Here is a 66,555-nt window from a genome sequence, read left to right as displayed (position 1 = left end):
AGGACTGGCTACCTTCCTTTTTTAAGTCAGGGATCAGAATCAAGCAGATGCTGAAAGTATATTCTAAAATGAGCACTGCATGACATCTGTGAAAATAACTTTGCACATTCAATGTAAAGATTATCCCAAGGCATGTCATAAACAAGTATTATGAAGTTGATGCACATTTGTCATCCCAAAGATGTGCGGGTTTGTCGGTTAATTGGCCTCTGTAAATTGCTCCAAATGTGCACGGAGTGGATGAGAAAGTGAGATAACACAGAGCTAGCGCACACGGGTAATCAATGGTCGGCATGGACTCGGTGGCCGAAGAGCATGTTTCCATGCTGTTTCTGTAAACTAAAGTAAACTAACCTGAATTTCTTTCAGTTACTAGTTAAAACTATTTTGGATTTTCAGACTTTTTCTGTGACACGTGATTTTTGGTAGATAATTAATGCTTGATCTATTCATTTAGAAGAAAATGTAAATTCCTTTGGAGATTCTTGTAGACCGCCATTATATTTAATGGGTATGCTAAGGCATGAGATGTGGACTGTGGGTATAGTGTGGGAAAGATAATATCAAGGAATGGAACTGGTTTAAGTAAGGCTATTGTGAAATACAGCAGATTATGAAGTTGTTTACAAGACAAGACTGACGTAATGTAGGAATAAAGACAAATGGAGTCTGCAGACATCAGAGGCTATTACTAACATAATTTATGCCGAGCATTGTTTGGAAAAGGAAGAAAAAAATAGCAATCTCAGTATCGGAGATAAATGATGCCAAAATATGAGAGTTTGGAAGAGAATAAAGTTTGTTTTAATTAGCTGAAGATCTGATCTGTTTTATCAGGGCATACAAAAGAAAAACTGATTGAGAGTGATCAGCCATGATCGCATTGAATGGCGGTGCTGGCTCGAAGGGCTGAATGGCCTACTCCTGCACCTATTGTCTATTGTCTATTGTCTATTGTTATGCTAAAAATTTGCATAATGTTGCTGTTGTACAACTGGGCACCAGCCTTGATTATGTTGTTGAATGAAATGCAAAGTGAAACAAGGTTAGGTTTGCATAAACCCTGAGAGGGGGGTCAAACTCTTGCCAGATTAGCTGATCCAGTTTCTTACGGTCTGCTCCCACAAATTGAATCAATGGTTTACCTCCCGTAGTAATTTTCTCCAATGTTGTGTTTGTACCTTTTCTTTTTTTTACACTATAATCTTTATTGCTTTTATACATACACATATAACAACGAAACTTACAACCGTTCAGTTTACAATTAATGATGCCGTATACAGAACTATTTTCTTATTAAAACATTTTCAAATAACTTACATTATTGTCAATAAAATTATACAGTGTTTATGTCTTTATTTCTATACCTAATCCATTTTTCCCTTTTTCTGCTAAACTCGTCTTCTTTCACTCTTAGAGAATATGTCATTTTCTCCATCACAAATATTTCCTGCATTATGTCTAACCATTGTCTAAGTCTGGGTGTGTCCGCTACAAGCCAGTTTCTTGTAATGGCCTTTCTGCCAGCTGTAAGTAGGATTTTAACCAAATAATGATCTTCCATCAGCACTACTGTAGTTATATCACCCAGGTATAAAATGAAACACTTCTTGGAGACTATATATCCTAATACCTCCTTTAATACTGAATTCACTCTGTCCCAAAATGGTTCTATTTTTGGGCAACTCCAGAAGATATGTGCATGGTTTGCTTCTGTATGGCAACATTGCCTCCAGCATGTTTGTTGCCTTAGAATTTGCTTGCTTTTTATGTTAGGTGTAATAAAGAAACGAATCAAAAAATTTCCAAATAAATTCTCTCCATTTTTGTGAATTAGTGGATGTCTGTGGTGTTACACACATATGATGCCATTCTTCTTCTGAGATTGTGATGTTCAATTCCTTTTCCCACTTAAATTTTACATAAAATGTAGTTTTAGCTTGACATTCCATTAAACTATGATAAAGTTTAGAAATAATCCTTGATGTTTTTTGATGATACGTATTGACTATCACTTCTACCACTGGATTCTTTTCTTCTGGTGCCTCCCTTTTTACTTTTTTGTTGTAATATTCTCTCAGTTGGAGGTATCTAAACAAGTCTTGGTTCCGAAGTGCAAATCTGACCTTCAAATCTTGAAAACTTCTTAGGTCTCCATTTGCAGTAACAGTACAGAATGCAGTCATTCCTTTTTTCATCAACTCTTTAAATGTTGAGTCATACATCCCTGGTTTAAATTCACTATCCAAAGCTATCCATCTTAACACTTTTTGTCCTTTATTCAATTTAAGTTGGCTGGTAAGAGTGAACCAGGTTTCTAAAGTAAATATCGTTATTGGATCGATTATACTCCTGATATGTCCAGGAAGCGCTTTTTCTCCCAAGAGTGTTTGGATGTAGAAGTCAGGAATATATGTCTCAATCCCTTTCCACCTAGCTGTGTAGCTATCCTCACACCAATTAATTAGGGGTCGAAGTTGGGCTGCATAGAAATATATCCTAAAATTTGGAAGTGCCATTCCACCTTTGTCCTTTGGCAACTGGAGTGTAGTGAATCGAACTCTGGCCTTCTTTCCTCCCCAAATAAATCTAGATATTAATTTATCCCATTCTGTGAATTGTTTTAGTGGTACCTCTAATGGCAGAGATTGAAACAAGTACAATAGCCTTGGCAAAATATTCATTTTCACCACATTTACTACTAAAATCCATTGGGTAGGTGGACCATCTTTCTATATCCTTTCTTATGTTTTGGTTTATGTGATTATAATTGGCCCCATACAACTTTGATATATTTTTCATTATATATACCCCTAGATATTTGATTGATTTTGAATCCCATTTAATATTATACTTTTGCTTGATTTCTTTTGGAGGAGCACAATTAAATAGGAGGATTTGAGTTTTTGAAATATTCAATTTATATCCTGCATGGAAATTAAATTTTCAAAGAAGGAACGGCAATATGAATTGCAATAAGACCTAAAGTATATACTTCCATTCAGAAATTCATTTATTCTGTACAAAATTTCCTTTACAGCTTTTTTGTCATGTCATTTATAGATCTTATTGTGAATATTACAAAGTAGCCTTAAAATAATATGGTACATGTAGTTCCCTTTGTCAAAATGTGCTTCTGATATTGAAACTTGCAGATTTGTCTGCTGATTTTGCATATCTCTGGCACAAGTCGATTATTCGGACTTGAACCTCGAGCATCACACATCATACATTCTTCTACACAAATTGTTTTTTATTGCCTTCTTTAACTTGATTAAAGGAACAGACCTGCTGTATCCAAGGACAGGAAATAAATTAGGTTATAGGGATTGGAGAAGTCGAAGATGGGGCCGCAGCTCAGGGTTTGTTTAAAACCTATCCTTGCTTTCCTCTGCATTTATTCAAAATTGTTCTTTCTTTTTGATAAGCTGGTGGTCATATATTGTTTAGTTTCATTTAAAGATGCAGCGCAGAAACAGGCCCTTCAGCCCACTGAGTCTGCGCCGTCCGGCGATCCCCGCCCACTAACACTATCCTACACACACTAGGGACAATTTACAATTATACCAAGCCAATGAATCTACAAACCTGTACGTCTTTGTAGTGTGGGAGGAAACTGGAGATCCTGGAGAAAACCAATGCAGGTCACGGGGAGAACGTACAAACTCCGTACAGACAGCACCCATAGTCAGGATCGAACTCCGGTCTCTGGCGCTGTGAGGCAGTAACCCTAACGCTCCTTGTAAAAAGGTACATGAATGAAAATTAATGTCCATGTAACAATGGTGCAGCTGGTAGAGCTACTGTCTCACAGTGCCAGAGACCCTAGTTTGATCTCGAGTGCTGTCTTCGCAGAGTGACCTCGTGGGTTTCTTCTGGCAGCTCTGGTTTCATCCCACATCCCAAAGATATGCAGGTTTGAAGGTTAATTGACTTCTGTAAATTGCTCCACATGCGTAGGGAGTGGACGCGAAAATTGTACACAGAACTAGTATGAATGGGTGATCGATGATTGGCATCTACTCGGTGGGCCAAAGGGCTTGCTTCCATGCTGTATCTTTCAATCAAGAAGAAACAGAAAATTAGGCTAAAGTACAAAAATCTATATTTGCGTTGGTTTTGGGCAGATTTGTGGGGTTAATTCGACCTGTATCCTTTAAGAGCTTTGTATTTAATGGTTATTGCGGCATGGTGGCGCAGCGGTAGAGTTGCTGCCTTACAGCGAATGCAGCGCCGGAGACTCAGGTTCGATCCTGACTACGGGTGCCATCTGTACGGAGTTTATACATTCTCCCCGTGACCTGCATGGGTTTTCTCTGAGATCTTCGGTTTCCTCCCACACTCCAAAGACGTACAGGTATGTAGGTTAATTGGCTGGGCAAATGTTAAAAAAAAATTGTCCCTAGTGTGTGTAGGATAGTGTTAATGTGCGGGGATCGCTGGGCGGCGCGGACCCAGTGGGCCTGTTTCCGCGCTGTATCTCTAAATCTAAAAATCTAAAACTGCAATAATTTTTGTTCATGACACATAGCAGGTTGTGAATTTCTAACTTCTTAACAGGAAATATAGAATGCATAGGCAACTCTTTGATGCTACAAATACTGTTCTATTATTTCAACAGACAGTCGGTATCCAGGAAAGTGATGAATGATTTAAATCACACCTTCATTACCCAAAGCATTTCACCTTGTAGTCTAGTTGACATTTGAAAACATTTATCATAATTGAGGTTGATAGATTTGAATACCAGGCAAGCCCAAGATTTTAAACTGAACTCAGAGGGTTGCAAAACAAGTATTCTTAATCCGTAAGGTACACAGCTGTTTCTAAACACAATTGTCTAAATATTAGTCACACCTCTACAAACACATAGACGGGGTGGGATGGAAATAGGCTGCATAACCAAAATCATTTACTAGCTCCAAAAAATGTGCTCTTTGAAAACTCATTAAATACTGCACCTGGAGTGTGCTGCTACACAGTATGTTGGTAATTTATGCATCAATTTGGGTGTGCAGGCATATAATCATAGCCTGTGTGCTATAACTTGATGACTGAAATGTGAGTAATCTCGGCTTTTCAGCAGAGATGAAGATTTAATAATTTTCCATTCCTTTAATGAACTTCATTCCAGCTAGAAGCTTTCTAGAGGCAACATATCATATTGCAGCAAGGAAGACACACAGTAGAGCTGCTGCCTAACAGTACCACGGTAGAGCTGCTGCCTAACAGCGCCAGAGACCCGGGTTCGATCCTGACTACGGGCGCTGTTTGTACGTTCTCCATGTGACTGCCTGTGTTTTCTCCGGTTGCTCCGGTTTTCTCCCACACTCCAAAGACGTACAAGTATGTAGGCTAATTGGCTTTAATAATTTTTTTTAATTGTACCTAGTGTGCAGGATAAGGTTAGTATATGGGGTGATCACTTGTCGGTGTGAACTCGGTGGGCCGAAGGGCTTGTTCAACCCCATTCTAAACAGGGATTGGTGTAATTAGTTATCATTTATTTGCTTTTAATTTAATATCTTTGCATAGCACATATAGAATGGTAATGAATTTCTGAGGACCACCAAATTTGAGGAGGAATTTTCATAGTCACTCAGTCAATTAAGTGAAATACTTAAAGGAGTTTGTGAAAGGTCATGTTTAGTGGCTGATCTCTATATTTTTCTTGAAATATCGCAGGTTCAGATCATGTCGATTGCGAAACTGACACACAATGAACTTCTGGAAGAAACGACTTTTGCTAAAATGGTCTCACCACTCAACACTACACAGTGTGAACATCGAGATCCACAATAAAGCATGGCTCTCTTTCCATCTCTCAGGAGCCAGGTCTCGGTGAAGGCACACAAAAGTGATGACATTTATCACTGTCTTCAGTACACAAGCCCTCAGCCAACTGTGGGAAGAAATGATTGAAGACCTAATACCGACACTAAACACATGGTCCATCGAACAGCAGTGATCCCTATCCTCGTGCATGCATCCGAAACATGGACAACTCACAGAAGCCATTTCAAAACACTGGAGAAATAGAACTAACATTATGTTCCATCACCAGCCACAAACAAACTAAATTGATCATTGGTGAAAATTAGATGCACTCAAGATTAAGATCGAAAATGTGTTGTTTTAGTTACCGTCATCTTTTATTAGACTGACTTGACTCAACTTTTCAGGAGCAGTATAAGAAAATAACTGCAGATGCTGGTACAAATCGATTTATTCACAAAATGCTGGAGTAACTCAGCAGGTCAGGCAGCATCTCGGGAGAGAAGGAATGGATGACGTTTCGGGTCGAGACCCTTCTTCAGACTGATGTCGGGGGTGGGACAAAGGAAGGATATAGGTGGAGACAGGAAGATAGAGGGAGATCTGGGAAGGGGGAGGGGAAGGGAGGGACAGAGGGACTATCTAAAGTTGGAGAAGTCGACGTTCATACCACTGGGCTGCAAACTGCCCAGGCGAAATATGAGGTGCTGTTCCTCCAATTTCCGGTGGGCCTCACTATGGCACTGGAGGAGGCCCATGACAGAAAGGTCAGACTGGGAATGGGAGGGGGAGTTGAAGTGCTCGGCCACCGGAAGATCAGGTTTGTTAATGCGGACCGAGCGCAGGTGTTCAGCGAAGTGATCGCCGAGCCTGCGCTTGGTTTCGCCGATGTAAATAAGTTGACATCTAGAGCAGCGGATGCAATAGATGAGGTTGGAGGAGGTGCAGGTGAACCTTTGTCTCACCTGGAAAGACTGTTTGGGTCCTTGGATGGAGTTGAGGGGGGAGGTAAAGGGACAGGTGTTGCATCTCGTGCGGTTGCAGGGGAAAGTGCCCGGGGTTGGGGTGGTTTGGGTAGGAAGGGACGAGTGGACCAGGGAGTTACGGAGGGAACGGTCTCTGCGGAACGCAGAGAAGGGAGGGGATGGGAAGATATGGCCAGTGGTGGGGTCCCGTTGTAGGTGACGGAAATGTTGGTGGATGATATGTTGGATCCGCTGGCTGGTGGGGTGGAAGGTGAGAACGAGGGGGATTCTGTCCTTGTTGCGAGTGGGGGGAGGGGGAGCAAGAGCGGAGCTGCGGGATGTAGAAGAGACCCTAGTGAGAGCCTCATCTATAATGGAGGAGGGGAAGCCCCGTTTCCTGAAGAACGAGGACATCTCGGAAGCCCTAGTATGAAACACCTCATCCCGGGCGCAGATGCGGCGTAGACGGAGGAATTGGGAGTAGGGGATAGACTTTTTGCAGGAGACCGGGTGGGAAGAAGTGTAGTCCAGATAGCTGTGAGAGTCAGTGGGTTTATAGTAAATGTCCGTCACTAGTCTGTCTCCTGTGATGGAGATGGTGAGGTCCAGAAACGGGAGGGAGATGTCGGAGATAGTCCAGGCATATTTAAGGGCAGGATGGAAATTGGAGGTGAAGTGTATGAAGTCAGTGAGTTCTGCATGGGTGCAAGAGGTAGCACCAATGCAGTCATCGATGTAGCGGAGGTAGAGTTCGGGGATGGGGCCAGTGTACGTCTGGAACAGGGATTGTTCGACGTACCCGACAAAGAGGCAGGCGTAGCTAGGGCCCATGCGAGTGCCCATAGCTATGCCTCTGGTTTGGAGGAAGTGGGAGGAGTCAAAGGAGCAGGTTGGTTTAGAAATTCCACAGGGCGGGTTGGATCTGTTCAATTCAGAGGATAGCCTATACATTGTTCAAACTAGCTTATGCCATAAATTACTCAGTGTTTGAGAGGGGATAATTCTACTAAATTGTACTTTGAATATTCTTGACTGTGGTGATTTGAAAGCCATTAAGATTTCTATTCTTAAATCACAGAACAAAGTGACAGATTAAACCTGGGAAATGTGGTTAAAGTCGTGAAATACAGTTGCATATGATTGAGCTGGGGAAATAACAGATATTAAGAGTATTAACGATGGCTGCACTTGCTAATGCAGACCCACCTGAATGAATTGCATTTTCATACACTTATTGAAACCATTTGTAACGTTGTGGAAACCTATGTTTAACTATTCAGCTATTTTATAGATGCGTATTGAAGACAGTTCACACCTCATTATAACAGACACACTGCATCCATCACTTTTAACAGTGACATTTGGAGCTCCAATCCGGCAGGATTTGGGGAGATCAACTATACCAGCTAACTATTACAGAAAGCTTGTTTATTTTGGATCGGACTTAGTTATTTTACTCAGTTGGAGTCAAGATTTTATTACATGACACATAAATGAAGCAAAAAAGCTGTTCACTAAACCATTCTGAAAGCAGATTATGTTATTACTGCTATGGGTAATAATTATTAGATTTCTGGCCAAAACAGAACATTACAGCACAGGAACAGGCCCTTCGGCCCACAAAGGTCAGCACCGAACATGATGTCAAGTTAAACTAATCTCCTCTACCTGCACGTGTTCCATATCCCTCCATATCCATGTGCCTATCCAAAAGCCTCTTAAACGCCACTATTATATCTGCCTCCACCATCACCCCTGGCAGCACGTTTCAGGCACCCACTGCTCTCTGTGTAAAAAAAAATCTGCCCGCACATCTCCTTTAAACTGTTCCTCTCACCATAAATCTATGCTCTCTCTTTGACATTTCCATCTTGGCAAAAAGGTTTTGACTATCCATCGTTTTTTATACATTTTATATATGCTTCTATCAAGTCTCCCCTCAGCCTCCGACACTCTAGGGAAAGTAATCCAAGTTTGGCCAACCTCTCCTTTTAGCTAATGCTCGACCAAGTGGACCCGTTGGGCCCAAACCTCTCCTGCATTGGTTCAGCACCCTGTCCTCCCGTCCTCCCCTCTCTCCTCAACCCCCCCCTCCCCTCCCTTCTCCCCCACTCCCCCTTCCCCCCTCCCCTCCTCTTAAACTTTAAAATGTGAATAACTTTAAAAATATAACACCGATTTCAATAAAACTACTTGCATTATCACTAATGTGACAATGGTGAGTGAGTAAGGTGGGCCTAAAATTGTCGCGCTATCGTGTACCGTTTTGGCTGAAGTTCAGTCACAAACAAGATAACAAATGAGAGTTTTAGTATATAGATGATAAAGTTTATCATATTTCCCTGCGCTTGCATGAAAATCAGTTAATAACCATTGTAGATATAAAATCTAGTGATGAATCAAGACTTGGGTCAAAGAAGTATAAAATGCATCCTTTGTGTGCATGGGGTGCGGACAGGGTTGGGGTGGTTAGTCTGCAGATTGTTTTTCTTCACACAAAATCTCACCAGGAACGATCCATACAATATGTATGTGATTATTCGCTTTGTTTAATCATTTATGGAGCCTGCAGAGAAATGAATTTGCAATTCATAAAATAAATATGGTGTTTGGATAGGATTTATATTAAAGCGTGCTTAAATTTCAAATAGCAATTAATGGTTTGCAGACAAAATTCTCCACTGCAACACTCTGGTGACAGGGGGATTGGTGGGAGGTATTTGTTAGGGACAGGAACAAGATGGTAAAGTCTGGAAACGAGCCTGTGTTGATGTGTCAGCTACCTTCTGTCTCTGGAAATGATCCACCAACGTTATTTCCATGTCAGCAGTCAAAGAGCAGTGCATTCTTCATCTGCACAATGGTTTCGAGAGTTTTCAAGAGTTCTGTGCATTAAAAAGGAATTGCTGTGGTTTGGGGGGGAAATGTGAATATTTCCGATTACCTTAGACTTTAGAGATACAGCGTGGAAACTCGCCCTTCGACCCACCGAGTCCGTGCCAACCAGCGATCACCCCCTACACTAAAACTATCCTACACATCAGCGACAACTTACAGAAGCCAATTAACCTAGAAATCTGTACGTTTTTTGAAGTGTGGGAGGAAACTGAAGCACCCGGAAGAAACCCTCGCGATTACAGTACAAACTTCGTACAGACAGCACCCGTAGTCTGGATCGAACCCGGACCTCTGGCGCTGTTAGGCAGCAGGTCTGCCACTGTGCCTCCCTCATTAAAAAGGTAAAAAAGATGAACATTTTGAAAGAAAAAAGACATGCTTTATACGACACTTTTTGCAATCTCGGGACTTTCCTAAAGCTTTACAACTGAAGAGGTACTGATGATTTCTTTACCATTGTAATGCAGGAAACAGCAACCAATTTTGTACAGAACAAGTTTACACAACAACAGTGTGATTATGACCAGATAACTGCTAGTCTGAAGAAGGGTCTCGACCCGAAACGTCACCTATTCTTTTGTTCCAGAGATGCTGCCTGACCCGCTTAGTTACTCCGGCTTTTTGTGTCTACCTTCGGTTTAAACCAGCAACTGCAGTTCCTTCCTATACAATCAATTTTAGGGTAATTATTTACAAGTAGAAATATTAAACTGATATTATATAGCCGATGATGCAGTCCAGAACCACCATTCATAGCCAACTTCAAGACTGCGCCAGCAAACAATTGAAATCTTATGTAGCAGATAAATCATCGAAACTCTCTGAAGAGCAATTGCTGTGTCTGTCTTCAGAGCTGAAGCTTTATAGCAGCGTTAAAAATGAAGCCTTACTCTGAACAGTCATTTGTTGTTAGATGCAAAATGCTGGAGTAGCTCAACGCGACAGACAGCATTTCTGGATGGATGGATGCAGAGATGCTGCCTGTCCCGCTGAGTTACTCCAGCATTTTGTGTCTATGGTGTAAACCAACACCTGCAGTTCCTTCCTACACTGTTGTAATTCTCATGCACACTAACAGGGTCCATTGTGACTCGATGCATTCCTAGACGTAAACAAAAATTACATATCACCGAGTGGCTGAGTTCACCTCCCCTGACACCAAGTGGCAAGATTGAGATCTCCATTGTCCTTTGGAGAGATATACTGAGTGGATGCAAGGCACTCCCCACAGGGAGCAAGTCAGATTGAATTAGCCCGTGTTCTCATATTCTGCTGCATGTGCTTCAATATTTTCTAACACTGGCAAGGATCAGGCTGCCCCCCCCCCTTCATTGAGCAACGAGGGAATTAATATACCACCTTTAAAAAAGTAATCTACACATGATTAACTATTTCTCAACTCGCTCCTTTAAAGAACATTTTCAATAGCATTTTCAATTTAAGCCACATTGATTTTATAGCATTTATCAAAATTTGTCATCGTTTGTAAAATAATAAACTGCAAGATCATTCAATTTTAAAAAATGAGACCATTATAAAATTGGATTTTAAAAAGAGAACTATTTATGTACAATTTTTGAGGAACTCTGTAAATGTAAGGACTATTTGAAGGCATCCCCTTCTCATTTTGAGCAATAGTGCTGTATAAAAGATTTGCAACTGACAAGTCTTTTTTTTTAATCGGCAAAATAGACATTGAGAGACACTCTACCTCCAGCGCAATAACATTGGCAATTTAAAAGTGTTGGCCAAAACAAACCAGTTGTTATTGTTGAAATTTCCAATAAACCATTTTCCAAGAGAATGTGAGAATGATCTGACATTTTTTTTTCATTAAATAATAAAACTATTAGGCAGCAAATACACTCTGGAGAAAGGATTTTAGAGGAACAGGGCTCATCAAGCAGCTTTTCCATCTAGGGCTACCACTCTGTCAGCTATCCTTCGCTATAAGGAAGCTCATCCACTTCATTTCCCAAGAGGCTCACAAAATGTAGTCAGTACATTCTATGCGTGTGTGTTTTTGATATGAGTCTGTTTTTTAAATAATGTGTTAAGCTATATTTCCCATCACGTTGAAACAATACACCACAATCATCCTTTTTGTTGCCTTTTTAAGAGCTTGCTTTGAAAGGAAGGCTACCGGGCATGCTTTGAAAAATAATGAACAGATTAAAATGCTAATAGGGAGTAAGCAGGCTGTGCAGACAGAGACAGAATTGCTGTTAAGAGCCCTGGAGTGGCTCTCCGGAGAGAAAGCCATCTGCTGTTAATGCGAGGATGGGGTGATGTGATTCCACTGGGATCCTGCAAGAGATGAAGCCAGAATCACATCAAGCTTTCCATTTGCCGCAGGTCACTGTGGGAAGACCACCAGAGATAGTGTTTTCATCACCGACTACATGAAAGTATTGAGCCCCAGTCTTCCAGCTAGAATTTAAGATCAAACCTTTTGATCTTAAAGGGTGCCACACCCTTGATAATAATTGGCTTGAGCAATGCACACAGTGCAGTGTTGATAATACACAATGCACAAACAAAGGCAGTGTGCTACTACTGTTCAAGGTCTGATTGAAGCCTTGCTCTGTAATGCTTGAAAACTTGTTTCTTGATGCTGATGATGCCGTGACAAGTACCTGGATTCTAAAACTTTCAGAACTCACAACATTTAATGAGTGTAAGAAAATAACTGCAGATGCTGGTACAAATCGAAGGTATTTATTTCACAAAATGCTAGAGTAAGTGTCATCACAAAATGATGTAAAATATTTCATTTCTAAATTTTGGCTAAATTATACAAATAACTGTAGAATATAGTCACTGCAGGATTAAGATCTAATGAACTATAATTAAACAATGTAGGAAGGAACTGCATATACTAGTTTATACCGAAGATAGACACAAAATGCTGGAGTAACTCAGCAGGACAAGCAGCATCTCTGGAGAAAAGGAATAGGTGATGTTTCAGGTTGAGACACTTCTGAAGACCTGAAACATCACCCATTCCTTCTCTTCTGAGATGCTGCCTGACCTGCTGAGTTACTCCAGCATTTTGTGAATAAATACCTTCGATTTGTACCAGCATCTGCAGTCATTTTCTTACACTAACCTCGGGTGCTGTCTGTGTGGAGTTTGCACGTTCTCCTTGTCAGCGCATGGGCTTCTTCCGTGTGCTCCAGTTTCCTCCCACATCCCAAAGATGTGCGGGTTTGAGGTCGATTGGCCTCTGTAAATTGCCACAATTGTTTATAGAGTGAATGTGAAATAGGGATGATATAGAACTAGTATGAACGGGTGATCGATGGTCAGTGTGTGGGTCTCGACCCGAAACGTCGCCCATTCCTTCTCTCCTGAGATGCTGCCTGACCTGCTGAGTTACTCCAGCATTTTGTGAAATAAATACCTTCGATTTGTACCAGCATCTGCAGTTATTTTCTTACACTACCTGATGGTCAGTATGTACTCGGTGTGCAGAAGGGCCTCTTTCAATCAATCTGTCATACCATTGTGCTGCCTCTCATGTTGAATTATTAAGATATTGGCCTTATGCTTCATGCATTAGAGTAACAATCTTTACTATTGATAGTGAATTTATGGTCGTTGAACGATGCAGAGTCCCAGCTATGGGTGATGCTCTTCATTACATGCAGTGCTGAGGTAAAAGGTGTCACAATCTTATTAAATAACAAAGCAAGGGCATGGATGTATTTTTTGCTTTCCAATACTGAATGCAAATTCAGCTCAGTATAATTACATCGACAAATCATTTAGCTGGAAGCATTATAATATGAAATTACCTTTTGAGGATTTAAAAACTGTCATCTTCAAATGTATTTTGTAAGTGATTCAGAGTGTCATTAAATCATCAATTCTATTTTTCATAAATATCTACTTAAAAGCACATAATGTTATTGCAAACACTTAACTTATTGCTGACATGGTTTTGCAGCTTTTGGTGCTAAGGAAACTTTAACATGTTAATTTAAAATATAAATCATCCAGGAAGTTTCCTTACCCTCTGCTGTTGTGGATGGAGCTGTTGTGTCTCCTCCAGTCTTGCAGTCCTGGTCTCGCCCCTCACCCCCTCCACAGACAGAACAAGGATAGATGTGTAGGAACTGCGAATGGTGGTTTACACCGAAGAGAGACACAAAATGCTGGAATAACTCAGCGGGACAGGCAGCATCTCTGGATAGGATAGATAGAAAGATCCTTCTTCAGACTGAGAGTTAGGGAAGAGGGAGACACAAAGATAAGGAAGGGTAAGAGATCAAAAGAGATGCTGATCAAGGAAAATGTAGAATAGATCATTGTTAGCTAGGTGACAACAAATCAAACAGATAAAATGTAATCAGAGGGACAATCAGACTGGTCGGAGAACTGGGAAGGGAGAGGGATGGAGAGAGAGGGAAAGCAAGGGTTACTTGAAGTTAGATGTCAATGTTCATGTCGCTGGGGTGGAAGTCACCCAAGCGAAATACGAGGTGCTGTTCCTCCAATTTGCGCTGGGCCTCACTCTGACAATGGAGAAGGCCCAGGACAGAAAGGTCAGTGTGGGAATGGGAGGGAAAGATAAAGTGTTTAGCAACCGGGAGATCAGGTAGGTTTAGGCAGACTGATCGGAGGTGTTCAGCGAAACGATCGCCGAGCCTGCACTTGGTAAAAGTTCCTCTCATCCTGACCACCAGCCTTTGCACACAACCATTGCTTTCTGATGTCTTCATCGGCTACAACACGATCCCACCACCTTCACATCATCTCCTCATTCTCTTATACTTACCTTACCTATTATTGTATCATCAGCTAATTTAGCAAACATACCTTCATTCAAGTCATTTAAATGAATTGTAAAATAAAGTTGAGGCCTCTGCACTGATCCCTATGGCATAACTACCAGTTTCTGCAATAATCTTTATTGCACCAAATGATTAGATGGTTTCTGGAAATGTTATGACATCCATTTGTTTCTCTTCATCCACAACACAGGTTAGTTCTTCAACAAAACACAAAAAGCTGGAGTAACCCAGTGGGTCTGGCAGTATCAGTGGAGGAAATGGAGAGACAATGTTTTGGGCGGAACTCTTCCTCAGACTGATTATAGTAGTGGGGAAAAAGCTGGAAAAGAGATGGGACAAAGCTCAACAAGCAATAGGTGGATACAGACGAGAGAGACTTTGATTTGTGACATCCACTTGTCTCATCTCTAGCCTTTATCCACTCATCTGCCAATCGAACCCTCCCACCTCCTCCCCTCCCCACCCCCCCCACTCACCTGTATCCACCCATCACTTGCACGGCTTTGTCCCACCTCCACCTCTTTCTCCCCACCCATTACAATCAGTCTGGTCGCGACCCCCACTGCCACCTATCCATTCCCTTCACAGATGCTGCCTGACCTGCTAAGTTACTCCAGCGCTGCAGTTCCTTGTTTCTAGAGGTTTTTTCACAGTCCACATTAAATTGATCAAACTGGATTTCTTTTTCACAAAATCATGTCGACATTGCGTGATTATCTTGATATTTTTCCATATGCTTCGTTATAACATATTTAACACCAGTTTAAACATTTTCTCTTAGAGATATGTAACGCTAAATAGTGTGTAGTTTATTGAATAAAGGAAATGTGAAATATGCTTCCCCCCCCCCAACAAGATTAAAGTATTAAAATGCAAATCATGGCAATGTGCTTTATACACTCTGTGTTCAAATAGCTAGTTATTATGTGTCAAGTCAATTGATGTTGTGTGAATTTCCTTTGAAACTTAATACAACTGTGGATGCATATGTTTCCGCAGAATAAAAGATATACAGATGACATTGAGAGATTTTATTCACTATACTAATCAATTTTCATTTTTGTCAACTATTTGACTTTTACAAAACCAGGTAGTACAATTCTGAAAGTAATATTGTCTGGAGAAAATCAATTTGATCACATAAGTGGTCAGTAATTTCACAAAATCAGACAATTTAAACTGATTCATCTACTGGAGAGTTGCACCCTAAAACCTCCGGAGAATCTCATTCCTATCTGCCTGGAAGTTACAAACAGGCATGTAATAAGGGGGATAAAGGGAAATCATCATCAATAATTAGGCTGTTGGAAACTACAAAACGTATCACATTCCCTCTGACCCGCAGTCTATGAAAACTGAAGTTTGTAAAACATCTTGTGCGCATTGGACACAGCAATTCTTCCTCAGAGGTGTATAACACAGAGCTGCTATATTGTACAGTTAGCATAAGGAACTGAGAACAAGTTCCTGTCCCAGGGCATACAGGAAAAGACAAAGGTAGGGTTTGATTGTTGAATGCTACGTTCCAGTTGTACAAGACATTGGTGAGGCCACATTCGGAGTATTGGGTTCAGCGTTGTCACCCTGCTATAGGAAAGATGTTGTTAAAATGGAAATAGTGCAGAGGAGATTTACGAGGATGTTGCCAGCATTTGAGGGCCTGAGCTATTGGGAGAGATTAGGCAGGCTCGGACTTTATTCCTCGGAGCACAGAAGGACGAGGTCTTATCCTAAAGAGGTGATCTTATAGAAGATCTGAGTCTTTTACCCAGGGTAGGAGAATCAAAAACCAGAGCACACAGGTTTAAGGAGGACAGAGCTTTCTGTGCTGTATGACTCTATGATCAATTTCAATTACAAATTATTCTGATACATGAAGACGCATGCATTGATAAAGAACTGAAGTTGTAAGACTAAGTGAAAAATAAGTAGCCATTAAACACTAGAAATAGAACTTTGTTGTTCCAAAATCTTCAGGTTTAGATATATAGTTACTAAGATTCAATAATTTTGCATGCAATTTTGTATATTAGCAAATGAGGATTATGGAAGAGCTTTTGTTAAAACGAAAATTGTAAAAACAAAAGCCAGCAAACTCAGATGTACATTTCTTATATTATAAAACAACATTGCTGATGTCATTGTTTCGGTGTGAGCTTTCAGGAAATCCCAGGCCAATGTAAGTATTCATATTACAATCTGTTAGATTCATTACAAGATCAAAAGACAATATAACCCCTTCTAGAAAATGTTATGACTTGCCCAGGAAAATAGCTTTCTGGCAAGAGCGAAGAATTATAGACATCATGTTGTGCAGAGAAGGAACAAGGTATTTTTAAACAACAGCCTGGCAACAGGTTTGTGCTATAAAATGCATTATTAAAATATTGTATTTTTCCCGAAAAAAAGACAAACATTGTCTGGGTACTGCTCTGGGTATAGAATGGTAAACATTTAAGTCGTTCTTCTCAGTACATCTGGAAAACAACATAATAATCAAGGAAGTGAGGAAAATGCAAAACTATTTAGTCGGTTTGTTCCATTACAGGGAAACACATGGTTATTATATCAGATTGACAGATATCAGTTTTTATTTTTTAAATGTGGAATTTCCCTTTTCAATTTCTCCACTGCATTCAATTGAGAGATGATTGCATTAATTTGATTTAAAAAATGGCTCAGAATAATTGGTAAAAGAAAATGAGGATTCAGTTGGGCATTTAAAGTACCAATATGTTACTAAATACAAAAATGAAATACATGCCCTTAATGAATGAAACATGATTTTATCTAAAAACAGTGCAATAATGATGCATGCATACAGCAAACAGAAGTGCATTCTTATAAATTTCAAATATTCTACCTAACCAATAAATGGAAAAGCATGTTTGCTCTAATGGAAGAGGTAAAGTGTGGAACGGTACTCTGAGACATGGATACTTTAATATCCTAAGGGATATTTTAACATTTTATCTTTATTGTATGTTATTAAAAAAACAGCAGTATTATGTTGTCTGCTGTCAATTCGGCACCATAATTTTGGTAATAGTAAAATAAATCTGATATTAAAGATTTTCTTTCTTAAACAAATATGGCAATTCAACCTTATTTAAAATAAAATAAAACATATTATTTTTTTAAAACAAAGAGCAATCCAGGGGTAATGCAGGAAAATGGACATGGACATTAAGACTGCTCCCCTCTTCGACTGCATTTCTTCAGTCTTGTTTCTCATTTCTGCGTTTCCATGGATAGATCAGTCTCCCAATAAACAGCTTCTTACAAAGCGCTGCCCAAGAGTCTTTTGGATAACAGCTGTAGGTTGGAAGTCTGTAGCGTTTGATTATCATTCCATTGGTCAACGGATTAATCTGTTGAGAACAGCAGCCATTACTTACGCGCAAGGTTGTTTCTCTTGACATTGCTAGGTCTACTTTTGTGTCATTTAATATTTCTCAGTTTGCGGCTTTGGAGAAAGCAAAAATGAGAGTATGGATGAATCTCGCTTTTACTTGGAGATAACAGTACCTGCAATGGTTAAAAAAAACCCCAATTGATTGCAGACGCCTTCTCATCCATTGTTCCAGAGTTAATATAACAACCCAGGCAGAGACGCAGCCTGACCTGCTGAGTTACTCCAGCATTTTGTGTCTATCTTCAGTGTAAACAGGCATCTGCAGTTCCTTCTTAAACCCAATGTGGTTTTAATAAAAATAAAACAGCTAAGTTAGCTAGATGATAGCACTTAAGGTCACTTCAGTCAGTGATGCCTGACCTTTCTTGGTAGCTAACATTACCTACACTACAAAAACTATAATCAATAATATAATCTGCCTTTCATGCAATGAAATGATCTGAAGTGCTTACGAAGGCAAAATTAACCAAATAAAGTGATCAGCGAATGATCAGTACTGATGACGGAAGGTATCATGAAAAGGAAGATAGACACAAGAAGCTGGAGTAACTCAGTGGGACAGGCAGCATCTCTGGAGAGGAATGGGTGACGTTTTGGGTCGAGACTGGGCTGTCCCGCTGAGTTATTCCAGCTTTTTGTGTCTATCTTTGGTTTAAACCAGCATCTGCAGTTACTCTTACACGTATTATGAAAGGGGCAATGTGACACCAGAGCCATGCTAAAAGGATATCTCTGCTTTACTCACAGATAGATCAATATGGCTATTCACGACAACTTACCTCCATCAACAAGTGAAGAGGTTTACCAGCAACCTTCTGGTAAACTTGAAACTTTACACCAGCTGAAGATAAAAACACAAAAACTAAAGAGATAAACGTCTGAAAAATGTCTTCACATTCCAAACAATAAAAGGATACAATAATTATTTTTATATGATAAATTTTAAGCCAGGAATTAAACAACTCTTTGGTCCCACCTTGTCAGTAATTGCCAGCAGTCTTGGTGGTTACTCCTTTAAATGAATGTCTGGGAGGTTCCTGACTATGTTCTCAAATGTGGAATTTCCAGACAGCTCTGGAATGCCAACTGTTAATGGGCCCCACCTGCTGCCGCTCTACTTTGCTGAGATTTCCCTGCCTTTATGTTGGAGGGGGGTGGAATTTATATGTTTTCAAGTGAACCTGATCGATTTCAAGGCAGTGTGGGCATCATAACCCCAGTGACTGAAAGGGAGCGAGGGAATCAGACTCTGGTGAGTGAAAGGGAACGCAGGAACTGGTCCTGGTGAGTAAAAACTAATTTGGGAGCTGGCCCATGGTATATGAACGGAAGCATAGGAACAGAGACCTGGTGCGTGAAAGAGAATGCAGGAAACTCCAGTCAGGTGCCGATCCATTGGGAACTCCCAATTTTGGAGTTCTATATAAACATACACCTAGAAAAGCGCAGCATTAGGGACATTCTCACCAATCTTGCAATTTGCCTTATTTCTGTATCAACAGATGTGCCAAGCAGAGGTATTTGTATGTGCCTGACTGCATCAAAAATTTAAAACCAAAAGAACCAATGGCTCATAATACTGGTGATCTCATCGATCAAGTCTGACAGGAACTTCAACAGCATGAAAACACACGCTGCAATATGGATGTGTTGAGTCTACAATCTATGTTGCCCAGCTTGCCTTTGCAACAATAAATTACAAATGTACTAAACATGCCAGAAAAAGTTTGGTGGAATTCAGACTGACCAAATTTACAATGCATGGTTCAAATACTAGCATTGAAAATTTATAGTTTCAGAATGTAACTGTTTGATTTTTATAAAATTGATAATTTTATTTATGGCCTTTTTCTCTGTCTCACAATATTATATTTATTATGCTCTCCATTTTCTTATTATTTAAGTTTACAGAGAACTATAAATTCTGATTTATATTTTCCGGTGCAGATTCAGTTTGCCTCAATAAAGAGTCTTTAATCTGACTAGTTTATGTAGGATATGAATACTTCATGAATTCTGTAGATCCTCTCTTAGGGCACAGCACTGAAATGGATCCCTGTGTGTTGCCAAAACTATACGTGGAATATGCGTGGCAAATGCTGTTCTTTTGACAATGATCACAATCAGTGCGGTTTAGTTTATTGTCATGTGTACCGAGGTACAGTGAAAAGCTTTTGTTGCGTGCTAACCAGGCCGCGGAAAGACAATACATGATTATAATCGAGCCATTTACAGTGAGTGATTTAAAAGTGTGGAGCTATTGTAATGTGTGATTGTAGATCTGCTTCTATGGCTAGCAGACAAATAGTCGCCTGGGCTGGGCGCCATCTTGATAATCAATGCCAATGTTACTAACAGATTAAAACCAAATTAATTCAGCTTTTACCAATACCTGCAAGGACATAAGGTCGGCACAGTCTGAGTCCTAATGCGTATAATGGGAGAGAGTTAATGAGGTCCACGAGCAAGTGAATGAAACCCTGAATTACCACCACCACCAATCGTAGCTGTTGAAGAAAGAAAATAAAGGCAGAAGGTCTGTCAATAAATACAAGACACGAACATAAGTTGGTTATAATTCACCTAACCGTTTGGTTACTGTAAAACCTATTGGCAACGGGTGGCACGGTGGTGCAGCGGTAGAGTTGCTGCCTTACAGTGCCAAACACCCTGGTTCAATCCTGACTATTGTCTGTATGGAGTTTGTACATTCTCCCTGTGACCTGCATGCGTTGTCTCCGGAAGCTCTGGTTTCCAGCCATACTCAAAAGACGTACAGGTTTGCAGGCTAATTGGCTTGGTATAAATGTAAATTGTCCCTAGTGTGTGTAGGATAGTGTTAGTGTGCTGGTCGGCATGGACTTGGTGGACCGAGGGGCCTGTTTCCACGCTGTATCTCTAAACTAAACTAAACTGTCCTTTGACCGATTGTATGCTTCAGTAACATAGATAGACAAGTCAAAGCAGTGGACAGGTACCACTAATTCTATCATGCAAAACCTTCCAAATCCATCGGCAGGCTAAGCAAAGCAATGTTCATGACCCACCCAGGACTACATTTGTTGACGAGCTTGACCACAGACATATGAAGAAACACCCCAAGGTCTGTCATAGCATGAGATAAGTAAGAGAACAAAAAAAACATTCCAAGAACGTTCTTAAGGCCTCTTTGGAAATAAATGCAACATCTTCACTGACTCATGGAACTCCCTGGTCCTGACCAATCAAATGAGAAAAGGCACATCCAGAGAGACATTCAGAACCTCCACTTTCTGTCAGGAGCTCTTGGAAGCAAAAATTAGGAAAGGGAAGACTACGAGGCACTATGTCAAGTACTGGAGATGCAAAGAACTGCACATGCTTGAATCTTGAATCAGGTCAGCGGGTCTGGTAGCATCTGTGGAGGGAATGGACAGGCGACGTTTACAGGTCGGGAACCTTCTTCAGACTCTGATGAAGAGTGCCAACCCAAAATATTGCCTGTCCATTCCCTCCACAGATGCTGCCTGACTTGCTGAGTTTCTCCGGCATTTTGTGTTTTAATCATGTTAAATATTTCCTGCCAAGGTCTGTAGATCTTGCATGGGTTGCATCAGCCACCTCAGAACTCACAGAAATGGCATGGAAGTCATTCATTCTCAATCCTGATTGCCCATGAAGGAATGTAAAACCTACCCGATAAATACACAAGGGAGCAACATTATAACTTCATTTCTAACCACGGTCTGACAGAGAGTGAATCATGTACTACAGCTGCAGCATGATGTAAAGTATGGAAGAAGATTTTCACACTAATTGTATCACTAATATCTCATTCAAGCTCACTGAAGTACACTAAAGTACAACTAAAGCTCATTACCAGTGTAAAGACGAGGTAATACAGTGCTGTAGTTGGCAAGAGGAACAGGAGAACGGTGAACAGCAATGTCCCAATAAACAACTGCAAACAAAAACAAAAATAAATGTCCGAATGAATGAATGTTACATAAAATCCTGTATTTTCTAACTTTAAAAAATAATGCAACATTTTCCATTTTTATATTAAAAAAATCAATAATTTTAAATGCCCACAGTTCCCATCAGTTCCCTGACTCCTGAAGTTCCCACTGAAGAAAGCTGCAGAACAACACTCTTTAGAATTCTCAAATTCTGATATGATATTCAAACTTAAGATCAGTACATATGTGGACACCAACAGACCAAGGGAATGCAGAAATTAAGAGGAAAAGTCTGCTTGTGGATTACGTTTAGCCTTTATCTAAGTGGACGGATGCAAATAGCTCAATGGCTTACTTCTTGTCCTTCTCCCTATGTTTTAAGCCCTAAATCTGAAGTCCAATGTGCTACAGCAAAGGACACATTCATCTGCCTGAGAGTAATTTTCAATTAAATGCAAAGTCTGAAAAGTCCAGTGTGCAGAAAAGTTGGTAAAGTATTGGCTGTGCCTATCTATACAGATTTATAATTTTACGAATGTTTTGTTCACCTGTTTTTATGTTTTTAGAAATATTATATAATCCCATATGTATCATGAATAAACCAGAAATCATGAGAAGGCACAAATTTTACTGATGACAATTACAAAAAGATACCGACTTATTTCTCTGGTATCTTTATCACTCAAGAACTATGCGTATCGTAAAAACACTCTACCTGATCTAAATCATAACTGCACGAGTCCACACGCTGCCTCAGAACATTCCATTTCTTCCCTCTGAACAACCGCCAGAGAGATGACAAGCCATAGATCTTCAAACAATAGATTCTAGATGCAAGGAATGTATTACAGGTTATGTTTTACAAATGGAGACTTTAAAGCAAAGAGAAAATACCTTTATGGAATGTGGACAGATTATATTAAAAAAATATTTAAAAAAGACAGGTTTTCCTTTTGAAAGCAAAGTGTTTTGTTCATGTATAACATGTACTCTGAAACTGTCATGAGATAGAGACATGTGCATTGTGGAAATTCTATTACAAGCCTTCAAATATGCAGCCTCGGTTTTGATGGATGACACTTATAAGATTAAAGAAACATTCTCAGAAACTGGCTGAAATTTAGTCACTTTGCAGAAATGCTTCTCACCTCTTAAAAACTCAATCATTTCAACTTTAAATCTTTTTTTCATATTTTTGTCCTGTACATTTTTTTTTCATTTGCCCTGTTCACATAACTGCTGTCACTTTCACACTAACACATTGTATAATTTATTTTAAATGTTTAAAGAATGGATTGTTGGTGAATATTTTAGCAAATCTCAAAGTACTTTTGCATCTCTGTGCAGAAAAGCAGTTATGAACTCAGTTTCTTGTTAATGTTTCAGGAAACTATTTGGATATCAATAAAATCAGACTATTATTCAATTCCAACGCAGTGCCATTCAGCCTTAACAACTTTAAAACATCTTTACACAACAAACCAAGAACTTTATTTCATTTCAAAGCAATTTCTAAAACATTATCATGATGACTGTGTTGAACCTGTATTCCAAGCTGTCTTCTTCCATTAAACCTGTACTGAATGCAAGATGCTTTATTCAGCGATGAAGCGATAAAAAGCAAGAATATTAGCACTACAAAAGATTAAGATGTACGCCGATGCCTTAAAAAAAAAAGGAAGGCAGTGAGCAAAAGTTTCGGACAAAATGCAGAAAAATAAATACGTGTCAGCAGAGGCAAAGGCAGAGAGTGCAATAAAAAGAGTGAGGACAGAAATAACCAAAAGTAATTACAAGCCATTTCTTTCCAATAAAAGAAATATCAATAATAATGCTGCATGGGATCACTAATAAAATGTTGTCACCAATTTTCACAGTCACCTTTGAATATATGCAGTACTTTACCACTGTTGCAACCCCTTGTCATTTGCTTGGAACCTTGAGATACCTAGGGTACATTGAGGTTGGAAAATAAAGATAAGACACAAAAAGATGGAGTAACTAAGCAGGACAGGCAGCTTCTCTGGATAGAATGAGTGACGTTTGGGGTTGAGACCCTTCCTCAGACTGAAGTGAAATAAAGATATATATTTCCCTAATATAATGGGTAATTATATTCAATTGGAGTGGAGCCTAGCCAGTGATCCATATTTGCTCTATACAGGCCCACTTAGAGATCAGAATGAAAGGCATGCAGCATGTGTGATATTTCTGGCTTACAATTTTATAATAATCCATTCAGTTTCTTCTGACTGGACCAAATACTCTTTTAACTCTTTAGCACTTTAATTTTTTTTTAGCTGCTTCAGCCACCACTGGAGATTGAAGGTCTCATTACCGAACTGTCAATGTAAATAATGCGTGACTAACAAAATGGATCGGGCCTCTCAGCCAAAAAGTGTGGCAGGTGGCCCAATCACCATTTATCTGATTTCTCAGCAAAGTTCAAATCAGTCCCAACAGACTTTATTTTGTGAAAAAATCATTACCGTGGCCTTTAAAGAGTTGGCATATTTATTCCGGCAAGGCTCCGCAAACAAAAGGTTGGTTCTGGTTTTGCAATTCAAAATATTTTCAGTCTTTCAGAGTGTAGGATCAATGTTTCATTCAAAAAGTTAAAGTTGCATTTGTAAGTGCATGGGAAGAAAACTTTTAATCTGAACAATATTCGGCAAAAGGAGATGCCTAAATATTCTTTCTTCTTCGCTTAAAAGGTACACAAAGGAAGAAGGTACTCTTGCTCAAAGTATTCTCACTCTGGCGATAAAGCCCGCAATTCATCAAGAGCACGATTGAGTTCTCACTTTAAGAAATGGAACCTACAATGACAAAAAATAATCAATGCCTATAATTGCTGCTTTGAATTTGTTGCATTATTTTTATTTTAGGAACTATGTCTTTTGGTCCTCATTTGTGAACAAGCCTCGATTATCTCGTAGATAGGCACAAAATGTTGGAGTAACTTAGCGGGACAGGCAGCATCTCTGGAGAGAAGGAATGCGTGATGTTTCGGGTCAAGACTCTTCTTCAGACTGAGAGTCAGGGGAAAGGGAAACTAGAGATATGGAAGGGTACAAAGAAAATGGAAGGTGTGAAAAGGACAGATCAAAGCAGACGATGGTCAAGGAAATGTAGAATGGTTCATTGTTGGTTGAGGGGAAAGTGACGAGGTATACAATTAACTCATGGTGTGTTTGGTTACTCTCCCTGGTTCAATTGCCTTCTCCATCAAACAGTGCTAGATAACATAAACCTAAAGACAGTAAAAGTGAAATGAAAATACAACAATTTAGAAAATGTTACTAAATATGAGAATCTCCAATATACAGCGCTTCGAAGAACAAGAAAGCCAAAAAAGTTCTGATTGCAATAATGGCTAACCTAATCACTTTCAATCGCTTCCCATCTGTGTTATACACTGCAAAATCTAAGGCAAATATACAAAGAAGTACTTGGATAAAGTTCCATTTTAGTGAACTATTCAGTATGACATTTACACATCCGCAAAACTCGCATATTCTCAAAATTCACACCCCTCTGCAATTTCATAATGCCTGTCAGCATGAGAAAACAGAATATAAAGTAACAAAAAGCATTTCAATATTTAACATGCACACAATTTGTAACACTGCAACGTCTGTCAAACAGTGCTTCTTTATGCCATGTATGAATTGCTTGTAAGGAACATATTTTCTTCCTGGAAACAGTGACTGAAAAGTACCTTTGTTTGGGAAATAAAAACTCCAATTGGTACACATTGATTGAACCATGTACAACTAACAATGGCCTTCTGCTCTCAAGTTTAAGCCATCCAGATCAGTATAGCGAAAGACAGCAGTAGCATTCACAAGAAATGTTAATACTGGCAACAAAGCTAATAATATTGAATGGTACATAATGGCTGATGTTATCATTAATTTGTGGTCAGAATTACAAAAAGTCACAGAGTCCAAGCCAAAAGTGCTGCAGTTGCAACATTCTCACAAGCATGAGCAAGCTGGGTTGGAAATGTGAGCGGCATTTTAGAATACGAGATCAAAATGATGCAACAGATATCGCCAAAAGGTTTATTGACATATAGCTAAAAGTAGCACTTATTATTTATGATGAACATAACTGAACTCACTAACTGGAAACATGTCGAAAGAAAGAATAAGTAGAAAGGTAACAGCGTCAGTCTTTAAATGTACAAAAGGGCTGACAAATATTAGGGTACTACTTGCATTGTCAGTCAGAAATCGTGACCGGGAACACAATAATGGTTGCTATCTCAGCCTGAATCTGGAGTATTGCGAGCAGTTCTAGTGGCCCCCTTACAGGAAGGATATGGAGGCTTTGGAAAGGGCGCAGAGGATGTTTACCAGAATGATGTCTGGATTAGGACGTATTAGCTACAGGGAGAGGTTGGACAGACTTGGACTGCTTTCTCTGAAATGCCAGAGGCTGCGGGAAGACCTGATAGAAGTATATAAAATTATGAGAGGCATAGGTAGGGTAGTTAGTCGGAATCTTTTCTTCAGGATGGAAAAGTAAAATACTAGAGGGCACAGCTTTGAGGTGAGAGGGGCAAAGTTACAAGGAGATGCGTGGATGTTAAGTTTTTTCTTTTTACACAGGACATGCTGAGCGTCTGGAGCTCGCTGCCAGGTGTGCTGATGGTTCAAGCAGATACGTTAGTGGCACAAGATTTTTGGTTAGGTGTATAGATATGCGGGGAAGGGAGGGATACAAGGTTATGTGCAGGTGGATAAGTCTTAGCATCATGTTCAACACAGACATTGTGGGCCAAAGGTCCTGTTCTTGTGTGATACTGTTCCATGTTAACTAGGAGTTCGTTTTTCAAGCAGAACAGATCCAGTAATGCTCCCCCAGGCCTTACAGGTTTTGTGCCTCCCTTGCCTTAGGCTTCCATGCTTATTATGGCCATTCGCCAATTCTTAGTCCTTCAAATTGTGGTTTGCGGAAGCTCTTACTCAAATCTTCCTCCAACATTGCTGGCTAGACAGCAGGGAAGATTGATCTAATGAAGTCTCCATTTTTCTGGTGTGCCATCTACACAATATCAGCATTCTCTCTGTGTTATTTTCAAAACCAAACCATACAGAAAAAAACATTGTTAGTGTAATATAAGCACCAACCAATGTGCATAGTCAACCTACAAAATGGCATTCGTAACCTAGCTTTAAAAGAAACTCTTTTAAAGAAATTTTACTTCCTCAGAAATCGAATGCAAGAAAATGTTGTGAAATCAAGCCAAGAATTGCCAGTTTTTTTGCCAATGTTTTTTTACAGCAAAGACAATGATGTTGAAGTAGGATCATAATGACAGTACTGTGAAATACATCTGTATTTCATCATTTAATTAAACCCAAAAGACTTGGACACTGAACATATATTTAAAAATCGCTTTTGGATCAGATTTCAGAAGAACTTGCCTACTTGATTTTGCTCCCGATCTCTGCATTAATTTGAAGCACATTAAATATCAATGTCCTCTGTTATTTGTTTTTATAGATTTATGGGACAAGGACGTTGCTAGAATTTATTGTCCTTGAATGTAAGTGACTTTGTCTGGTTATTTACTGTGGGGCCGAAGACATTTACAAGCCAGACTGTGTTGAAAACGATTTACACAGTTGCACATCAGTGAAAGAGGTGCATTTATATAACAGTTTCATTGCTAATGCTAACTTTTTATTCCAGGAACTTAATTTCTTCATTTGGTGTGGTGAAAATTGAATGCAGGATCATTTTCCCAGGCTCCTGGATCACCAGTCCAATATCACAACAAGATAATCATGGTCCCTATATGTCAGTTTATAAGCACAATTAGTAATTGTAATATTTTCTGTGGGGATCTGTATTTAGACTTTACTTTTAGACTTTACAGATACGGCACAGAGACAGGCCCTTTGGCCCACCGGCCACCCTGTACACTAGTACTATTCTACACAATAGGAACAACTTACAATTGTAGTGAAGCCAATTAACCTACAAACCTGTACGTCTTAGGAGTGTGGGAGGAAACCGGATCACCCAGAGAAAACCCACGCAGTCTCAGGGAGGGCGTGCAATCTCTGTACAGACAGCTCCCGTAGTCAGGATGGAACCTGGGTCTCCAGCGTTGTAAGGCAGCAACTCTACCGCTGCGCCACTATGCGGCCCAATGAGGTGTTAATGAGGTGCAAAGCAGAAGAGTCAGTTAATAGACATACTGGGGCAAACAATTATCAATTTGAATTTTTTAGTCAGCAGCTGTTGTGTCAATGGATTTTGCAATATAATTTTGAATTGCATCTAAGCTGTTTTAAGGAAGGCTCTTTCTTTATAATTCATTATTTCTCCACTTCCAACAAAAGCTAATATTTCAGTCAAAACAGAAATGCAGTGCATCTAGCAGCATGTTTTGTTTTGTACTGTTTTGATTTTCAGCTTGATAACTTTAGTTCATGATGTAGCCTGACATTTAGAGTATTTCTAAATTTTGTGTTTTTAATTCAGATTTACAGCATCCACAATTTACTGCTTTTCAAATAATTTAGTAATAAGGTTTTGAAAGCAACTGGTAACTTCCAAATATCACCCAAGTGTTCAGATAACATATTTAAGACTTAGACACTTGGGGCTCATGTTGCCGATCTCCCCATGGTGAGCCCCGTCAACTGATCTCAGTCAGGCGAACGACAACAAACAGAGACAGCAGAAGCAGAAGCAGCTTCATAACTTCTGCTGCCTCAAACGCAAGAAGAAGAAGACTTAGACAAACAGCAAAGGGATTTGGAGGTAAGACGTGTTGGAAAACAACGTGAGGGCAGTAAATAGAGAAGGAAAAAAAAAATCAAAGATAGACAGAAGGAGCAGGAGTAACTCAGCGGATCAGACAGCATCTCCGGAGAAAAGGAATAAGTGATGTTTGGTCGAGACCCTTCGACAGAATCAAGTTGTAGAAGGGTCTCGACCCGAAACGTCACCCATTCCTTCTCTCCTGAGATGATGCCTGACCTGCTGAGTTACTCCAGCATTTTGTGAATAAACACCTTCGATTTGTACCAGCATTTGCAGTTATTTTCTTACACTACAGTTGTAGCACCTGACCAGATTATAAATGGATATCAGAAGCAGTTACTAAAAAGCAGTTGGTGCAGAAACATGGGCCATTGTTTCTTGCTCAGGATGCAAAACTAATGCCAGCAACTTGGCAGCACAGCTGGTAGAACAGCTGCCTCACAGTTCCAGAGACCAGGGCTCGATCCTGACCTCGGGTGCTGTCTGTGTGGAGTTTACACATTCTCCCGCGTGAACGCGCTGGATTTTCCCTCCAGGTTCTCTTGGTTTCCTCCCACACCCCAAGACGTGTGGGGTTGTGGGTTAAGTGGCGTCAGTAAATGGACCCTAGCGTGTAAGGAGTGGGTAAGAAAGTGGGATAACATAGAACTAGTGCGAATAGATAATTGATGATTGATGTGGCTCAATGGGCTGTTTCCGTGCTGTATTTCTAAACTAAACTAAAACTAAACCTTATTTTGCATCAGGTAGTTTAAAGCAGACCTGTAAACTTGTGATAATTTAAAAAATATGAATGGAACTTGTAAAAGAAAATTATCTCAAGCTCTCAATGCCATATATCTTTAACATTCATAATTTAATATTATAAATCGGTGCAAGAAAAATATCTGTCCCTCTTCGTACAATGCACCTCCCTTAAATTTCAGAAAGCAGCTCCACTATAAAATCACTTGTTATTCAATTGTTTTATTTTATTGGCATTTTCCCTAAAAAATGTCTTTGGAAATTTCCTCTGGAGAAGTTCGAAGAAGAGCATTTCACTGAAAAAAATATTTTGTTGTATTCTCAGATGGGATAGAGGCGAGGTCAATGAACAAGCCTTACTAAATCATTGCTATTTCCAGACTGCCAAAAAGCTATTAGTGTAAAAAAGACAAATCAGTTACACGGGATAGTTCCTTAAGCCGGATGACCTTGTAAATAAAAGCTTTTCATCGTTTGCCCTGAAAAGTGCATATGTGTGTATTTTTGGGGAGGCAAGACAGGGTAAGGCTCAGCAGAAATGCTTGCTATGATTGAGTAGCGTATTAATATTTATGGTCTTGTTTCAGAAGTAAAGAATGATCAAGGTATCTGAAGGAGTGCTGACACTTCTACAACTGCATCTCAGTAAGAACGGCCACTTTAAGTACCAGATTTTAAATACCTGCATAGATGGCCTAAAACTGTGACACGAGAAAAAGAAGGCTAGTATAAACTATTTACCCAAGGAGTCGTATTATTATTTTTTTAATTAAAAAAGAGATTGAGTAATGCTAGGCTCACCAGTTATCTTAAACTACTGCCAATTGTCGCACAGTGACTAGATTACTGCACTGGTCATCTACTGGTCGGGAAATGACAAACCAGAAAATCAAGTTCAAATCCCCTCCAAGACAGCTGTTGAAGTTAAATTTAGTTAGTTTCACCACCTGCCTTATACTACCTGGAAAGCCCTAAACCGCCTCCGCACTGGAGTGGGACGTTGCGGACTCAACCTGAAGAAGTGGGGCTTCTCAGACTCTGACAAATGCAACTGTGGAGAGGTACAGACAATGGCCCACCTACTGACTCGCAGCGGAGAAGCATGCACTGCGGACGATCTCCACAGAGGCACAGATGTGGCAAAGCAATGGCAAAACATCGTCTGACACACGAGCGAACGATTACTCGTTAATGTTCTAATTCATTGACTTTAGCAAGGCAAATGACAAGGTATTGCGTGGGGTAGGCTGCTCTGGTACACGATTTGTTAAATATTCTAACCTTCCACCAAATAATTGTGGTTTTTCAATGAAACGGTTTTGTATTTAACTGTAAATAGGAAATTTAAACAATCACTTTTGGTTCATGTGCAGAGCAGAAGGTAACAGAAGAACAAACCAAAGAACAACATATATTTTTGGTCCAACACTGACTTCTAGATTCATATCGATCACAATTGATTAAATTAGTTTTCATCATACTTTGAACTAATGTTAAACATGCAAGAGCAGAAAAAGGAAGCATCACAAAATATTTAGGTGTGGTCGTTTCTGAGGTGTGGTAGTTTCTGAAGCCAAAGCATTAGTTCTGAACTGTACTCATCGTAGCATAACGAGAAAAATGAGGAGCAGCAGCACCATCTAGTGAACACGGTAACCAGTTATACAGAAACAACGCTTTCAAAACCAAATCCAGGCAGGTTCAAGCCATCTGCAACCTGTGCATTATTAAAACTAATCATGAATAATGAATACAAACTCCATCACAGCAGCACTTCTGACTTGAAAACCGGTTTTAAAGTTCCATACAAAAATATTTGATGTAGTGTTTAGGATTTTTATTTCAATAGCATTTATTATTTTAGATTATTTAAAGAAATAGCTATAAATACTTTTTAAAAAAAATACTGGCAATCTTGGCCAGTTTATTTGGTAAAATACAGATCTGAATGCTCCTGATTCTTTGACATGAAATAAACACCATCCCTGAACAGAACAAATGCTTATTTTCTATGTCCAAATTTTCTGGTCTTTCATTTTCAATTCCTGTGTTTCTAACTATAAATCTGTTCTAAATTCTTGAAAAAGGTTGATACCTTACCTGGCCCCATATACATAAAAACAGTAGATGTGAAATGTCAGTAGGGCAATAATGTCAGAACCAATAGATAAGGCCACAGTCAAGCCGAGACATGCTGATAGTCCAACATACCATAGGATCATCTCAATAAATGGAGACATCAGATGGATATAACCTGTAGAATAAATACACGCTGAATTGGCATTATGTACACTGATCAAATTATTACTTGTTGAGAACATTACTTAGAAAGAAAACTAATTCAAATTAGTTCAGGGAAATATGCAATAAAAGATGAATAAACTGACTACTCTTAAGCAACCAAAGGAGAACTGATATCCAATAATTAACCCAACGTAGACACAAGGAACTGCAGATGCTGGTTTACAAAAAAAGACACATAGTGCCGGAGTAAGTCAGTGACAGGCAGCATCACTAGAGAAGTCTGGAGACCGAAAACGTCGTCTATCCATGTTCTCCAGAGATGCTGCCTGACCCGCTGAGTTACTCCACACTTTGTGTCCTTTTTCAGCAATTGACCAATTCCTGTTGAGGTTCATTAAGTCATTGGATTGTCAATTATGGCTTTGTTGAAAGATCTGTTGTTTGCCAATTTAGTACATACAAGACAAAATATATGTGTTAATTAATAGTCAGTTTCAGTCAAGGTCTTACCGTTGCATTATCTGCCATTGTTGAAAACATGAAGAAAATAAGGCGAGTCCAAGCCAGATACAGGATTCAGAAAGTGGATCTGGGATAAGTGGGCTGCAGGGAATTGGCAGCGAGTGGGTAAGATCAGTAGCCCAAAGCTTGGGGAAGGGGGTAAGATTTGGTTAGCTTGGCAGATCAAAAAAGATTGTGAGGTGTTGGGATGTGGAGGTGGATTAGGATTAGTCTATCAACTTCAGCTGGGATAGGCCAGGCACTGAAGGACAGTTGCGTAAGCACCTACCTTCCAATCGACCCAAATCAGGTTCTCACAGATGGCTAGGATCTGCTCAGCAGATCCTTAGTCATGTTGAAAGCGGGCCTATGCTTTGCTGGAAGCCTGACTCTCTGTGACTGGAATTCTAACTCAGCATCTTGGGCGGTACAATGGCACAGTGGTAGAGTTGCTGCCTTACAGTGCCAGAGCCCCGGGTTAATCCTGACTACGGGTGCTGTCTGTATGGTGTTTGTACGTTCTACCTGTGACGACGTAGGTTTTCTACAGGCGCTCCAATTTCCTCCCACACTCCAAAGACCTGCTGGTTTGTAGGTTCATTGACTTTGGAAATTTGTAAAATAATGGTCCCTAATGTATAGGATAGTGTTAGTGTATGGGGTGACCGCTGGTTGGCAAGGGCTCGGTGGGCAAAAGGGCCTATTTCTGCAATGTAACTCTAAAGTCGAAAAGTAAATTATAAATTGCCTACCAATGTTTGCATGTACAAATGAAAATTCAAGAAGTGGCTCTTGGTTGCATAGACATATTTGCGTTAGTCCATTAAACTGGAACAATAACTGGTTGCAATGCAACTCATTCATATTTTGATATATCATTGAAAATGGATCGATTACTGCATGAAAGAGCGCAATTACATGCATGACTCAATTTCTAGACAAAGGCAACCACTGCAAAGCCACTGATGGCTCTGCTGAGGCGTATTGTTTGTCTTCCAAGTTTGCAAATGATTATTTGTGGTTTGATAACCGTAGGTCTAAACCAACCACTGTAACTCATGTTGCACTTCTCTGAAATGTCAGGCAATGTAGACCTTTCAGAGGTGCTGATGCAAAAAGAAACTTACTTATCCAAAGATGGATGTGATAAAGAAAGAAATGTCCCAGTACTTCATCTAGCGCTTTGTTCATCTTCAAACCAGCTGGAGCTCCCATCAGCCACTCCAACAGTATCTGTAACTCTTTCGCGATATGCTGTTATCACAAAATATAATTGTTAATTCATGTCACATTGTCACAGACCTAAACACTCACAGGTCTAAGTTTTCCCATTTCATAACACCAGCTTTTGATGCAATATTTTAATAATACACGTTATTTTATAGCAAGAATAATTATTGCTATATTTTCAACATTTTTACTGTAACCCAAGCAGCAAAATCTGTCGCTGAGTTTGATGTATCCTGTGCTATACTCCACTTATAATGTCAGATTTCATTAAATCTAACAATATCGACAAACAATTCACACCACTTATACAATTTGGTTTAAATGTAGTTTAACCGATGATTAATCATATTTTTGAGTCCCTTACAAATGTACTGTAATGTTTTGACTTTCATAAGGAGTTTGATCAAGCACAGAAGCAAAACAGAAGCCAGAGGGATGAAGGGGCAGTAACACCATAGATAGATAATTGCTTTAGAGATGAAACACATTTGTAGTGAAGGACCTTTCAATATACTGAAGAAATACGTAGAGTTTACCACAGTTGAGTACTAAAATTAATGCTGTTTTTGATGTACATTAATGCCTTAGAGTTGGGGTACAGGACACATTGACAAAACTTGCAGATGGTACAAAACATGGAAATGTAGTAAACTGGGAAAAAGATTATGTTAACATTCAAGATGCGAAAGACAGGCTGATGGAATGGCAGATACAGCAGTTAAATATTAATGGAGCAATGTGCGATGTAAAAACATTTTGTTGGAAAGAATGAGAACATCAATAGACACTGTGTAATTTTAAAGAAGCATGAATCTTCAACATGTTAACAAAACTGTTCTGGGGCCACTTAGGGAGGTAGAATACAAACATTTAGGCAGTTAAAGGTGTCAAAGGTCTGTTTATTGTCATGTGTACCAATGTAGGTACAATGAAACTCGATATGCTAAATTGATATGAAATACTAATTTGGAGTACCGCCAATTGGAGTATTGGAGTATTGTGCAGGGCAGGACAATTTAGGAAGGATGAGAATGCTTGAGAGTTAATGGAGTTTTGTGAGAATGATTTCAGAGGTGAGGGATTATAGGAGTCTTAGCACAGAAATAGGCCCTATGGCCCTTCATCTGGCCCATATCCCTCCAAAACTTCTCTATCCAACTACCTGGTCAAGTGTCTTTGAAATGTTGTAATTATACTTTGCCTCAAACATTTCCTTGCACTACCATCTCATATACGCAGCATCCTCCATGTGAAAAAGTTGCCTGTTAGATCCCTTTTAAATCTTTCTCTTCTCACCTTAAACCCAAGCCCTCTAGCTTTAGGCTTCTCTAGCCAGGTGAAGATAATTTCGCTACTCTCCTTATCTATGCTACTCATGGTTTTTAAACCTCTGCAAGATCACCCTTCAGCCGGCTATGCTCCAGAAATAAAGACCCAGCCTATCTCCTTATAAATCAAACCTTTCAATCCTGGTAATATCCCCATAAATCTTTTTTTCCCACCCTTTCCAATTTAATGGATTTAACATCCTCCCCATAGCAGGGCGACCAGAACTGTACACACTACTCCAAATTTGGCCTTACCAATGTCTTGTATAACATGATGTCCCAACTCCTGTACTGAATATCCTTAGCGAAGAAGAAAAGCCTACTAAACACCTTCTTTACCACTTTCACGGAACTATGTACCTGCACCCCCAGGTCTCTATGTTCTACAACGCTCCCAGGGGCCAATACAACACCTCACGTTTATCTGAATTAAACTCTATCTGCCATTCCTGGTCCAGTTGATCAACCCATTGTAGTCTTAGAAAACCTTCTTCACTGTCCCCTACCACGAAATGTAGTGTCATCTGCAAACCTCTTAAGCATGCCACCTAAATTCATATCCAAATCGTTAATGTAAATAACAGAGAACCCAGCACCAAGGGCGGCAAGGTGGCGCAGCGATAGAGTTGCTGCCTGACAGCGCTTGCAGCGCCGGAGATCCAGGTCCGATCCTAACTACGGGTGCTGTCTGTACGGAGTTTGTACGTTCTCCCCATGACTTGGGAGGGTTTTCGCCCCACACTCCAAAGATGTACTGGTTTGTAGGTTAATTGGCTTGGTAAATGTAAAAATTGTCCCTAGTGTGTGTAGGGTAGTGTTAATGTGCAGGGATCGCTGGTCGGCGCGGACCCGGTGGGCCGAAGGGCCTGTTTCCGCACTGTATCTCTAAACTAAACTAAATCAACTCCTGTGCACAAAACTTATGGCAGTCCACCGGTCAGACGAAAAACCGTCTACCACCACCCTCTGTCTCGTACCTTCAAGCCCATCCTGGATCCCATGTGCTCTAACCTTTCAGACCAGCCTATCAAGCAGTACCGATTGAAAGGCCCGACTAAAGTCCTTGAGGACCTCTCCACACTGTCCTCGTTAATCTTCCTCTTAGGATGAGAAGAAGATTAGTAGACTTGTTCAAAATCATTAGTGCTTAAAAAAATAAATAAAAGCTATTTCCAGTGTTAAAGAGACAACTACTACAGGGCATAAAAGTTATTGGCAAAAAAACAACCCAGAAGGACAGGTGGATGTTTTATTAACTACACACAACATGGAGCTGAGTCAATGACAGGCTTCTCAGTGAAATTGAATAAATATTTGGAACGAAAAAAAGATTTAGGAATATGGGGAAATAGCAAGGAAAGAAGACACAAAGTGCTGGAGTAACCCAGCAGGCCAGCCAGCGTCCCTGGAGAACATGGATAAGTGATGTTTCGATGTTTCAGGTCAGGACTCTTTCATCAGATTGATCGTGGGAGGGGGGGAGAAAAAAAGCTGGAAGAGTGGCAGAGCAAAGCATAGCAGGTAATAGGCGAACACATGCGAGAGGGGTGTATGATAGGTAGATGGTTGGACAAAGGCCAGAGATGAAAAAAAGTGCGAGACAAAAGGATTGAAGAGTTGCGAATTATGAAGCCAGAGGAAGCAATGTAGGTGGAGGGGGAGGGGGGAATTAGGTGCGAGTTCAGGTGGGGCGCAGGGGATGGGGGTGGTCATTAGAAGTTACCTAAAACTGGAGAACTCAATGTTCATATCGTTGCATTGTGAACTACCAAAGTGGAATATGAGGTGCTGTTTCTCAGTTTACATGTGGCTTGACTCTGGCAATCGAGGGGGCCCAGAACGAAAAGGTCAGTGTGGTAGTGGGAAGTGGAGTTAAAATGGTGAGCAACTGGCAGATCCAGTCGCCCTTGAACACTTGAATGGTCTTCCAAATAACTCAATCAGCTGAATGTTCTTTGTGTGCTCCACAATGATTCTATTCTCTGGCTATGAAGTCAAATTTGATAACATCTACGTACAAATGTTATCAAGTACCCGTATCCTTCATTCCAGAATAGCAAGCCAGAGCTACTCAAACAAAAATTCAACTTCTGGTGATGTGCATGACTGAAGTCAAATGGCAGAATAACATTACTAATAGAATTATCACAGAACATGTCATTTCGTCATGATAAAAGTGTAAGTGATCATAAAAGGTGATGTCCAATTTTTGTGTTTCTTCCCCCCCCCCCCTCCCCCCGCCCCCCAGAATAACAAGAAAATAAATAGTGTCAATTTTTTTCTCTCAACAGATCACAATATTCATACCCTTAATTGATATAAAATGGCTTACATCTGCAGCTGGAATAAGAGCATCTGCTAACTGGCCAATACGATTCTGCTGATAAAGCCATGAGATCAGCAATATTCCAAGGCCCACATCAATTAGGAATGAAACAAAGAGGTTGGCTTTTCTGGAAATTAAATTGAAAAAAAAGGGTTTTCTAGCACATTTGCAAATGTTTCCTAATTCACATCAAAAAACAAAAACCGTAACACAATGGCAAATGATTTTTGGTTACAAAAAGCTTCATCATGATTGATGGCATAAGAGTTCAGCGTTTCCGAAATAGATCCCCAGCCAGGGTTGAATCTTACAAATTCTGAATGGTAAAGCAAATGATCGACATAAAGATAAAATGTAATAGGTCACTATCCACAGTTCGGCACTGTACATTTGATACGGTGCCGCATCAAAACATTGCAAAGTAATATATTGGCGTGGTTATAAGATCCGTGGGTAAACAGGAAATGGTGCAAGTCGAGGACATAGGTTTAAGGTGAGGGTGGAATGATTTAATGGGAACCTGAGGGACAACTTCTTTTTATACAAAGGGTGGTGGGTATAGGGGGCAGAATGTTTAGGAAATATTTAGACAGGTACATGGATAGGACAGGTTTAGAGGGGTATGGGCCAAACGCAGGCAGGTGAGACTAATGTAGATGGGACATATTGGTCGGCATGGGCAAGTTGGGCTGAATGGTCTGTATCTACACTGTTTGACTCTATGACTATAAAGGGATTTGTTTATGACTGGCGTGGTATGAGGAGTGTGTGTCACAGGGATCAGTGTTGGACCCTCAATATTTTAGAATTTGTAAATGACTTGGATGTAGACAATATAATTGTTTTCTATATTTGCTGACAACACAAAGATAGGTAGGAAACTATGTTGTCAAAAGGACACAATGAGGCTGCAAGGGAATATAGATAGGTGAGCAACCAAAGATCCGGCAAATCATCATAATCATAATTGTACTTTATTAGCCAAGTATGTTTTGCAACATACGAGGAATTTGATTTGCCATACAGTCATACCAATAAAGAGCAACAAGACACCCAAATGAATTTTGAACATGAACACCTCAGCGACTCCCCACATTCCTCACTGTGATGGAAGGCAAAAAAAGTTCATTCTTCTTCCCTTCTTTGCTCTCCCATGGCCGTGGGCCTCGGCCTTCTGTTGACGGGACGATCTTGGCTCCCGTGGCCGCGGCTCAGCTCCCCGCGCCGGGCGATCGGACCCCGGGTCGGGGTTAGTTGAGCCTCTTGCGACTTTGAAGCTTCCCGACATCAGTCTCTACCCGAGACTGCGAGCTCCTCGATGGTGAAATCCGCAGGTCGCGGTTGGAGCGTCGATCCCAGGCAAAGGATATGCAGGCTCCGATGGTAAGTCCACGACCCCACGGTGGGGCTCAAAGTCAGTCTCGAGCAAGGCCCCAGCTCCATGACGTTAGGCCGCAGAGCGACCGGAGATACGATCCGGAAAACAATCGCTTCTCCGGCAAGATAAGAGATTGAAAAAAAGTTTCCCTCGACCCCCTCCCCCACCCCCCACATAAAACAAACCAGAGGACATTAACATATACTTTAAAAACACACTAAAAATAACAAAAAAGACAAAAAGACAGGCAGACAGACTGTTGGCGAGGCTGCCATAAATAGTGCATAACTTAGAAAAATGTGATATTCTCTATTCTGGTCGGAAAAGTTCCCAGAACCTGTAGAGCTCTGAGATGCAGATCAATCCAAGTACATGTTCACATAGGATTTGTAGCAGATACACCAGGTAATTAGAAATACTAACAATTTTATTATTTATTGTTTGGGGAACTGAATATACTTGAATTATACAGTGTATTGATGAGACGAGACAATATTATTTTTATTTAAGGAAGGATGTTAAGAGTTGGAAGAAGCTCAGTTAATCTTTAATGGACCACCAATAGCTGAAATGAACAGGTTGCCTAATGAGGAAAGTTTAGATGGGCTGGGCTATATGCACCGGAATTTAGAGAAGGTTTGGAAAGGGTGAATGTAGATCCGAAATAGATCCCCAGCGAATCTTACAAATTCTTAATGGTAAAGCAAATGATCGACATAAAGATAAAATGTAATAAGTAACTATCCACAGTTCGGCACTGTACATTTGATACGGTGCCGCATCAAAACATGTAGGGATGTTTCCTTTTGTGCAAAGGTCTAGATTTAGGGGAACATTGTTGGAAAATAAGGGGTTGTCAATTTAAGGTACATATGAGGCGATGTTATTTTTCTCACGGAGGGTTGAGAATCTTTGGAATAGTCTTACTCAAAGAACTTTGGAAACAGTCTTTGAACTTTTTATGGCAGAGGTAGTTAGATACTTGATAAGGAAGGGAATGAATGGATACCATGGGCAGGTGGCAATGCCAAATTAAAATTGCAATCAGATCAGCTATGATCTTATTAAATGGCTTTGCAGGCTTGAGAGTGAGTGGGCCTAATTTGTGTCGTAATCACACGAATAGAACTCACTTGCAAACTTTCTTTCCAATTTTTCACGAAATAAAAGTCATCGCTTGACTTTGAAAAATAGTACGTCTGTTGTTGTGATAATTGCTCAATTGGCGAAAGTCTGCCTGTATCGTAAAGGTCAGAAGATGCTTATAGTTTTTTTTTGGCACTATGTTTAGTCAATTGTAGCTGCAATGACAAATAAATACTGCAACTGGTCCCAATTCTGTTAGCATATAACGTGAAGGGGTGTTTGACTGATGAGAGTCGGCATGCTATTGATCACAATGCAAAATGAACCGTGCTGAAAATGAACATCATATTTGAATGAAATACCCAAGTTCAATAGTTCAACAATCATCTTCTTAAGATATTAACAAATGGCCAATCTTTATGAAATGAATGTGAACAAAAAAAGATGTATCATAGAGAACTGAGGCTACCCATTATGATTTTAAATACCTCCAGTGAAAGAAGCCACATCCTGCTCAGACTTTCCTGATATGCTTTCATCCTTATCATTTTTCATCTTCTGTAGTGTTTGTAAATTCTTTTTGTAAATCCAAAGTGTTTGAAAATACAAAGTATTCTATGTTATAGTAACCCATACCGAACTTATTTTGACAATTAAGGGTTTGTTAAAGAATATTTTTAAATTTTCAGTCTTTCTAAGTATTATATAATTTTCCAAATTGACATCACCCACAAATTGACATTGTAGATAACCATCTGGCTATTAAATAATATTAATATTGTGGGAGGGAGAGAGGGGAGGGGAGAGGGGGAGGGGAGGGGAGAGGGGGAGGAGAGGGTGCTGCACCAATGCAGGAGAGGTTTGGGCCCAACTTGGTCTAGTGTGACAATAAAACTCTTGACTATTTTCAAATCTTGAGTCAGAACAGTTATGGAAATTAATATTTACATTTGTCCCATCACTGGTCTCCTAGTTACCATTTCCCATGTCTAATTTGTAATCCCCAATTTTTTCTCAATTGACATTAATGAGTGCTGATCTCTGCCTATGCATCTGCTAATATGTCAATTTTTGATTTGCTCCATCAACTAGAATTACTCTATTGATGCAAGTCGGGCACTTTCCCCTGCAACCGCAGGAGATGCAACACCTGTCCCTTTACCTCCCCCCTCAAATCCATCCAAGGACCCAAACAGTCTTTCCAGGTGAGACAGAGGTTCACCTGCACCTCCTCCAACCTCATCTATTGCATCCGCTGCTCCAGATGTCAACTTCTTTACATCGGCGAAACCAAACGCAGGCTCGGCGATCGTTTCGCTCAACACCTTCGCTCAGTCCACCTTAACCAACCTGATCTCCCGGTGGCTGAGCACTTCAGCTCCCCCTCCCACTCCCAGTCTGACCTTTCTGTCATGGGCCTCCTGCAGTGCCATAGTGAGGCCCACCGGAAATTGGAGGAACAGCACCTCATATTCCGCTTGGGTAGCTTGCAGCCCAGCGGTATGAACATTGACTTCTCCAACTTTAGATAGTTCCTCTGTCCCTCTCCCCCTTCCCAGTTCTCCCTCTATCTTCCTGTCTCCACCTATATCCTTCCTATGTCCTGCCCCCCTGACATCAGTCTGAAGAAGGGTCTCGACCCAAAACGTCACCCATTCCTTCTCTCTTGAGATGCTGCCTGACCTGCTGAGTTACTCCAGCATTTGGTGAATAAATACCTTCGATTTGTACCAGCATCTGCAGTTATTTTCTTACACTTGCATTTACAAACATTAATACCAAGTAATAAATGTCTTTAATTTCTTTAGCTTTTCGAACAGGATATCTTTAGACCAGTTAATCTCAATAATCGAATTCAATACAGCTACAACAATAACAGAAAAAAGCTGGTTGTGGAATTGCAAGATTCCAGTAAAATATCTTCATAACGGGAGATATGAAACATTCCACGTGGTAGAACAATTCTATTTCTAACTTAAAGTTCAATATTAAAAGCAGCAGCAATAGCAGAAATAAAATCACGTGTGGTTTCTTTCTTGTTAAATATTTCCTGAACATGTGTATGTAAATTGTCATCTATTTACTGTAGCTCAGCATATTTTTTAACGGATAAAAACAGACACGCGAGCCTGTATATTGATGTAGGTGGAAGGCAAGAAGATCATTTTGTGGTGGGGGTACAAAGAATGAGCTTCTCCACAGATTTGCCCAATTTAACGAAAGTATTTGATCAACATTTTCTGACTCAGCTTTTCAGCTGCCTATAGCCAGATTGAGAGACTATTTGATTGTTGTCCAGGAAGCTATTTGGACCTGCTGCAGCTCTGGAAGATTAGGGGGAAAGGGATAGTGGGTCAAATGCTGTATATTGATCAGACAAACACAGTGATCAAAAGTAGTGTTTTGGGCTGAATTAAAGTGCAATTCAATGCGATGTGAAGAATTGGCAATAACATTTTGGAAGCTGTTCAATTATATGAAGGGCAAGGGCAGCACAGATGGCAAACCAGATTGAGCAGGTTAATGAAAACAGTCATGAAAACAACTTACCTACTGAGTACTAGAGTCTGCACTCATTTTTTAGACTGTTGTTTTCTCTGAGATCTGGGAAACTTAACTAGCTGTCATGAAATTTATACTAGCGGTTCAAGCTCCAATATAATAATAAATTGACATCCTGTCACCTGGGAGCTGAATGACTATCACAAAAACAAAAACAATGTTCGGTGAACATTTGTAACCCTGTTGGCGCCAGAAACGTGACAACAGATGTGTTGCCCAGGTGAGGTCTGCTACATGATTTTACCAGCTTGTATGCAAAACAAAGCATTTCACTGTACCTAGTTACACTTGGCAATAAAGTATCATTCATTCATGGTGAACAGGCTGGGGCCAAGTTTGAGATTTTCAAAGTAAAACAAACATCCCCTTGTTTTGAGTGGTCAGATTTCTCCAATGGACTCTGTTCTTTGTCTTTTCTCAATGTCCGAGATTAAATAAAGTTGACATCGTAGTGAAATACATCTAATGATTAATGATGATTTTTTTAATTTTAAGGTTTCTTCTTGGTGGCAAATCATGGTGAACCTACTGTACCTCATAAATTCTGTGTGGCTCTGTGCTTTTGTAGAACTTGCAATCGTCTGCAAGTGGTCCAAGCGATGTGCAAGTTGCACACATGTTGACAGCCTACTCCATAAAATGTGCAGAGGCCATACGTTTAATACTCTACAACAAAAGAACAAAATTAACGTTACTATTGTCATATCCATAAAGTAAAGAATTTAGTAATTTCTGCAACTGATTAATAGTATGTGGGTCTTGACCCGAAACGTCACCCATTCCTTCTCTCCTGAGATGCTGCCTGATCTGCTGAGTTACTCCAGCATTTTGTGAATAAATACCTTTGATTTGTACCAGCATCTGCAGTTATTGTCTAATAGTATGTGGGTACCAATGGCAATGCCAGCATTTATTGCTCATCCCCAATTGCCCATGAGTAAGTAGTGAGCTGTTTTCTTAAACTGTTATATTTGGTCAACATTGGGCTACGTTGTTTAGCCATTTACGCAAGACTGATGGCTAACTGGGCAGTTAATAATCAACACATCACAGGCAAGGCAAGGATGGCCAAATTTGTTCCATAAACAACTATACAGAAACACTTTGTTTTTAAATTAGTTAATTAGATCATTAATATTAGCTTTTAATTCAGCCAAATAAATAAATGAGTAATATAAATTGCTCTGCTACATGGTAGGGATATCAATTCATGATTTCAGGTTATTAGTCCAAAACTCTGGATTACTTGTACTATAATCTCTATACCAACAGAGCTCTAAACTATTTACCTGTCCATAAAATTTCAGAAGAAGGAATGTTGTTCACTTTATTAAAAAGCTATAAGTTTTGTTCGTAAAGACTTTAGACATACAGTGTGGAAACTGGCCCTTCGGCCCACTGAGTCCACGCCGACCAGCGACCACTCTATACACTGGCACTATTCTAGATATTTTTACAACCAATTTTTACAATTACAGAAGCCAATTAACCTACAAACCTGTACGACTTTAAGTGCGGGAGGAAACCGGAGCACCTGGAGAAAACCTGCGTTGTCAAAGGGAAAACGTACAAACTCCATATAGACAGCACCCGTGGTCAGGATCGAACTCAGCTCTCTGGCGCTGCAAGGCAGTCACTCTGCGCCACTGTGCCACCCAGGATATGTTACCCTATCCCATAAGAAATATTAATCCTAATGAGACAAAATGAATTCTTGGGCATTAAGCTGATAAAGAAGTAAAAAGGAAAAAGGAAAGACCACGGAACATAAACCAAAATGGAATTTACAGAAAATAAAAGAGGAAAAGATGGGGACAAAAAACAAGTGTAACTAAGCTTAACAGAATTTACATACATAAAATATGTATCTGCAGCTTATTTGTTTTAGTCATGAATTGGATACTTGTTAAAACTTAAAACACAAGTTTGATTTATCTATATTCTAATGTCCTGCATTAAACTGTATTGAGATCTGCTACAATATATTATAATGAAGATATATTTAAATATTTCTGTTCCACTATTCCACTTAAAAGTCACACACATTTTCAGTCCAAAGTGGCACAAGAATATGTTTTTTTTTTTTTAATTGTCCAAATGGTTGAATGTTCTATGAATTGAGAGCAAGTTCACCAGCATACCACCATTAATACCAATACATCAATGAAAGCCTTCCTCATAAGAAGGAAACTGGTATGGTGAGAAAGGCAGAACCAACTTTGTGTTAGAAGACAATCATCAATAAAGTCAGACTCTCTACATTCTTCAATGTATTAAAACAACTCTGTTCAGATCTGATTTCTTCACTGAAGCATAGTTCTTTAACAAAAACTTTGTTAACCGTCAGATATAGTTAAGCACCCACATTGCAATTTATTTTGATAACTCAATAAATCTGTTCCATTCAAAGGACCTCATTATTTAGTAAACACTCTAACAATGTCAAAATGTCATGTTTAGTTTAGAGTTACAGCATGGAAACAGACCCTTGGCTCACCGAGTCCACGTCGATCATTGCTCAACCGTTCACAAAGGTTCTTATGTTAATTCATTTATATATCCACCCCTTACAGTCTTGGGGCAATTACACAGAGATTAATTAACTTACAAACCCACACGTCTTTAGGATGTGGAAGTAAACTCGAGCACCTGGAGGAAACCCACGCAGTCACAGGGAGTGCATGCAAACTCCACACAAACAGCAACCAAGGTCAGGATCTACCAGCTGCACCACTCTGCCATCAAGTGGCACCTTTAGACTCAAGATCTTTTATTTGGGACAATGAGAGAAACAGTCACATCTTGAGTAGATTAGCCATAGTACATGAAGCACAAGGTAAAACACCCCAGCGGTTTGAACATTGACTTTTCCCACTTCAGGTAGTCCTTACTTCCCCTCTCTATCCCCCCCCCCCCCCCCCTTTCCAGTTCTCGTACTAGTCTTCCTGTCTTCGACTACATCCTATCTTTGGCCCGCTCCCTCCCTTGACATCAGTCTGAAGAAGGGTCTCGACCCGAAACGTCACCCATTCTTTTTCTCCTGAGATGCTGCCTGACCCACTGAGTGACTCCAGCATTTTGTGTCTACCTTCGAGTAAAACCTTCACTGATTTACCACAAATTTCTCCCTTTCTCCAATTTTGGAATTTATACCTTGATATCCCTGTCAAGCACTACATTTAAAAAAAAGTTCTAATAGAAAAAGGACGCTATATTTGCATTCATCGCTGTTTCAGATGAAATATGGTTGAAAAGGGTTTAGTGTTTATATACTTTGCTAAACTTTAATTCTCACTGTAAACACCACTGCTTATTTTAGCTTCACTAGTGACATAAATATAGAAGCTACAATTCGCTTTCATAAGGATCAAAAATGGCATATGAGTAATAGACCCGTCATCTTCAGTTCATGCCAGTACACCCTTCACCTCCTGGGACATTTTGTAAGTAAACTTTTTATATAGTAGCTGCCTGGCAAAGACTATGCATCAAATCCAACATGCAAAGGTTGAACGGACCTAGTCCTTATTCCTCCAAAGGTCTGCAATACAAACTATTTTAGTCTTGTTTCATGAGGAAAATAGGTTTGTAGGATAGTAATTGCTTTGTTACCCGATTTTCTAATATCAATTACCTGCTTTTGCAGATATTCAACACAAAAGTCACCAGGAACAAGAGGGCCATGCACACAGGCACCGATGCTTGCTTTGCAAGTTCCACAATAATACTGGTCTCTCGTCCTTCAGACTGCCAGTGAGTAAATTTGATTGGAGATTCATCATATTTGTCAATCATAAACAAAAGTTCGCATTTAGCAACAGTATCAAAAATTGCAGCAAAATCTGAGGTAATTATTTCTGACTCCTCTCCAGTGTTGTGGTTGTACCCGATGATTTTAGAATCCACATCATGTAACTTTGACAGCATAACCTTGCGTTGATCGTAGTGGATCAAGATAACATTTTCCTTGTCGTTCTTCCTGTCGCATTGTTGAACTACGTGACACTTGAATACTGATTTGCTTTCTTTCTCCTGCGTTAGCTGGAACCAGAAATCATGCGGAAAGATGGAGCTCAGATCTTGCAGAAATTGGTCAATGTTTTCCTTTGTCCGAGAACTATGGCTGCTCCAGGATCCGAGCACAGAGACGTTTACGGTAGTCACGTTCTTAATCTGCTCGAGGTACTGCTTCACTTGCCCTGGGATGAAAGGGTAGTGAATAATTGCCAGGACAACGGCAGCATTCTGCTCTGGAATCCAGCGACCTAGCAGCAGGCCACTTTCTGCTTCTGGGCAGCAACTTGGAAAAAACACCTTGATAACCATGTTATGATTTCACAAATTCTTCACTCTGCGTCTGCGAAATAGAGCAAAGGCACAATCAGAGAAGTTGATGAACCTGAAACACAAGCCATCAGTGTAAACATCAGTCTTCAACAAACACTTCTGTTTAGAATTTACTTTAGACTTTAGAAATGCAGCGCGGACACAGGCCATTTGGCCCACTGAGTCTGCACCGACCATCGATCAACCCGCACACTAGCACTATCCTCAACCATACGGACAATTTACAATTTTACCGACGCCAATTAACCTACAAACCTGTAGGTCTTTTGAGTGTGGAAGGAAACCGGAGCACTCAGAGAAAAACCACGCGGTCATGGAGAGAACATACAACTCCGTACAGACAGCACCCTTAGTCAGGATTGAACTCCAGTTTCTGGTGCTGTAAAGCAGCAATTTTACCGTGGCACCACCGTGCCGGAATGAATGAAGAACATTCTATTAAATAATCATAATTAAATTGCCCCATTTCCTCACTGACTTACTTTCCAACACCACGTGGAAAAAGTCTTTAGAGGACAGCAGGAATTTACATAATTACCTTGGGAAGGAAAAGCAGTTTAGGCAGTTTTTCTTGTCTGCTATCCAGTGATCCGTACACACAGCAAAAGTAACCTTTGTTAGCGATGCCAATGTCAAATCATCTAGCAATTTTAGTCTTACAAATGTACTCCTAAATTCATCCCAGTTGGGAAAGATTTCATTCTGATAAATTTCTCATTCCTTTTCCAAATAATCTTTTCCATTCCTACATCCTACTGACAAAAGGAAATACAAGGAGTTTATTGGATTCAAAAATCAAAATCTTTCTAGACACTACCAGATCTGCTGAGTGTTTCTGCTTTTGAGTTTACAGGCTTCTTTGTTTAAAAAAAAAAGTACCATTAATGCACTTGTTTCTTCCCACCACCCCAAAACCGTTGCTCTTGCCAATTGCAGCATTTTATTCCAAAAATTGCCTTCTCTTCATTAGCCTGACAGAGCTAGAGAAAACTTTCTTCTATTGATGTTCCAAAGAGGTTCACCTTTCACCTCTCCGAACACCGATTTCCTTCAGCAGCACGTCAGCCTTGGGCCCATTCTTAGTCTGTGTAAGCTACTGCGTTACTTGGCATGGAATGAATGAGCAACCAACATAATCAAGACCTTTCCCACTCTGGTCATTCCTCCTTCTCTCTGCTTCCATTGAGGAGAAATTTAAAAGCACCCATCACCAGACTCAGGAACAGTTTCCTGCCCTCTGTATCAGGCTTCTGGTCGGCCCTCGCATAAACTAGGGACAGTACCGATTCTCCAATCTACCTCATTGCACACATTGGAAATTTTCTCTGAAACTGTTATGCTACAATGCAGAGACACTATATCTGGCCATCTGTGTCTTTCTTTAGTCTCTACCTATGATACTTGGGTTTGGCTTGATTGTATTAATGTACCTTTACAGTGGAGATGAAGAATTACTTTAGCCAGAGAGTGGCATATCTGTATTCATTGCCACAGACAGCTGTGGAGACCAAGTCATTGGGTGTTTTTAAAGTGGAGATTGATATGTTCTTGATTAATAAAAGATTAAGGGGAGAAGGCAGGAGAATGGGGTTTAGAGGGAAAAAGATCAGCCTTGAGTGAATGACAGAACTGACTTGATGAGCCCAATGCCTAATTCTACTCCTGTGTCTAATGATCTAATGTACAGTACTATCTGATTTGATCAGATTGCATGGAAAATAAATCTTTTCACTGTTTATAGAAAAGTAACTCAGTGGGTCAGGCAGCATCTACGGAAGAGATGAATAGGTGAGATTAGAAGGTCCGAAGATGGGTCCTAATCCAAAATTTGGCTGTCCAAGTTCTCTAGAGATGCTGCCTGATCCACTGAGTTACTCCAGCACTTTGGGTCTGCTGTTCCTTCTGTCTGTTTCTCACTGTGCCTCAGTACACGCGGCAATAATAAACCTAAACCCGACTGCAAGGCTCTCCAGGAATATATAGAGACCAGAGTAGAAACATGGAACTGTGGATGCTGCATTTCACAGCAAACATGACCACTAGCACTTTAAGCAGTTTCTTTGTTTGCACAGTAAGCTTACTGAACATTACTGTGCGTATTGGTATTGAGAAAAAGATCTGTTACTTGGAGAAGTTGGAATTGCCCCATTGAAATGGCTCAGAGGATGATTCTTATTTGTGGCTCTGAAATTCTGTAACATCACCAGCCAAAAGCAAGACACTGAAAGAAGTGGTGACACGAAGAACTGCAGATGCTGGCTTTCAACAACAAAAAAAGACACAAAGTGCTGGAGTAATTCTGGGAGTCAGGCAGCATCTGTGGAGAACACCGATAGGTCTGAAGAAGAGTCCGTCTGGACCCAAAAGGTTACCCATCCTTCTTCTCCAGAGATGTTGCCTGACATGCTGAGTTACTCCAGCACTTTGTGCCGTCAAGGACTCCCACTTCTTCCCTCTCCCATCGGGCAAAAGGTATAGAAGTGTGAAAATGCACACCACCAGATTCAGGGACAGTTTCTGCTCAGCTGTTATCAGGCAACTGAACCATCCCAGCAACAACTAGAGGGCAGTCCTAACTACTATCTACCTCATTGAAGACCCTCGGACTATCTTTGAAAATCTTTACTGGCTTTATCTTGCACTAAATGTTATTCACAATATTCTCTTTATCGTGGATCTGTACACGGTGCATGGCTCAATTGTAATCATGTATTGTCTTTCCGCTGACAGCTTTTCACATGACAATAAACCGAACTAACTAAACTCCATCGAACAAAAGGTATAGAAGTGTGAAAATGCACACCTTCAGATTCAGGAAGTTTTTTCCCAGCTATTATCAGACAACTGAACCATCCTACCAACAACTAGAGCAGTCCTGAACAACCATCTACCTCTCGGACTATTTTTGATCAGACTTTACCTTACACTAAACGTCATTCACGTTATCCCCTTTATCACGTATCTGTACACTGTAGATGGCTGAATTGTAATCATACATTGTCTTTCCGTTGACCGGTTAGCACGCAACATAAGCTTTTCACTGTACCTCGGTACACGTGATATTGAACTAAACTATTTATGGATAGGAACAAAATGCTTGAGTAACTCAGCGGGCAGACAGCATCTCTGGAGAGAAGGAATGGGTGATGTTTCGGGTCAAGCCCCTTGTTCAGACTGAGAGTCAGGGGAGAGGGAAACTAGAGATATGAAAAGATACAAAGAATAAATGAATGAAAGGTATGCGAAATGACAAATCAAAGCCAGCAATGATGATCAAGGAAAGGTAGAGCCCATAATGGTCTATTGTTGGCTGTGGGCAAGATGTTAATGAGTTATGTACAGTTAAAAGATGATTTATGGGTTATTAACATTGCTGACCCTAGCTTAATTGCTGATTAGCTAATTGCTAAGTTACTCCAACACTATGTGTCTTGCTGGATAGAAGGAATGTGTGATGTTTTGGGTCGAGACCCTTCTTCAGACCCTATCCTGATTGCGGTCACTGAGGCAGCATCGATTAATGGGGGCATCCACTTACAAGATAGACACAAAAAAAAGCTTGAGTAGCTCAGTAGGACAGACAGCATCGCTGGAGAGAAGGAATGGGTGACGTTTCAGGTCGAGACCCTTCTTCAGACGCACGTTCAGTACACACTTCGTCTGCTCCTTATCTCCAGAGATGCTGCCTGTCCCGCTGAGTTTCTCCAGCTTTTTGTGTCTACCTTGTAAGTGGATGCCCCCATTAATAGTCCCATAAGGTCTTAATGAATAGGAGTACAATTAGGCTATTCGGCCCATCAATTCTACTCTGCCATTCAATCCTGGCAGATCTATCTCTCTCTCCCTCCCAACCCCATTCTCCTGCCTTCTCCCCCAGAACCACTGACACCTGTAGCTTTTTTTCCCGTGTCTATGGTGTAAGTGGATGTCCCCCATTGCAGTTGTACAGGGCCCTCGTGAGACGGCACCTGGAGTACTGTGTGCAGTTTTGGTCTCCAAATTTGAGGAAGGATATTCTTGCTATTGAGGGCGTGCAGCGTAGGTTTACTAGGTTAATTTCCGGAATGGCGGGACTGTCATGTGTTGAAAGACTGGAGCGACTAGGCTTGTATACACTGGAATTTAGAAGGATGAGAGGGGATCTTATCGAAGCGTATAAGATTATTAAGGGGTTGGACACGTTAGAGGCAGGAAACATGTTCCCAATGTTGGGGGAGTCCAGAACCAGGGGGCACAGTTTAAGAATAAGGGGTAGGCCATTTAGAACAGAGATGAGGAAAAACCTTTTCAGTCAGAGAGTTGTGAATCTGTGGAATTCTCTGCCTCAGAAGGCAGTGGAGGCCAATTCTCTGAATGCATTCAAGAGAGAGCTAGATGGAGCTCTTAAGGATAGCGGAGTCAGGGGGGTATGGGGAGAAGGCAGGAACGGGGTACTGATTGAGAATGATCAGCCATGATCACATTGAATGGCGGTGCGTACAGGCTCGAAGGGCCGAATGGCCTACTCCTGCACCTATTGTCTATTGATTGTCCCACCAGCTTTATGTGTCTGTGGTGTAAGTGGATGCCCCCCCCCCCCCATGATTGTCCCACCAGCTTTATGTGTCTGTGGTGTAAGTGGATGCCCCCCCCCCCCCCCCCCATGATTGTCCCACCAGCTTTTCGCGTCTATCTTCGGTTTAAACCAGCAACTTCCACTTACAAGATGACAGCTGGCCAGCCACATGCCTCCCTTGTCCCTGCGGCTTGTTGCCGTCCAGCAGCCCGGCGCTGTGTGTAGGTGGGTGTGGTGTGTGTGCGGTGTGAAGGTCGCCCTCTTGTCCTCTCCGGCCGGCCGCCCTTGGCTTGTGGCGGGAGGGCCGGTCGTTATGGAAACGGGGCGGCCCGGGCCGGGCGCTGCCGGAAGCGCCGAGACATCAAGCCTCTTCTCCCCCCTGGAGCTGATGGCCGGCGTCGCTTGCCGACTCACGCCTTTGGGGGGGGGTGTGTGGGGACTGCAGCCCGTCTCTGTGTGTCTCTCCCTCCCCCGCTAAGGCCGCGGCGAGATCGTCGACATCGCCGTCGCCATCGCCGCCATCAAACGGTGCAACCCGAACCCCGTCCGCCCGCCCCCTCATCCCCGACCTCAGGGTCCGGGCGGCTCTCCCTCCCCCACCTCCCTCCCTCTCTCCCTCCCTCTCTCCCTCCCTCTCTCCCTCCCTCTCTCCCTCCCTCTCTCCCTCCCTCTCTCCCTCCCTCTCTCCCTCCCTCTCTCCCTCCCTCTCTCCCTCCCTCTCTCCCTCCCTCTCTCCCTCCCTCTCTCCCTCCCTCTCTCCCTCCCTCTCTCCCTCCCTCTCTCCCTCCTCTCTCCCTCCCTCTCTCCCTCCCTCTCTCCCTCCCTCTCTCCCTCCCCCCCCACTCTCCCCCCCTCCCCCCCCACTCTCCCCCCCTCCCCCCCCACACTCCCCCCCACTCTCTCCCCCCCACTCTCTCCCCCTCCCCCCCACTCTCTCCCCCCCCCACTCTCTCCCCCCCCACTCTCTCCCCCCCACTCTCTCCCCCTCCCCCCCACTCTCTCCCCCTCCCCCCCACTCTCTCCCCCCCCCACTCTCTCCCCCCTCCCCCCACTCTCTCCCTCCCCCCCACTCTCTCCCCCTCCCCCCCCACTCTCCCCCCCTCCCCCCCACACTCCCCCCACTCTCTCCCCCCCACTCTCTCCCCCTCCCCCCACTCTCTCCCCCCCCACTCTCTCTCCCCCCCCTCTCTCTCCTCCCCCCCTCTCTCCCCCTCCCCCCTCTCTCCCCCTCCCCCCTCTCTCCCCCTCCCCCCCTCTCCCCCTCCCTCCCCCCTCTCTCTCTCCCCCCTCTCTCTCCCTTCCCCTCCCCCCCTTTCTCCCTCCCCCCCTCTCTCTCCCCTCCCCCCCTCTCTCTCCCTCCCCCCTCTCTCCCCCCTCTCCCCTCCCCCTCTCTCCCTCCCTCCCTCCTCTCTCCCTCCCTCCCTCCCTCCCTCCCTCTCTCCCTCCCTCCCTCCCTCCCTCCCTCTCTCCCTCCCTCTCTCCCTCCCTCTCTCCCTCTCTCTCTCTTCTCCCTGTCTCCCTCCTCTCCCTCCCCCCCCTCTCCCTCCCTCCCCCCCCTCTCCCTCCCTCCTCTCTCCCCCCCCTCTCTCCTCCCCCCTCTCTCTCCCCCCCTCGCTCCCTCTCCCTCCCTCTCTCTCCTCCCCTCTCTCTCCTCCCCCCTCTCTCTCCTCCCCCTCTCTCTCCTCCCCCCTCTCTCTCCTCCCCCCTCTCTCTCCTTCTCCCCCTCCCTCCTCCTCCCCCTCCCTCCCCCTCTCTCTCCCCCTCTCTCTCCCTTCCCCTCCCCCCCTTTCTCCCTCCCCCCCTTTCTCCCTCCCCCCCTTTCTCCCTCCCCCCTCTCTCTCCCTCCCCTCTCCCTCCCCCCTCTCTCCCCCCTCTCTCCCCTCTCCCCTCCCCCCTCCCTCCCTCCCTCCCCCCCTCCCTCCCTCCCCCCTCCCTCCCTCCCTCCCCCCTCCCTCCCCCCTCCCTCCCCCTCCCTCCCCCCTCCCTCCCCCCTCCCCCCCTCCCCCCTCCCTCCCCCCCTCCCCCCTCCCCCCTCCCCCCTCCCCCCTCCCCCTCCCCCCCTCCCCCCCTCCCCCTCCCCCCCCTCCCCCTCCCCCCCTCCCCCTCCCCCTCCCCCCCTCCCCCTCCCCCCCTCCCCCTCCCCCTCCCCCCCCCCCCTCCCCCCCTCCCCCTCCCCCCCTCCCCCCCTCCCCCCTCCCCCCCCTCCCCCCTCCCCCCCCCTCCCCCCTCCCCCCTCCCCCCCCCTCCCCCCTCCCCCCTCCCCCCCCCTCCCCCCTCCCCCCTCCCTCCTCCCTCCCTCCCTCCCTCCTCCCTCCCTCCCTCCCTCCCTCCCCCCTCCCTCCCTCCCTCCCTCCCTCCCTCCCTCCCTCCCTCCCTCCCTCCCTCCCTCCCTCCCTCCCTCCCTCCCCCTCCCCCTCCCCCTCCCCCCCTCCCTCCCTCCCCCCCTCCCTCCCTCCCTCCCTCCCTCCCCCCTCCCCCTCCCTCCTCCCTCCCCCCTCCCTCCCCCCTCCCTCCCCCCTCCCCCCTCCCTCCCCCCTCCCCCCCTCCCTCCCCCCTCCCCCCCTCCCTCCCCCCCCCTCCCCCCCCCCTCCCCCCCCCTCCCCCCCCTCCCTCTCCCCCCTCCCTCCTCCCTCTCCCCTCTCTCCCTCTCCCCTCTCTCCCTCCCCCCTCTCTCCCTCCCCCCTCTCTCCCTCCCCCCTCTCTCCCTCCCCCCTCTCTCCCTCCCCCCTCTCTCCCTCCCCCCTCTCTCCCTCCCCCCTCTCTCCCTCCCCCCTCTCTCCCTCCCCCCTCTCTCCCTCCCCCCTCTCTCCCTCCCTCCCTCCCTCCCCCCTCTCTCCCTCCCCCCTCTCTCCCTCCCTCCTCTCTCCCTCTCTCCCTCCCCCTCTCTCCCTCCCCCTCCCCCCTCTCTCGCTCCCCCTCCCCCCTCTCTCTCTCTCTCCCCTCTCTCTCCCTTCCCCTCCCTCTCTCTCCCTTCCCCTCCCTCTCTCTCCCTCCCTCCCCCTCACTCTCCCTCCCCCCCCTCTCTCTCCCTTCCTCTCTCTCCCTCCTCCCCTCTCTCTCTCCCTTCCCTCCTCTCTCTCCCTTCCCCCCCTCTCTCTCTCCCCCCCTCCTCTCTCCCTCTCCTCCCCTCTCTCTCTGCTGGTTTACATTACTCCAAGGATAGACACACAAAAAGTTGGAGTAACTCTGCGGGTCAGACAGTATGTCCTGAGAGAAGGAATGGGTGACGTTTCGGGTTGAGACACCTTCTTCAGTCACCAAGAGAGTTGTCTAGCTGCAGAGACTTTCACCGCAGAGGATCTACCTCAGAGGCACAGAGCTAAGGAGGTGTAGTCCTTAGAAAGCACGGTTTATCCTTAGAAAGCGTCCCCGCAGTATAAATCCAAGCCAACTATTGTACTATTTACATATAAATCCAATTTCCCCCAGCACTTGGTGTAGAGCTCACTGACACAAAGAATGGAAACATGGAAACAGGCCCATGCCAACCAAAATGCCCCCATCCACACTAGTCCTACCACTCTGTTTTTGGCCCACATCCCTCAAAATCGTTCCTATCCACCTGTACAAATGAATATGCTTTAGCAATTCAAATGCTCATCCAGATTCTTCTTAAATGTGAGAGTATCTGTCTGAATCACTTTCTCAGGTGATGCGTTTAATGTTGCAAACACCCTCTGGGTAAAAATAATCAAGGTAATGATTCTATTTTCTGTACTATAGAGGAGGCCATTTGGCCCATTGAGTTGAAATCGGCACAGAGGGCAATGCCATCCCACTTTCTAATTCGCACTATAACCTATGTATAGGTTCTAGGAGCAGCATTTAGGCCATTCGGCCCATCAAGTCTACTCCACCATTCAATCATGGCTGATCTATCTTTCCCTCCCAACCCCATTCTCCTGCTTTCTCCCCATAACCCCTGACAGCCTTACAAATCAAGAATCTTGTCAATCTATGTTTTAAATATATCCATTGACTTGACCTCCACAGTCATCTGTGCTAAGTCAATGGATATTTGCCCCACATTCCCCATCAATTCATATGCAGGTTGGAAGGTTAGTTGCCACTATAGCTTGGCCTTTGTGTGTCGATGAGTTGATGGGGAATGTGGGGCAAATATCCATTGACTTAGCACAGATGACTGTGCAGGTCAAATTGTATGAAGCTACAGCATCTACGGCAAGCAACAGAACCCAGGATATAACCTGGGAAAGCTCCACATAGATAGCAGTGGAGTTAAGCAATTAAACCTGTGTTGCTGGCTTTGTGAGGTAGCAGCTCTACCAGCTGCAACATTCCCCACCCATACCATTTTCTTGGCTATCTGGATGCTTTTGGATTGAGTTCCCCCTGAATCAGCTGAAAGAATAAATTTAGGAAAAGATTCTCCACATTATTTAATTACATTTTATTCAATTAAAAAGAAATTTTGACCAAGTTATCTACAACATAAAGAAATATTTCTGTTTCATTGGTATTAAAATTGCAATTGTTCATTTTGCACTCTTTAAAAATTAGTTGTAACCCAAAATTTCCTCTGAATCACAGAATCGGTAAACCTATTTCTGTGTTGTATATAGACACAAAATGGTGGAGTAACTCAGCGGGTCAAGCAACATCTCTGGAGAAAAGGAATAGGTGACGTTTCAGGTCAAGACCCTTCTTCAGACTCAAAGTCAGGCGAGAGAGAAACTAGAGATATGAAAAGGTACAGAACACTATTGAAGCTGACCATCAAATATCTTTGTATATTAATCCCTTTACCCCCAGCATTTGGTTCCTAGCTAACTATGCCTTAGCAATTCAAGTGCTTCTTAAATATTGTGTATCTGGCTGAACCACCCAATGCGCTCGACATTACCAACACCCTCTAGGTGAAAATAATCCTTCTTCAAATCCCCTCTAAATCTCTTACTCCGCACATTAATCCTATACATTAACTAAAGACGATAGTATAAAGAAATTGGAATGCACAATTACCTTTTGTAAATGAAGGAAACTGAGCCTGAAAATGCAGTGGTCTTATCAAACACACAACGTCTGGTCAGGAAATTATGTCTGCATCTGTTTTTAATATCAGGGTTAGAGCGATTGTGCAGTTAGGACTGGCTGCAGATAGAATGGGTGTTATTTTGTGTGTGGAATAGCAAATGATAACACAAGATGAGATGTCCACATTTTACGACCAAGTCTTGGATCTTTATAAAACTCTGCATATAATATATATTTTTTCCTCTTATAAAATTAGGCTGCTTTCTGTGTCATTTCACTGGCTCGGAAGAAAACATTTTCTGATTTATGAGTTTTGAGCTGTTGATTTTGAGCAGCGTTTAATGTGGATGTTCTTTGGCTATGGGTGTGGGCGAGTAAAATGTTCAAATTGACGATATTAGTTTTCAGTACCACCCATGTCGTCATTGTTAGTGTTAGCAAGCTGTTTTTGTTTGGAAAATGATTGTTCAATATAGAAGTGTGGATGAAAACTTGTTTTAGAAATTATAAATATTTTTCCTTGCTAAAACGAGGTTTAATTCGTTCAAAATTCCAAATAACTTGTCTTGTTGAGGAATCATATTATATATAAGGTCTAAAATGAATAACTCATAAGCAATGGTTTATTTTCCAAATTGATTAAAGTTAAAGGAATTTTACTACCCTATTGAAATTAGATGTGGATTAATTCCATTTGTGAATAAATACTGCCATCTAATGTACATCACACTGTAGTGCATCAATTAGAAATGCTTCTCAAAAGAATAATGCTTGCTGCTACAACAGCGAAAAGATATAGACAATAGACAATAGGTGCAGGAGGAGGCCATTCGGCCCTTCGAGCCAGCACTGCCATTCAATGTGATCATGGCTGATCATTCTCAATCAGTACCCCGTTCCTGCCTTCTTCCCATACCCCCTGACTCCGCTATCCTTAAGAGCTCTATCTAGCTCTCTCTTGAATGCATTCAGAGAATTGGCCTCCACTGCCTTCTGAGGCAGAGAATTCCACAGATTCACAACTCTCTGACTGAAAATGTTTTTCCTCATCTCAGTTCTAAATGGCCCACCCCTTATTCTTAAACTGTGGCCCCTTGTTCTGGACTCCCCCAACATTGGGAACATGTTTCCTGCCTCTAACATGTCCAACCTCTTAATAATCTTATACGTTTCGATAAGATCTCCTCTCATCCTTCTAAATTCCAGTGTATACAAGCCTAGTCGCTCCAGTCTTTCAACATATGACAGTCCCGCCATTCCGGGAATTAACCTATGCAATGAGCCCAACTTGCTTATAGTTTGTTTGGTGCTATTGACGGAGGTTGAAATGCTTATGGAGTGAAGACTCTTCTATTACATGGGTTAAGGTGACAGTCAGTTTATAGACACCAAGGACACAGTTTATAGACAGCAAAAGGACACAAAGTGCTGGATGTATTAACTCGCCAGGTCAGGCAGCAACATCCTACAAAGAATGGGATAAATGACTAGCCAATCTACTTCTGCTGGTGTTGATGTGTATTGACTAGGTTTATCTTTTAAACATATATAGAACATAGATTAGGAACAGCGCAGGAACAGGCCCTTCGGCCCACAATGTCTGTGGTGAACATGATGCTAAAACCAACTCTCATCTCAGGATACAGCTAAGGCAATCGCGGAAATGCAGGAAAAATGTACCCGATGTTGGGGGAGTCCAGAACTACGGGTCACAGTTTAAGAATAAGGGTTAGGCCGTTTAGGACTGAGATGAGGAAAAACTTTTTGACCCAGAGAGTTGTGAATCTGTGGAATTCTCCGCCACAGAAGGCAGCCAATGCCAATTCACTAGATATTTTCAAGAGAGAGTTAGATTTAGCTCTTAGTGCTAATGGAATCAAGGGATATGGGGGGAAAAAAAGCAGGAACGGGCTACTGATTTTAGATGATCAGCCATGATCATATTGAATGGAGGTGCTGGCTTGAAGGGCCGAATGGCCTATTCCTGCACCTATTTTCTATATTTCTATGTTTCTATGAACCGAAACGTTACCTATCCATGCTCTCCAGAGATTCTGCCTGATCTGCTGAGTTACTCGAAGACTTTGGGTCTTTTTTCTACGTTTCTCCAGTGGTATGCGTTTGGATCACCATACACAGACTTCAAGAATCAAATTAACTTTGTGATTTAATTAAATGTGAATTGGAAAATAGAGTGCACTTAAGGACATTTCAAGATAGGTTATTGTAAGTCTTAAAAGGATTAGAATTTGCAGTTAGCCATTTGGATGTTGGCCAGCAGGGACGAGTTGGGCTAAATATGCTGTTTCTAAACTGTATGACTAATTCTATAACTATTTATGCAGAGAAAATATTTGATGTGCTAATTTCTGGATTGGCATTAATATTTGTTCACGTGAAATTTAATGCATGTATTAATGTTATAATGTGTGCCTCAAATATATGTTTTTTTAATCGAAACTGGCTTTTAATAATGTCCTGGAAAGAGATTTGAAATAATTTTTGTACATATGTTTCTACAAGTTTCCAATTGTTTATCCATCCTTTTCTCTTGCTGTTTTTTTATGAGAAGAATAACGAAATGATCTAATTTTTTGCTGAACCGTAGTATGGAGTAACTCTGTACCTGAAGACTTTGATACAGTTGTCTCCAGTGTCCACAACAAACACTTGGCCATTGCTCAAACAAGCCAAAGTGGTGGGCTTCTTGAGGCCTTCGGACACAATGCAGATGGGGCATCCATTCTTTGGAAAAAGCATGACGTTACGTTTCTGCTCATCCACGACCATGATGTTCCCTTCATTGTCGACACATATCCCAGCAGGATTGCCAAACGGACGACCGTGTTTCACACTGAGCAAGTACAGGAGTTGTAGGTTCCTTCCGTACACCTTCACGTCACCACATTCCTCACTCACCACTATCTTCTCATCGCTTGTTGAACATACGTATCTGGGCCCCCTGAGACCTGTGATGGTCTGAGTATCCAGCAGCCTGAAGGCATGATCGATGGCAAAGATGTGAACTTCGCCTGCTGTGTAGTCAGCCACCAAGAGTTTTCCAGACGGGTCCACGCCGATTCCTTTGGGACAATCGATTTTCCCGATATTTATCCATTCACCGGAGAGGTTTGAATGGGGATTGAAGATCCGCACGGCGCCACCCACCATATCAGTAACAGCCACCATTCCACTCCTGGTAAGGGTGACGTCTTCTGGTAGAAAAGGCTCTTTAATTCCTCCCTGGTTCTGAACGCAGTGCAGGGATTTGAATACTTGACCGGACCGCTTTAACACAAGGACCCTTGGCCAACTGTCACTGACAATGTAGATGGTGCCATCCAGACTACAGTGGATTCCACTCGGGCCATTAGAATCATCACCATAAGGGTTTGCGATCTTAAACAGGAGCTCATTTTGACGAAAACGAACAAGATTCCCAATATTCTCAAGATCTTGACAGATATGTGACGCTTCATGCGACAGCTGAGTCAGTTGCTGAACCGTGACCATACCTAGTCCTCTGTGACAGTTTAACAATGGGCTTGTCTTTTGCAGAGTGGACCCCGACTTAACCTGTAGGTCGTACATTGTCCGCAATAGCTTTTCTTTGAGCTTTGAGATTTCTAACGAGGAATCCATTATAATTGATCTGGTTCGTACCTGAAAATCAGAAAGGATTTGTTTAGGATGACTTATTTTGGAAACCCACAGTAGAAATAGACAGTGTAAGAAAATAACTGCAGATGCTGGTACAAATCGAAGGTATTTATTCACAAAATGCAGGAGTAACTCAGCAGGCCAGGCAGCATCTCGGGAGAGAAGGAATGGGTGACGTTTCGGGTCGAGACCCTTCTTCAGATTGAATCTGATTCAGATTCAGTCTGAAGAAGGGTCTCGACCCGAAGCGTCACCCATTCCTTCTCTCCTGAGATGCTGCCTGGCCTGCTGAGTTACTCCAGCATTTTGTGTGTAGAAATAGGCATGTCAATCGTGTAAATTGTTTAGCCGCTGTACTAATCCAAAGCGGAACGAAGCACGCACTTTCATGAATAGAACATTGATTAAAATATTTAGCGCGGTAGAGTGGCACGGTGCCAGAGACCCGGGTTCGATCCTGACTACGGGTGCATTCCGTATAGAATTTGTACGTTCTCCCCATGACTGCACGGGTTTTCTCCAAGTGCTCTGGTTTCCACCCACATTTCAAACGCATGTGGCTTGGTGGGCTGAAGGGCCTGTTTCCATCCTGTATCACTAAACTAAAAAAAATGCATTTTTAGACAATATAGTGCAAGGCTTCCTCTGATACACATCCATGATTAAAAACATGATCAAAAGCAGAAGATGCTGGAAAAGCTCAGTTAGATGGCCAATAAATGGCCATGAGTAATATGAGCAGAATTAGGCCATTCGGCCCATCTAGTCTACTCCGCCATTCAATCATGGCTGCTCTATCTCTGCCTCCGAAACCCCATTCTCCTGCCTTCTCCCCATGACTCCTGACACCCATTCCAAATGTTTCAGGTCTGTGATTATTTACCAGGACTATGGCATTAATTAGGGACAAAGTGCCGGAGTAGCTCAGCGGGTCAGGCAGTACCTCTGGAGAACATGGACGGGTGACATTTTGGGTCGGGACCCTTCTTCAGACCGTGGCAAATAACAGAGACCTTCAGGAAGACCTGCAAAGTCTGTATGGAGACGCACAAAACTGTGGATGCTGGAATCTGGAACAATGTCAACAATTGCTTTGTCTCTGCAGATCTACTGAGTTTTACCAGCAGCCCATTTTTTTGCAAAGTCTCTACTCTCTCGGGTATTTACATTGGAAAGAATCGCTATTTTTATGTTAGCTTACTCCAGTGTTTTTAATTCTCTCCAAAACTGCTGCTTAGGAAAGTTTCAGAAAGGTGAACCATCAAATTTTGGGATAGACAATAGACAATAGGTGCAGGAGTAGGCCATTCGGCCCTTCGAGCCAGCACCGCCATTCAATGTGATCATGGCTGATCATTCTCAATCAGTACCCCGTTCCTGCTTTCTCCCCATACCCCCTGACTCCGCTATCCTTAAGAGCTCTATCTAGCTCTCTCTTGAATGTATTCAGAGAATTGGCCTCCACTGCCCTCTGAGGCAGAGAATTCCACAGATTCACAACTCTGACTGAAAATGTTTTTCCTCATCTCTGTTCTAAATGGCCTACCCCTTATTCTTAAACTGTGGCCCCTGGTTCTGGACTCCCCCAACATTGGGAACATGTTTCCTACCTCTAATGTGTCCAACCCCTTAATAATCTTATACGTTTCGATAAGATCCCCTCTCATCCTTCTAAATTCCAGTGTATACAAGCCCAGTCGCTCCAGTCTTTTAACACATACAGTCCCGCCATTCCGGGAATTAACCTAGTAAACCTACGCTGCACGCCCTCAATAGCAAGAATATCCTTCCTCAAATTTGGAGACCAAAACTGCACACAGTACTGCAGGTGCGGTCTCACTAGGGCCCTGTACAACTGCAGAAGGACACGGATACCGTTCTGATGCTGATAGCATCTCTTTATATCTACTATTAGAAGAGTGAATGGGGAATGTCATGTGGACATTTTGGTCAGATCATTCTGCTTCTGTTTCCATGCAGTGGGACAGATAGCAATTAGGACTGAGAGGGGAAAGGTGAGGTGACAAAGATGAGCAATTAAGGTGAGAGGAAAGGAAAGATTTAACATCGGATCCCGAGAGGCTACTTTTCACACAAAGGGTAGTGGGTATATGGAACGAGCTGCCGGAAGATGTATTTGAAGCTGATAAGATCAAATCATGAGAAGACATTTGGACAGGCGCATGGATAGGAAAGTTTTAGAAGGATATGGGGCCAGATGCAGGTTCATGGGACTAGTGTAGATGGGGCATTTTGGTCGACATGGGCAAGTCGGGCCGAAGGGCCTGTTTCCATGCTGTATTACTCTATGTCTCTAGGACTTGAAGCTGCCCGGATAGAAAATATGATGCACATTTTCTGGAGCGTTAAGGCCAAATATTTGATTTTACCCTCTTTATTCACTGTAATCCAATCATTCAGGCCTTACCTTCTAACTGTCCATATTTGATTTGACAAAAAGGTACCAACACTGCAGGTAGTACTTACAATGTGGAACTCCAGTATAAATCAGTGTTTCCCAGAGGAACGGACAATACCCAAGTACGCACTTGAAATGTTGCAACCAATATCCCCAAATGAAGCAGTGAGGGAGTGTAGTTTTGGTTTTTTGTTGTTAGCAACAGAAAAACAGTTGCCAAAGAGCCTTCAAATTGATTTACACCATTATAGAGAGTGAATCACTACATCTCAAAGCAAACATAACAGCCAGCACTTCGAGCAGTTTCTTTGGTTACACAGTAAGCTAACTGAACATTACTGTGTGTTTTTGGTACAGATCTACCACTGATTTCCGGGCAAAGGTGGCATCCCCCCCACTTTAATCTGGACAAAATCCTCCCCAAACCGTCCGTCCCCCCGAAAATGTGGCACCTAGGCCGGGTGAGGCGGCCGATCTCGACCTCATTGGGACTTCCGCGTCAATCTGCGAGTTGAATTTGCCCCCCTGCGGCTGGGGCTCTGGAACTCCTGCCAGGCCGGTGCTGGCAGATCTGTTCCCATGGCTGACTTCCATGGACAACTCTGCGGGCTGGTATCTTGGCCCCTCCAAGGCCGCGACCTCTGTCGGTCTGGCAAAATGGATAATCCAGAAAGGCTCTGGAACCAAGGGCGTCGGAAAATTGGTGGTGGACCTGCATTGAGAAAAAAGATCCAAACTTGTCATTTGGAGTAGTGTGTATTGACCTAATGAAATGATTCAGTGGATGATTCTTATTTCTGGCCCTGAAATCCTTTTAACACCACCAGTCGACCAACAAGCCACCCGAAGAGAAATCGTGACAAGGAACTGCGGATGCTGCTTTACAAAAAAAGACACAAAATGTTGGAGTAACTCAGCGGGTCAGGCAGCATCTCTGGAGAACATGGATAGATGACGATTCGGGTCTGGGCCTTCCTCAGACAGATTGTGGTGGGGTAGGGGGAGAAGGTTGGAAGAGAGGTGGGGCCAGCAGCAAAACTGACAAGTGATAGGTGGTGCAGGCGAGGGGGGGGTTTCTCTTTCAGCTTACTCTCCCCCTCCCCTCACCACCACCACTCCCCAATTTTACACAGTAAGCTGTGTGAACATTACTGTGTGTTTTTGGTACAGATCTACCACTGATTTAGGGCGGTCACGGTGGCGCAGCGGTAGAGTTGCTGCCTTACAGCGAGACCCGGGTTCGATCCCGACTACGGGCGCTGTCTGTACGGCGTTTGTACGTTCTCCCCGTGACCTGCGTGGGTTTTCTCCGAGATCTTCGGTTTCCTCCCACACTCCAAAGACGTGCAGGTTTGTAGGTTAATTGGCTTGGTAAATGTAAAAATTGTCCCTCGTGGGTGTAGGATAGTGTTAATGTGCGGGGATCGCTGGTTGGCGAAGACCCGGTCTGTTTCCACGCTGTATCTCTAAACTAAACTAAACTATCAGTCTGAAGAAGGGTCATGAGCCAAAACGTCACCTATCCATGTTCCCCAGAGATGCTGCTTGACCCGCTGAGTTACTGCAGTGCTTTATGTCTTTTGTGTACTCAAAGAAAAGTGGTGTAAGATGCAATTTTCTCATACTTTTTCTCATAATTTTCTCATACTCTTGGGGTTACAATAGTCTCATTGTCATGATAATGTCCCTGTGGAATTTCAAAGACGAAATCTTTGGTAAATCTTTACCAAAAGTTCCAAGGAAATCTGTTTGAGGTTTTGCTGTAGGAAGGAACTGCAGATGCTGGTTTACACCGAAGATAGACATAAAATGCTGGAGTAACTCTGTGGGTCAGGCAGCATCTCTGGAGAAATGGAATAGGTGACGTTTCGGGTAGAGACAAAGAAGGGTGTCGACCCAAAACGTCACCTATCCATGTTCTCCAGAGACGTTGCCTGGCCCGCTGAGTTAATCCAGCACTTTGTGTCTGTCTTTGGAGTTTTGGTTTGATACTTTCTTTTTGCGTTATACATAAAGTGAACATTTTTACTCTCATTATTTTGTTTGTAAGTCAGTTCTGCAGACGTGGTCTCGGCCAGCGGGAGTCTGAAATGGAAAAAAACCCCTCTTGGTTCTGACAGGTGGAAATGACTGTGTGAGACCAGAGAGGACAGTAGTAGTTGTAGAATTGTGCTCTAGGCTCTGACCTTTACTGCAATATGTGAGCACAGGTAAAAACATATATAGATTCCTACCTCCTGGTTGATCTTTACCTTTTATTGCATCTGCTTTTGTCACAAGGTATTCAACGATCTTTAAGAATCTGTCATTTTCTTCAAAACAGAAGACTCTGAAGACTTAGTTTGGATGCTGAGGAAATTCAGGATTCTCTTAAACATTACATTTGAACAACAGGACGATTAAAGGCAGTTACAAGCTTTTTATTTGTGAAAGGCACAAAATGCTGGAGTTGTTCGGTGGGTCAGGCAGCATCTCTGGAGAACGTGGATAGGTGACATCTCAGATCGGAACCCTTCTTCAAAAAGAAGGCGCACGCAGTGCTGGAGTAACTCAGCGAGTCAGGCAGCATCCCTGGAGAACGTGGATAGGTGACGTTTCAGGTTGGGACTCTTCTTCAGATATTCTTCAGAAATACTGAAGAAGGGTCTCGACCTGAAACATTACCTAACCATGTTCTCCAGAGATGCTGCCTGACCCGTTGAAATATTCCAGCACTTTGCGTCTTTCTTTGGTAAACCAGCGTTTGCAGTTCTTTGTTACTACAAGCTTTTTATTGTGATCCTTTCCAATAAACATCTTGAACAAGTGTTTATTGACACAGTGCTTAATTTCATATACAATGGTGCGTTCTATTTGTTGCACAGATGCTTCTTGGAATACATTTGAACTGGCAGGATAATTTAAATCCTGGCTTTACATTAACTGAAGCTGGAAGAATATGATAATTTTGTGATTTTGTAGAACTTAAAAAGGCACATTAAATCAGTCTTTTGGATGGTTCGGGCGAGTTTTTTTAGGAGTCACACACAACATGAAAACATTCCTTTTGAGGCCTACTGTGCCCATGGTATCCATCATGCTAATCCTGCACTAATTTCATTTTATTCCTACCACACTTGTATAAGACATCATGGTGAATAATATTTCATGACACGTAATAGTCAGTAATGCAGCATAAACACAGGCCCTTCGGCCCAACTTACCCATGCCAACCAAGATGGCCCATCTATGCTAGTCCTACCTGCCTGTCCACGTTTAGCCCATCATCTCCTAAACTTTTCCTATCCATGTACCTGTCCAAATGTCTTTTAAACATTGTCATAGTACTTGCCTCAACTACCTCTTCTGGCAGCTCATTCCAGAATGCCTCCATGCTCTGTGTGATACAGTTGCCCCTCAGGTTCATATTAAATTTTTCCTCTCTCTTGATTCCCCTGTTCTGGGGACAAGACTCTGTGTATTCTCCCTACCTATTCCCCTCGTGGTTCTACACACCTCTTTAAGATCACCCCTCAGCCTCCTGTGCCACAAGGATTAATGTCCTAACCCGCCCAGCCATTCCATATACCTCAGGCCCTCAAGTCCTGGCAACATACTCATAAATCTCAATGTCCCTCAGTGTCCAGCAGCGGAAGGACCCTAGACTGTGGTTCTCTCCCAGAGAGCCTTTGCGTTGGCTGCACCACGCTTCAGTGCGTCCCTCAGCAGGTAGTCCTGCAGTCGGGAATGGATCTTTTGAACTGTAAAAGCTGCAAAGCATCTGGAACGTTGCCATCTGGGACGTTGGCGGCACGGTGGCGCAGCGGTAGAGTTGCTGCCTTACAGCGAATGCAGCGCTGGAGACTCAGGTTCGATCCTGACTACGGGCGCCGTCTGTACGGAGTTTGTACGTTCTCCCCGTGACCTGCGTGGGTTTTCTCCGAGATCTTCGGTTTCCTCCCACATTCCAAAGACATACAGGTTTGTAGGTTAATTGGCTGGGCAAATGTAAAAATGGCCCCTAGGGTGTAGGATGGTGTTAATATGCGGGGATCGCTGGGCGGCGCGGACCCGGTGGGCCGAAGGGCCTGTTTCCGTGCTGTATCTCTAAAAATAAAAAAATAAAATAATTGTGCTGAACACTTCCCAAGAAGCTACTTGAAGGTAAGGCCGTACTGCCTGTCTTTCTCGTGAGAGCTGGCAACACTGATAAGCAACCAATGTCTTGTTTGTGATAGACAGATGCAAGGCTTGGGAGTGTCCTGCTACGGAGAGGCTACAGGTTCCATTTGTGTCTGTAAATTAGGTTTCTGGAGCACATTTGGGGGACAAATTCAAATTTAACATCCGTCAACTGGGTTTCTGAGCATCTATTACTCTAGTCTGAATGTCATTCCATTCCAAGCTACACGGTGGCGCAGCGGTAGAGTTACTGTCTTACAGCGCCAGAGACCCCGGTTCGATCCTGACTACGGGTGCTGTCTGTACGGAGTTTATACGTTCTCCCCGTGACCTGCGTGGATTTTCTCCGAGATCTTCGGTTTCCTCGCACATTCCAAAGACGTCCAGGTTTGTAGGTTAATTGGCTTGATAGAATTGTAAAATTGACCCAGATGTGTTTCGAATAG

General features: G+C 42.5%; 1 protein-coding gene across 3 annotated transcripts; it reads right to left on the bottom strand.

Moving 5' to 3' along the window:
- Positions 1-15,468: 15,468 nt before the first annotated feature.
- Positions 15,469-51,395, bottom strand: pigq (phosphatidylinositol glycan anchor biosynthesis, class Q). Of its 3 annotated transcripts, none has more exons than XM_078417701.1 (12): positions 51,022-51,395; positions 45,607-46,371; positions 42,507-42,638; positions 36,953-37,073; positions 35,598-35,720; positions 33,190-33,316; positions 31,418-31,571; positions 22,503-22,614; positions 21,709-21,789; positions 20,242-20,356; positions 18,629-18,690; positions 15,469-17,805 (listed from the first exon to the last, which is right to left on the bottom strand). In XM_078417701.1, the coding sequence occupies exons 2-12, from the start codon at positions 46,296-46,298 to the stop codon at positions 17,653-17,655; spliced, it is 1,872 nt and encodes a 623-aa protein (XP_078273827.1). In that variant the 5' UTR covers positions 46,299-46,371; positions 51,022-51,395; the 3' UTR covers positions 15,469-17,652. The 3 variants fall into 3 exon arrangements, with proteins under 3 accessions (XP_078273827.1, XP_078273826.1, XP_078273828.1); XM_078417700.1 differs by having other exon boundaries at positions 45,607-46,329; XM_078417702.1 differs by lacking the exon at positions 35,598-35,720 and having other exon boundaries at positions 45,607-46,329.
- Positions 51,396-66,555: the final 15,160 nt, after the last annotated feature.

This window comes from Rhinoraja longicauda, chromosome 21 (genome assembly GCF_053455715.1).
Source record: "Rhinoraja longicauda isolate Sanriku21f chromosome 21, sRhiLon1.1, whole genome shotgun sequence".
NCBI lineage: Eukaryota > Metazoa > Chordata > Chondrichthyes > Rajiformes > Arhynchobatidae > Rhinoraja > Rhinoraja longicauda.
This window is presented reverse-complemented; position numbering and strand designations above follow the sequence as displayed.

What these genes read in the sequence shown, in the direction of transcription:
- pigq (XM_078417701.1), bottom strand. Translation starts at nt 46,298, where the DNA reads ATGGTTATCAAGGTGTTTTTTCCAAGTTGCTGCCCAGAAGCAGAAAGT. An exon ending in TCACATCCATCTTTGGATAA is followed by an intron (nt 31,572 to 33,189) that starts GTAAGTTTCTTT and finishes TTTATTCTACAG; the next exon opens with GTTATATCCATCTGATGTCT. An exon ending in CCGACCTTATGTCCTTGCAG is followed by an intron (nt 18,691 to 20,241) that starts GTATTGGTAAAA and finishes TTTTATCTTCAG; the next exon opens with CTGGTGTAAAGTTTCAAGTT.